We start from the raw sequence: 60,607 nt of genomic DNA, 5'->3' as shown, positions 1-60,607 counted from the left end.
AAAAAAAAAAAAAGTTTATTTTTTGCAACATGTAATTTATCATACAAGGATGCCAAAGATAAATCTCAATTTTTGTCGCTTATATTAATTTTTCTTTTGCACATCAGGATACACATTAATCAAAACTAGGATAGGAAAAATCCTAAACATTTTATGAAATATTTAACTAGGTAGCCACTTTCCAGACAAAGCTTAGTTCCCTAAAATTTTTAGACTGAAATTTAAAAAATTTGAACAAAAAAAAGTTTTAAATGAGCATTTTTTAAAATAATAATTAAAAAATCTACTTATATATATTTATATTATTCATGCACATTAAAAATTTATAAAATAAATTTTTCTTGAAAATAAAATTGCTAATTTTATTAAATTTAAAATTGTCAATTTTTTAAGATATTAAACAATATATAAGTTCAAAAGTAGAGAAAACATGGAAAAAATTACAGAACAATGAAAAAAGGGCAACAAAAAAATCCAGAAAAAAGGAAAAAAATTTTTTTTATAAAAATCCGGAAAATAAAAGATATAATCTTTTCATCAGCTCATACGATTATATACTCAAAAAGGTGTGCTTTCTAATATTGTATTAATATAGCCAAAGCAAAATATATCGATACAATAGCGTGAAAAACTTATTGTTTTTTTTAATTTTTTTTTTCTTTTTGTATTTATTATGCTATATATATATATATATAATAGATTTTTTATAAATTTTTATTAAAAGCAATTATGGAACTAGACTCTCAACGAGAATAAGAAATTCACAACAATGCGGGACAAAAAAAGAAGCATTTCTGTTGGTAATGTCCTGTTGTAATTTTTCAAAGTACTAGTATAAGCCAACCTACTCACTTCGTAAAAATTCTTGGTTTATATTCGGAAACATATGGCATACAAGTTTGTATTTTAAAGTAATACAAAACAAACATTTATACTTGCAACTTTAATTTGAATTCAGCTAACAATGAATGTACATTAATAAACAAAGATATAAAATCACAGATGTATTGCTGCAATTGTTTCATAAGTCCACAAGGAGTAAGTAAACTCTTTTTTCCCCTCCTTCACTTCAGAAAAACGAAAACAAAAAAATAAGAGAACCATCTGACAAAATAAGGGTTTTGTAAGTTGCAATGAATTATTTAGTACGACACATAGAGGTTGTGAATAAAAGTTGCTGTTTCTTTCCTTTCTTCTTTTTCTTAGAGACACTTTTTACATCTGAAAACAAACAAAAACTGTAAAAAATATGTGTAAAAATTATCCTTGTTCACACAGTGTTAATTAATTTAAAGCAAAAAAAATTTACTGTTATTTAACCATTAAATATCAGACTATTATCTTATTTGTAAAGACTATTGTCTTAATTGTAAAAAATTTTTTCCTCTAAATTATGCTTTATTAAATTTTTTAGATTGTTTAAATAAAATAAAAAATAGTTATAGAAAAAGAAAGCATAGATATAATAAATAAAGTTTGATGACCAAAAATAATTTAAAAATTCACAATCTATTGTTTTATGAAATGTAAAGTATTGGAATAATGTGCATTTTCTATCGTTGCTTCAGTAAAGGAAGCTTTTTCATGTGCCTTACTGACATAAATCTAATTTTTAAATTGTTAAATCACTCAGAATCAATGCCTAAAATTCTTAAATTTAAAAGAAAAAAAAAAAAGAATTAAGTTTGAAATTTTATGCATCTGAAAAATTTTGCCTAAATTTATATATAATGTGTTTCAAAATTATTGCCTATAATATACAGTACAGAACCCGTTATCCGGAAATCAGAAAACCGGAAAACCAAAAAACCGGAACGAAATTCGCTAAATTTTCGCGCCATTTAAAAAAAAAAATTTTTTTTTCCTCATAAGATTTTAGGATTTTTTTTCTTTTTTGAAAGATGTTTACCTTACCATCATTTTGGAAATAATCATTAGTGTATTCCTTCATCATTTTTTCTTCTTTTTAAGATTATTTCCAAAAAAACATTTTTTTGTTAAACAATAAACAAACGGCTTTTTGTAGCGATTCAGAAAACCGGAAAAATCAGTTATCCGGAATAGCGATGGTCCCGATCGTTCCGGATAATCGGTTCCCTACTGTATATACTATTTTAAAAAATCACTTAAAAATTTAAGCAAAAAAGAAAAACACTCATAGGTTCTCTAATTAATACTTACACAATAAAAAACAAAACATTTTCTAATTGTGACCATAACCAGTGAGGTCAATAGAAGAAAGGATGAGGTTATAATAATCTAAAATCAGTTCATTTTAAGATAAAGCTTTAAGCAAATATAATAGATCTAGTAACTAGAGGCTATTTAGTAGGAACTGAACAATAGATACTAGTTAAACTAGTATTTAGTTATTTTTATCTTATATGGCTTTTTCAAAACGAGTTGCAAAACTTTTTTCAGCATCTAATTATTAATGTGAAACTGCAAATGTGCAGAATTTTTGGACTTGAGCTTTTACAAAGTTTTAAAAAATATAAATTAAATATAGTCTTTAAAAACATTTCATATAAGTGCAAAAAATAATAATGTACAGTCAAACCCCGCTAGAGTGAACCTTCAAGGAACCAAAATTTCGGTTCATTATAACCGGGAGTTCACAATATCCGTTACGCAGGCAATTTAACTAATGGTTCCCAAACTCCTCCCTTTTGTTACACATTATTCAAATAAATGACTGAAAAATACTATGAAGTAGCAAAAAATTTGTTATTTTTCATTACTCTTCGTCTTGCGTACAAAAAAAAAAATCGTAATCTTTAGCTGATGACCAATCCTGAACATTAGATATGGAAACACTTCCAGACTCTCAGATAGTTTTTCCTGAATTTCTGCTATTCCGCTTTTTCAACCTGTCTAACCTGCCATTCGAGCACATAAAAGTAGTTTCATAAAATCGCTTAGAAAATTCATCTAGGTACATTTGTCCAGATACTGGAAGTTGCGGATTCTTCGAATGGTCAACCACTTCAGTAATTTTTCTTCCACATCCTTGTGATCTACTTTTCAAAACTTTTTTCTGCCATCTAAAGTTTTTTCATGAGCAGAAATTATTAATTGCCTATTTTTCCATATGTTACAATGATGTGGATAGTTTATATTCCCTGCAAATATCAGATTTATTGCATCCACTTTCAATTTTTCTGATTAGGCCCAATTTATCATCAATGGAGAACATTTTACGTTTACTGTTAGCCATAGTTAAATTCGAGACACTTGTTTGCAGGCTTTTTTTTTAACTGAACTGAGAGCAAAAAGGAGTTGAAATAAGGGCTTTATCAACGCTTATTAGTGTCCAATCCTTTGACCAATATTGAATAACTACTCATTCTCTCTGACAGAAAATGCATATTGATCCCACTGACACCTTACAGTTCCAATCAACTGCCTGAATTGGAAACATCTGCTTGGTTTGTTTAGGGATTGGAAAGTGAGACAAAAGAAGCAACAACAAAAAAAAAAAAAATGCTTATCGCTACATTCCCCTCTATAGATGGTTTTAAAAATCGGTATATGTATTTATTTTGAAGTAGAAATTTCAAAATTATTACATAAAAAATTAAGAAAAAAATCAGTCGAAGACAGAAAAAAGTTCATTATATCCAACTTCCTCACCTTTTTGGTTCCCTATATCCACAAAAAATAACATTATATGTGCATTGCAAGACATGGGACCGAACATTTTGTTCACTATAAACCGTGTTCACTATAGCGGGGTTTGACTGTATAACATTTCAAGGAGGGGAAATATATATTAAATACATAAAATAAACCAAAAATATTACACAATATATAAAACAAAACAAAAGTACTACTGTACTACTGCACCAAAACAAAACTATTTTTGAAAATTTCAAAAAATAAATAATAATAATAAAATGTTATTAAAATCACTACCTATTTTAATAAAAAAAAAACATCATATTTTTATTACACTTTTTTAGAATATAAGTCATTTGGGATTAATATTATAGTTCATCAAGTTTAAAAAAAAAAAAGGATTTCAAATAATTTTTTCATAACAATACTAGATACTTTTAAGATTTTGTATAGGCTGGTGTGAAAAAAAGCAACTTTTAAACAATTATTGCTAATGCTGTTTGACATTGAACACTGCTTAGATAAATAAGAAAATATCTTTACCAATATTGCTTAAAACTTTTAAAACAGTATATGTTCAGTATACTATTTAACTATTTGAACAAAACAAATAAGAAAAAAAAAATGTTTCTTTTAATGGATCTTTAATGTCTAACTCAACCAATACTAAAAAAACAAATCAATAACATGCTCTATTTTAAAATAAAAAAATTTTGTTAATAACAAACACAGATTCTGACTGAAAATAATTACCTGCATGATCTTGTAAAGAAACAGAATTCAAAGCAGCCTGAATGGCATCACTGAATGATTGGTGAAATTCGGGAGCAGGTGTTCCCTCATCATCTTCTTCATCTGTGTTAACATAACGACATTCCTGGATTGGAGTAACCACTCTCGGCTTCACCTCTTTTGCTGACTGAGAGAAACTTTTCGGGCCAACTTTCAACATCTGCAAAAATAAAAAATAAATGGATTAATGAATTTAAAGCTTTAGATTAGCAGTCATCAGTCATCAACAGGTAACCATTACATAGAAAATTGCTACCAAAATATCTAACACTTATTCCCAAAAACTGGCAATCATGCTGCAGGCCTATCATAAAAGAACAAAATACATTCCATTTATATAAGTAAATTCCAGGTATATAAATATAAATAAGATTCTGTACATTTAGTTTGTAAATACCTATTGCTATTTGTATTACTTATTAGTATTTTTTAAATTAAGTGCTTCTTTTAAAGAAATATTAAATACCAGTTTTGTTGTAAAATATGAATTTACAACATTTAAAAAAAAATTTAAAAAATGGATTAAATAGATTACAAAAGAATATATTAAATCAAAAATCCTGGTACAGTGCATTAGCTAAAAGTCATTACAATTTTTTATCACTATGGTACCCAGTGTCTAATATGTATTCGTAATTTCTAGTCTAGAGCTCTACCTGCAATATATGACACATTACACAGAATATCAGATATTCTTTGATGCTATAACGATGTTCAAATTTGAGTTATCGCCTTCTGAAATGTTCAATTTGTGATGATTCCATCATAATTCATGTCGTTTGCTGGTAGCTTTTTTTAAAAAGAAGTTATCATTTTTAGGCCCTTTTCAAATTCCGATATTTTTTATACAATGTTATTACAATGTGAGAATTTTGATTTTGAGTAATCACTTTCTGATGCTTTTGATTTGCAACTATTCAATTGTAATGTCATGTCCTTTGGTGATAATTTTTTTTGGCAGTTATTTATAATTTTTTATACCCATTTCACATGCTTTATCAAATTCTGATATTTATAATATCATGCTCTAATGGCGATCAAAGTTCAGTTATCACTTTTTGATGCATTCCATTAGGGATGATTACATTCTCTTCATGCTATTGGATGGTAATATAATTTTATCATTCCTTTCCAAAATGTTTTTTAAACTTCAATATATTTAATATGCCATTACAACACCTCAAGTTTGAAATCCGACACACTCCTTCTGCAATGGTGCAGTCAAAGAATCATGTAGTTTCCTGATTGCTTTTTTGTTGAAATTCCACGGTGGAACAATTTTATAAAAAGAAACTTCATTTTTTACAAATTGTTTCTTTCAAATAAGTATTTAGTTAAGGGGCCTTTTTTTAGAATTCAAGTTTTGTGAACAGACTGTTTTTTAGAATTTAAATTTTATGAAGGGGCTACAAAACGGTCCCAATTTGCACTGCAAAATTAGCAGATGATGCAGACCTAAAAACAGAACATCTTTGCATACATATAATTTCTATAAACCATACATGTAATTATATTAACTTAACAGGGAGTTAAAAAAAGAAATACATTTAATGCATCAAAATATTTAACGATGGCATGTTAATTTCACTTAAGATATGGATTACAAAAGACCAGATCTTTATAATGTCTTTGCTGTTTAGTTTATAGTATACATATAATTTCGTAAATTACATATAATTTTTGTCTTTTTCTCGTAGAAGTTGAAAGGTGCATTATTTTATCTCAAACCAGTCAATTTACCTAATATTAGGAACTTTAATTAAAGAACAAATTATATTTCATATTTGATTATCTCTTTAATTTTAATTAAAGGATTCTTTAAAAAAGAAGAAAAAAACTTACCTGAGCAAAAGAAGTGGTAGGAACATGTTGGTTTTCAGGAATAGCAGGATAACTACAGGCTGATTCTTCATCTATAATATTTGAATTGTCCTCTTCACCAGCTAGAAAAGTTAAATTGTAATCAATTAAACATGATTTAGCTTTAATCATAACAATATTTTGTGTTAGCAGATTTTTTTTAATTAATAGAAACAAGTAAAGGAAGACAATTTTAAGAAGAAGTACTTGAAAGACCAGTAGCAGAAACCTTCCAGCATGGCAGCATCTGCAAATTATTTCCCCCCTTAGATTTTTTAAAATTTTATTTTTTAGCTGTTTTATATGTAGGGTTCACACACCACACACACAGTATAGCGACAATTGTCACAAAATGTTCTACAAATGTCACATAAAGCATTCACATGAGTGAAAAATTTGTAGCCTAGAAATATGTTTGGAATTTGTACAGAATATTGAAAAATAGTTTTTGCGTCGAATTAAAAAAAAAATTTTCTTTTACTAATTTGTTATGCTTGGTAAGGAATTTGAATGTGTGGTATTTAAATGAAATAACAGAAAGAGTACACAAAGAACAGTACACTAATTTTTTAAATTTAAATGTTGGAATTTCAAATTTACATGTAGTGCTTCGCTTTTTATTCATCTACTGACAGTGTAATTGTTCATTAATAAAATATTATTTTTTGTTTTTTTAGAATCGACTATATAGAAATAAATTTCACGTAATTATTTTTTTAACTTATTAACATTATTACATTTAACATTTATTAGCTCTTACTTACTATTTCTCTTATGTATTTGGTATCAGCATTTTAATCTCTATATTGAATTCATTTACAAATATTAATTTATCTCTTTTACACTTAATTCTAATAAATACTAAGATTCAGTCATTATGGGCTAATAAACCTAAGGAGTTATATATGACAATTAATAATTTTTGATGTGTACCATAATATGAATTTTGTAATTGTAAAGTTTTATTTTTTTCCCTCAAGTTTATTAACCTTATTAGGATTCCTTTAAATGAATATCTAAGCGATGTAATTGGATCACTAAATTTTCATTGCTAATGATAACCCCACTTATATGTATGTAACACACTTAAAAACAACTGATGGTCAAAGTATTGACAAGAGATGTGTCATTTTAAGGTCTATAAGAGTTGTTCTAGATTAGAAATATTTTCTCATTCAGAATAAAAAAGCAAAACACAATACATACACAGATCAGCTTTCTGTATAGTTTCTTTTGGTGGAGAATTTGACAAATAATCCTCTGGATTGTAAACAGGAAATTGATCAATACTACTAAGATTGTAAGTTGCCTTGGGATCTGAAATTTAAAAACAGTAATTTTGTCTTTAAAATTATCCAATTTTAATTAACACAAAAGCAAACTTTAATATCGTAAAGTTGCTCTGACACAAAAGTTAATTTTTGGTGTAAATCATACAAACAGTACACAGATACCAGGTAACTTTTAAAACAGGTAAGCAAACTAATAAAAACAGAATTTGCTTAAATTTAGAACAATAAAGGCAAATTTTATGGCAAAAAAATAATGCAATATTTTCAACTTTAGAATTACTTTGCTTAAAACAGAAAGTTTGAACAGTTTCCAGTATCATTCTATTCCTGCAACACACCATAGTATAAAATTAATATATAGAAAATTTTAATACTGCAGATTACATTAAAAAATAATTTCGAACAACTAGTTAATATTCCCTCATACTAACATTTAATTAAAATTTGTAATCTAGCTCAAGATTTCATTTGTCAAATATTTCTAAAATAGGGTTAGAATAACCTCGTAACATGGATGTAGGGAGTCAGATCTATTTCATTGATCTTTATTCATTATAATATGTTCACATAGCTGCCAACAAGGATAGGAAAAAATACAGTAGATTTTATGAAATAATATAAATTTCATAATAATTGTTGCATAATATACTAAATATTTTACACACAGGGAATTTTCATAGTCATCAAAATATAAAAACTGCGATATTTTCCACTTATGATTGACATTAAACATGCATGAAATGTTATGTATTATTTTTACTCATAATTTCGAGTATTAATAGCCATTTAATTTATAAAAGATAGTTAAAAGATTTTTTTCAATTAATTAAAAATTTTTTAATTAATTTAATCTGAATAAAAATAAAATGAAATTTTTAGAATAAAAAAATTTTTGAACTAATTTCTATAAATGAGGTTCGCTTCATTATGTATTAGCAAGCAATAATCTGTACAAAACTTTTACTTTAATAGGGATTATTTTAGGAAACTAACTCAAGTTTAGAGAATTTTCTAAAATGTACAAAAACCAGGAGAATTTTAATTAAACCAGTAGACCGAGAGAAACTTGCAAAATCCAGTATAGTTGGCAGCTATGTGTTCAGGGTTACTTTTAAACACATTACCTTAGTTACATGAGTTTCAAACGAAAAATGAAATAATAAAAAATCTGAATTTACATTTTCCAAGTTTCTTATTTTCTTCACGTTCAATCATTTTCTCTCTGCGCCTTTCATCCCTGGCCTTTCTAATTCTCATGTGCTTTCTTTTTAAGACTTCACCTAAAGACAATTGTAAAATATTACTTTTTAAAAGAAATTTATCACAATTTGTTTTATTTAATTATTTTATAGTCATATATTTATTAATATAGATTTATGAAAGAAAAAGTTTTGATTTTATTTTATGCATATAAGTAAAATGAAGCATAACTTGATTTTCTGAATACTGAATGCAGTTAAAAAGCAAACAAAGTATGTAATTAAAAACAAAGTTTCTTTTCTAAGATGCCCTTTTCGTAAATTGACTTTTTCCCCCGATTTAAGCATACATTACACTAGATCAGCTGTCGGAAAATTCTGGCTTGCAAACCACAGTTTGAAGACATATTGATTGTTTGGGATAATTTGCGATTTGATAGTGGCTTATATTAATACAAACTAAAGAGCTGAGTTAGCAAACAAAATAAATTAATAAATATTCTTCTTTCTGCTTTTTTGATAGATAAAAGCTAAATTTTAGTTTTATTTTATTGATATTTCTTAATAATTTATAAAGAAAGCGAAAAATAAAAAAAATATTTTTAAAAACCAGAGATTTTATACTTAATTATAATAAAAAAATAACAAAAGATAAAAATTAAACTGAAGAACTTGAACCAAAACAATAAGGTAGCTTTTACGCAAAGCAAACTACTTTCTTGTTGTTTGGAGAAGAAGTAAAGCTTAGCATAAGTTTTTTATCAGTTAAATAAATTCTTATATGAAAGAAACTAAAATACTCTGTCAGCTTTCCAGCAAATCAATATCCGATTTGGAGCCATAAAATTGTTTTTCAAACAATTCTTTGCAATAAAATAATAGTTGAAATTTCAAATTACTACACAATATTCACTAAAGACTTCACAATACTTATTTAAGTACTTCACAATATTTATTCAAGTGCCACACATATTTCGTTCATAAAAGTTTAAAATCCTGGCAAACGAAACAAAATATTACACACATTTTTCAAGTTATCTAACTAATAATAATTTAATATTATATAATAAAAAACTGTTCTTAAAGTATCCCTTTTGCAACAAATAAAAATAAAAGAGAGTATTTCATCACTGTTGTTGAAAACAACATAGAACTTACCTTCAAACTGAGACATAGTCTCTTTTGAGACAACAGAAGAAAAATCCAATTCTGCAGTATTGAATTCGCAGGTTAAGGGCAAATGTTGAAGATATCTCAACCTTTTACGAAGAACCTGTATGAATGCACAAAATATCTTGTAAAATTTAATTTAGCGAAAAAACCGAAGAAGAAAGTTTAAAACAAGTGGATTACTTACTTCAGTCATGGTGACTCTTTCAATTTCAACAAGTTTAGCTGTAATTGTCTCTGGAGCAAATTCCAAGGAGCCATATTCTTTTAACAACATCTTCACATTTATGTTGTGCATATAAATGTGTTGCCCATCTTCAGCTAAAGTTAAATGAAACAGTTACATTACTTTAGATTACTTTAAATTCAAACTATCTATACTTAGAATAAATATAACAATAAGTGACTTTGGTTTGCTTAACAAAATAAATAAGAATAACAAGAAGAAGAAAAAAAGGGGGAAATATATTTTAAAAACTTATTAAGATTCTTCACACTTTGAATATAAAACAGATAAATTATTTCATCTAAACGTATAATAAAACAGTAAAATATAGATAAATAAATACCTTGATAGAAAAATGTCACCCCCTTTCTTTCACAGTCTGAAATAGAATTCATACTTGCATCACATATTCCATGTTGTTGAGACATTCCAAATTTTAAGTTCCCATTTACTATATAAAATAAAAAACAAGTGTTTCAATATTCATTAAATACAGGCACACACATATATAAGGGTATATAAAAAAGAAACTTTATAAAATAACAAAGTATTTAAAATTGAACAATATAGTTATATTAGCACTAATTAAGAAAATAAAACTGACAGTTTGAAAGTATAGTAACTCTTAAAAATTCTCTGGCTAAATTGCAAAGAAAGATTGGGAAAATGAAACTCTGATTAATAAAAATGATCAATAAAAAATAGTCAATTAAGAAAATTATTTCACTAAAGTATAAATTACTATCTCCAGTTATTGTATGGTTAGTCAAAAATATGACAAATTTCGTTAATGTCATATATCATGATCCATTCAGTCAAGTTGGTGGCAAATATGATAATTTTTATATAAACGTATATATATATATATATATATATATATATATATATATATATATATATATATATATATATATATATATATATATATATATATATAAATAAATAAATACAAGAAAACATGAAGAAAGTTAAGAAAAATAATAAGTTTCATATAACAATAATCCCTTTTCTTTTCTTTTTTTTAAACTGTTGTTTGCTATTTTTTTTACTTATTACTTATTATTTCCCCCTTTTTTCATGTGTCTTTAATTTCTCTTTGTTTTATTCTTAATGTTATATATTTATATATATATATATATATGAAAAGTGATTACTCAAATTCGAAATTCATGCACCGTAATATCGTATTAAATATTTTTTTACTTTTTCTTAAATTATGCGGAATTTCGAAACTCAAATGAATCATTCGAACTCTCATTCGAAACTCAAACTTATGCGGAACTCAAATTTGCAATTCAAAATTTATTTTTTTTAAGAAGAAAAAAAAGTTCAATGTGTTAAGAAACTATCTTGTGGGGAGGAGATTTTCTACGCAATTTATGCTTAAAAAAAATTAAAAAAACATTGCTAGGAGAACAGAAAAGTTTCTCAATAGTCTCCTTTTCTTGAAAAAGAGTTGCTTTTTTTTAGCCTCTTTAGGCAAAAAAAGTTGCCATAGTCGCCTCATGTCAAAAATAGTTGCATTTTAGTCGCCTGTAGCAACCCTGCAGTTTCATTTAAATTTGCTTCACTTGGAAGGTTAAGAGTATAGCATATTATAGATATTCATTGGGTGGAAAAACAGCTGCAACTTCCATAAAAATTTTTAAAAAATTCAAAGCTTGGGAAAACTAGACTTTTTAGCATAATTTTAGAAATTTTTGAAACACTGAAGGAAATTTCAGTAATTTAAATACATTTTTCCTAAAATAGATTTAGAGTGACTGCAATTTGGAAACTCACAACTTAAAACCTCAAATGCAGACGTTTTCACAAAATACCCATGAATTAGAGATTCATTGCAGATCATTGAATTTCATTTCACAGCTAAGTACTGTATTTATTTAATTGGACAACAAAATACAATAACAGACATAAAGCCATTTCATAATTTAAGTTTGTTGAACAACAAATTTTACCATAAAAATTTCCTATTTTAGACAAATATTGAAAAACCAGTTTTTTATTTATTCATTTTTTTAATTTCAGTACAATAACAATTATTTCAAGCTCAGAGAATGACGAGATTGTTTTGATTTTCTCAATGGGATTACAACAGGTCTATGTCTGGTGTTGCTTTTTGATTTCAAATTCATTTTGACCACTAACAAATAAGAACACGACACATTCAATGCCAACACCTTTTTTCATAGCAAATACTTTTCAAAACAATAAAAAACAACCTGTTTCATACTAATTATTAACATATACATGTTTTAATTATTGACATATAGTACCTGGTCAACTGAAAAAACTTAGCAAGTTTGGAAAACTTTTCTTTAATCTACTGAAAATTTAAGTACACAATTTAAAAGTTGTAACTGGGAATTTCAAAATTGAATCTCAGCTGCAACTGAAAAAATATCTCCAGAAATTCTTCAAAAAACTTGGAGGAAGATTAATCATCTTCTTGATGTCAGTCAGCAATTAATTATGTCTACAATGAAACGTATAAGAACGGACATTAGAAATTGTACTTTTTCCTATTTTCATTTTAGTAGGAAATTAATATTCATATGTGTAATTAACTACCTTAGCATAATTTTGAAATAATGGCACTTCTTTTTATTTGTTAATGTAATGCATCTTATAAGAAACTAAGAGAAAAAATGGAATGAAACAATAAAATCTTAATTCTTTTACATGTATTAACATATTTTTATTAAAGCAACAAATATTTAAACATACTTTAACAACAACATACTTAAACAACAACATACATGTAAAAACAACATGTAAAAACAACATACTTTCATGTAATTCTTCATAAGACTCAGTTGAACTTGTTGAAATAAGATGTTTTCTCTCTGGTACATTACCCTAAAATGCAATTATATGAAACTTATACAAAATTTTATGTAAATATTTTTATTTTCAAAGAGATAATTTTAACAAGTTAAACTTATTTTAATTTTCCTAAATAGTCTATGTTTTTGATGAACTAAATGAACTTCGTATGATTAACTGCAAGAAATATTTTAAAATAAAATATAAACAAATAATCTTAACCTTATATTAGAAACACTAAAATTAAAATGTGTACATGTCACCAACCTTCCATTCCTAAAACATTAGACAGATTAACCACATTTTAAGATAACAATATGAAGTAAAAGATTTAGTAAATGTATATAATGTATTAAATTTCAATTAAAAAAATTTTCTCATAAATTACACTTATATTATTTGAAAACTATAAAAAAAGACAAAAACTTGAAATAACTTTATTTAATGCAGGCAGCAATAAGGGAAAAATAGTGACTCAAAAAGTTAAGTTTAACTGTTCGAAAAATTTACATCATAGAAATGAATGTCAAACATTGTAAACTCAAATCAATAAAATTAAACTATAATTTAATCATTAAAAATAAATAAGATACTATAAAAAATTTTGAAAAGAATCTAAAATTTTTATCTAAAAAGTAAAAAAAGAAAAAAACTAAATTATTAAAACAATTATTCGATATCAATCGTTCTTTATTATTTATTAATAAAAAGCATATAAACAAATATAGACATAAGGGCAATGGTATGCGACCAAACTTTTGCTTCTTTTCATTCAATTTGAAATTAATTCTAAGAGCATATTCTCACTAAGTCAGTGTCAGCACAAGTGTAACTAAGCGCGAATATAGTACATCCAATGAGAGCAATTGCAAAGATACTGTCGGGCATTATGTAATACGCAACTTGTGACAGTTTTACTGGTGCTCTCCTTTGAACACAAACATGATGAAATTAAGAGGATTTTTTTTTTTAAATTTTTTCGAGATAATAAAAATTGGGAGGCAGTAGCAAAATACATTTCCTTTTAACAACAGTAAAGTTGAAATTACTGTTATACTTATGCCCACAAATAAAGAGATAAATAAAAAAAAAGGTGGGAGAATAATTAAAATAAAGGTTTAGAGAAGAAATTTGTTTTTGAGGTTATATATAGGTACAGAAGTCATAAAAGACATTGTTTGCAACAGTATAATATTCAAATTTCACGAAGAAACAAAATTTAAAATTTTGTTTTTAAAAGACAAATACTTTGTTTCAATATATTTTCATAAAAAATCACATACATTGCTTCTAGAAATGAGCTCCTTAAGTTGATCCACATTCTGGTTTAAAGCAATCTCCCTTTCATGAATTAGCTGCCATGAGAAAAAAAAATTAAGAATGTTAAATACCAAATAAATTTTTTATACAACTTCCTTTAAATGATAGAAGTTGACTAATGTTACAAACAGGTTGTGGGGCTATTAGTAATCTTTACCAAGTATTTTAAGTTTTTTTTAATGAAGACTTTTGAAATAAATAACAGTAAAATTTTTCAATAAGTCAATTACTCAAAAAATTTACAATTGTCTTTGCTATACATAAACAAAAGTTTCATTATATTTCACATTTTCTAGGCAATAATAGCATTAAACCCTGAACACAGTGTTCGTAATTAACATCGGAGCAAAATTCACTTAATAAGGATATTAAGCATGAAGTGAAATACGATCCATGTTTTTTAAAAATTCCTTTAAATTTATTTCATGTTTAAGTACTATAGGATATTGAACACACTGTAAAATATTATATTATTCAATGAGATTTTATCTAGAGACAATATTCTGTTCAAATATTTTCATTAATATATTAACTTTTCAAACAATAATTATCTTCCAACAGTTCACATCAATTGAAAATAGTTTAAAAAAATACAAGAAACATTAATGATAGCATAGGTATAAAGTTTAAAAATTACATTTAAACTAAAATAACAAATAAGAAAAGTTGAAAATCAAATATACAGTAAATTATTGGCATAACTTTGACCTTACTGTAAAGGCAGATTCAATAAAGCAAGCCTCAGGAGTGTCTTTTTCCATTTCATAAGCAGCTCTCAATTCTCTGTTCTCTCTTTCAATAATAGAAAAAACTTCCTTCTGACCAGCCATAAGTAATTTCTGGAAACGGATAACACAATCACCTGGAATAAAATAACATTCTTAATAAAATATTATCATTTAATAGTTCATATTACACAAATAAATTCTTAAACAAAAAATGAGACAAGAAAAAACTTTTATGCTAAGGGTTTTTTCAGACATTTTTCTAACTTTAAGGAGATTTTTAAAATATAATAAAATTTGGAGACTAGGGGAAGTTAACAACATTTAACACCCATCAAGCATCGAGCCCCTGGACTGGACAGAAAATCTGCAGCTTAAACTACAAACTAACTAGAGCTATTTAGTCATTTCCACTATAGCCGATAGCAATACATTTGTGTAGACAGCATGATTTCCTCTAATCAATGAGTGCAATACTCTTGAAGGAGGAGGTCATTGTTGCATGCAAGAAACCAGATCTATTGACCGGAAGAACAGTAGTAGAAAAACTTTTAGTGACTGCTTACAATAGTACATCGATGATCGCAAGTTTGACGAATATCACTGCTCCCGATCATGGCTTACACGACTGCAAGTTCTTACAAAGAGCATTTTTCGAAGAGTGAAGAGTAATATTGATATTTTCCCCTGTGTTTCTTCCATCGTGACTCATCCTTTCGCTGACATGATGAATCCTGAAGTGATTGAGAATCAAAGTGTTGTTGAATCTCTTAGTTATGTAAACATGTCTTCATTTAATTGTGCAAATCCTATTTTTGTTTTTACAATCAATCCAGCTGCTTTACCAACCATTTTAAACCATTATTTTGCAAAGACATAATATTAAGAAATTATTAAGAAATAATATTAATTGTTAAGAAACAATAAACATTGTTAAAAAATATCAAAAATACAATGTTTGCTTTGTAAAAAAGATGCAATTCACTAATTATAAATTTTTAATATTTTATTTTTATTCAACGATCGGTTTTACTTTTTAATGCATTTCTCTTTTTCTAATAAAAATTTATCTCAACAAACCGAATTTATGATGGGGGTGAGGTGACTCGGAAGTTTTTCAGTCTTTCTCAATCCATTAGCAAATTTTTTTATTTGTCTGCTCATGAAAATTTTTATAAATACCAGTTCAATGTGCGTTTTTATACTGATTTTATATTTACAATTACTTATGTAACGACATAAGCCGCAGTAGGCTAATTTCTGCCACATGTCTCCTTCCCTCCTACACAAGTTTTTTTGTTGTTTTTTTTTTAAATATAACAATTGATTGTTGATAACTAATCAAAAAGGGCAAGAATTTGAAATTACCCAACATCAAATGTAAAACATTATTGTAACAAAACATGAGAATGTATAAAAATATTGCAATGTTAAAGTGATGATACATCACAATGCTAAAATCTTAACATCATCTAGTCCTAGTATTCAATAATAAAACACAGCATGTACCATTTTATATTCACTACATTTAAGGTACCAATGGCATGCATAAAAAAATAATTTATAAAAAAATACATACCATCATTTACAGTAAATATAGCTGTATGAGCATTTTCAATAGAAACTGGTAAAGAAATCAGTGATCCTTTCTCTCTTTTCATTAAGCATAATTTAATTTCATCTCCAACAGAATAGGACTTGCATAGTTTTATGGAAACACTGTAAAAAAACACAAAGAATAAATTAAAAAAAATATTTTCAGCATTTTTTTTTAAACTTGTCTGATTGAAAGGTAATGAGAAAAGCAAAGGCATTCCAATAGCTAGATTATATGTCTAAAATAGTTATCCTAAGACAAGAACTACGAATTTAAGACTTCAGTAGTAAAAGTTTATTTAAGCAACAAAAATGTGGTTAGCACTTTTAATCTCTGAATTCTATAATTGTCTTTACTTTCAACAGGAGTAAAGGCAGTAAAAATTGACAAGACTGAAATTTTTAAAACAAAAAGCAGATATCCAATTTTTAAAAGGGTAGAAAAAATTAGATACAAACCTTTATACTTTTAAAATATACTGAAGACTTATGAAAGCTTAAAAAATAAAAATCATAGGAAATAATCTCACTTTAATTGATTTAATCATTAATTTTTCATTATTACATAAAAAAAAGTCCTTACCATGTAAAAAATAAAAAGCAAAGAGTCTGATAAACATTTTCTTAAACAAGAATGCCAACAAAAAAAATTTTTTCCTTTTTTTTTTGTTTTTGTTATTTACACAGTAAAACATGTAATGAAGAAAAATGACAAATTATTATCTTAAATTTTTTGCTTGTCTTAACTCACTTTTTTTTTTTATAAGAAAGAAAAAAAAACTAAAATCCATCAAAAGACTGAAAACATATAACTGACTTGACTTTCACTCACTGAATTTTACATATTTTTTTTTTTTTAATAACATGAGAAACAACAACACTTCAGTGATTAAATAATATGTGTCTAAAAACAGATAATAAATGATAAAAGAGATAATAACCATTTAAAGTAACTAATTGAATCATATTTTATATTTAGTTGAAATTTCAAATCAACATTAAGAAACTCTCAGGTTCACAAGATACAAGTTAACTAAATAAAATTACCTTTTTAAATCAGTTTTATGCACTGCTTCAAAACAAATAGGACATTTTTGCCAAGATTTATCTGTTAAAGCCAAATAATGTAGAATGCAGGGCCAGCAATAAACATGTCCACAACGAGTTATCTTCGCAGCAGTTGGTATGTGAAGACAAATTGGGCAAGATGGCATCTCATGACATGTTAAACGCTAAAGAAATACAAAATTATGAGATATGTACAGGGAAAAAAATTATCGTACAAATTTTCAATTGTTAAAACATTTTTTTAGCTACTATGTTACTTTTTTTATCTAAAACCTAAACCATATTATTTTAAATTAAGAGAAATAATTTGTGAGCATTTTGTTGACATTATAACAACAATTAAATTAAATCTTATAACGAATTTTTCGATTTCTAATGAAGTTTTTAATCAAAAAAACTAACTAGGAATAATTAACTAAGAAAATATTTCTTGCAGGAGCTACTTAATGTAATTTAAATTACATAAACTATACATTTACTAAGAGCATGATTGAAAAAGAAAACAAAGTTGCAGTAATATAATAAAAAAATTATATGCAAAGAATCAAAAATCTGTACATACTATTTCTTCAATTAATGACCACTCTACAAGCTTATCTGGATTATTTTGGTACATAGAATAATCTCTATTATCCCTTGCAACAAATTGGCAACTGAAATTTAAAAAAAAGATTCATTATGTTCATACATAATTTAAAAAAAGCACACATCATGTTTACAGCTTTCCTCCTGATTAACACACACTTTTATGATCCTAGTCAAAATCTTCACCCAAAGTGTTGCCAATAAAAATTTAAGTCTGGGAAAAAGAAAATACTTTAAAATTCTGAAATTATTATCAATGTTTATCAGCGTACAATTCGGGACCAGTATCAAATTCATTGAAACAAAGTTAATTTGTTAGATGAAGCTTAAAAGCTGACAATTATTATTAACACGTTGAGAGTAACATGTATTTGTAAGGAAATTCCCCTCTAGACAAGACATGCTGTTTAAAAGCACTCTTATTGTGGTACAACAGTGTGAAGCCTACTACTAACAGATTTAAATAAATAAAAATTTGATTTGTAATACATAAAAATTAAGTGAATTTTAAATAAAATTTCAATTAAATAAAAGTTATTGCTTTTATTTTGATAAAAGAATTAAGACATTAAATTTCAAACTGAAAAGATAAATGTTCAACAAAAAAATTACGTCAAAAAAAAATTTCCAATGAGTCCATCTGATCACTTTGGTCAATTCAAAGTACAAAATGGTAATACTATATTTTATATTATCCAAACAAAAAAGTAATAAGTATTAAGAATAATAAAAATAGCAAAAATTATTGATAAATTTGATGATAGAGTCAAAACTGTCTATACAGTACTAAAATAAAGTTTAAAGGAGGAAGAAAAAAACAAAAGCACCTCAGAATCACAACTTGTAAAAGGAAATCACATATTTTGAATTTTTCGCTTAAATCTGATTTCGAATAAAATTGTTTGAACCAATAGTTTTAATTTTTTATAGATATGTAAGGGAAATTCAAAATCCCAGTTCATAATACTAAGCAAAAAATGTCTAATGGAAATTGCTGGTGTTGAATTTTTATTTTTAAATTGCCTCAAATATACACAAGAAAATTTCTTATTGAAAAATCTTATAAGTAGACTTACTTAGCTTGCAAGAAGAGTTCCTTATTATATTTCGGATGCTTTGAACCCTTATTTTTATTATATCCAGAACCAGAACGCCTACCATCCCAAGCATCAAGAGTAAAGTTCAACAGATGGTTTAAATTTGCTTTCTTACAACCCTGTGAGTAAGATGGTTCATTAACAACTTGTGTTACCTATAAGAAACAAAAAGGGCAATTTATTTTAATCTGAAAGTGAATAGTTAATAGGAAGATAACTCTAAAAATATCTACCCACAAAATATTTTTTATAAAATACATCAAAATATCTTTTACTTTTAGAAAAAAAAGCATGAAACTAAACTTGATTAAGGAAGAAAAAATTGCATAAAGGCTATCTCTTAATTTTCCCATCGTAATAACATGTGGTTACGTACCTTTTCACTAAAACAGGGCAATACATTGATGCATTGAAAAACTTCAATGTTGTGGAATCATCAACAGTCTGATGTCTGGATCGACAATTTTTCAAAGTATCGAAAACAGCGATGGTGAGCATATTTGTTCCAGATAGTATATCGATGGTTTCAAATGCGCAAAAGAGAACTTCTCTATGCCATAGCATCAATGACTGCAACCTAGTGTAATAAGAATTTTCCATCGACCGTAAGTGAACAGTGATAGCTCTGACAACGTTGGTTATTTTTCCCCATGTTTCTTTTAATGTGAGTCATTGTTTTGCTGATACAATGAATTCCGTTGTGATTAAGAGTCAAAGTGTTATAGAATTTATCAGTTATGGAAATGTGCTTTTTGTTTCTGCTATTGCTTTTTAGACAATGCTGCTATAAAAAGTGTTCAAATTCTGCAACTATTAATATATGGCAGAAACAAAATTTAAAAATTACAAAATACTGCAAGTATAAAAACCGCGTTCACTATAAGGAATAAGAATTACTACACGCAAGTACACGGATTGGAGCTTTATAGTGACAACTATTTATTTATTGTAGTTTCATAAAAGATACATGTTTCACCTTTTGTAGCTATTAAGTGTAGTCAAACGCACTGGTGCTAGTGGTGGGAAAGTTGTACAATGCTTTTAACAGCAGTTTATATTTTAATTGTCGATAGTTTAAATGGAACAGTCTCTAACCTGACGAATTTCTCACCAGTTCTGAAGTGGATGCCACAAAATGGTTCCTTTCTTTACAGAATCAAATTATACAGAAAGTGCAACTACTCTTTTTTTCTGCGAAATACAATGTTCACCTTTTGTTTTTCAAAGATAATGAGCCCACTTTGATTTAAGGATACTTTAATGAAAGTAATACCCAGGCTTTTTATTGGACCAAAGAAAAAACAGAACATTACTTTAAAAAATAATTAAGAAATATTTTGGAGCATCATACATAAACCAGATTATTTTTAAAAAAGGTAAACAAAAAACAAACTATAATTGTTTGACTTAAGCAAATTTTATTGCAAAAGAAAAGCAAAATATATTATTTTAAATTTCAAAGTTACTTTGCTTAGAACAAAAAGTTTTACAGTTTCCAGTACTGAATAATACAGGGCACTATTAAGGATCGCATTATTCACCCCTTTTTTCTCGCTCCTGTGAAAATGATGGGGTGAGGTTTCGCCCTCTATTTCTCATTCTCGTGATATTCCGAATGGAGTGTTCCGTAGTAACGCGCCAATAAGAAAAACTATTTCATTTCTTTTTCCCGGAAAACATTTTCTCATTTTACACATCAGATGGCAGTACCAGGATATTTGTAAGGTAATTGTAGATAGTTAGTTTATTTTAAACTAGATGTCAGCACTAATCAAATAAGTGTATAATATATGTGTATAAAAAAATAGGCACTTTTATGATCGTTTTCTTGAAAATTAACCGATCGTTAAGGGGTTAAAACAAAAAGATGCTAGATCAAAAATAAAAATTTTCAATACGTCAAATCTATTCTTTAAAAATCAGCATATATATTCTTACAAAATGGGATGTTTTAAACACACACAAAAATCAGTATTATTAGGACAAAAAGCATAAAATCAAAGCAAATTATTTTTTATGAAGAATATCAGGACAACTGTAAGTCCTGCAATATGTAGATATAATTGATTGGGAATATAGTACAATTCTGCAGAAGATTATCATTTATAGTTAGTATTAAGAATATTTTTATTTTCTATCAAAATCTAGGTTCTATTGTCTAATATATATATACCTACCTCACTCCTGTATTTTTCATACATAGCTCCATTTTTATTTCTGGGCCTTTTGTCAAAAAGCTCTCTATTTCTTTGAGGATTTTGTTTCTTCCTGGTATCAGGGCGTGGGGAGTGGCTCTCTTTGACTCTAGGCAAACGAATGTGCTTGTTGGCAACATCTAGAATAAAAGCAAAAGATTTGCACTTATTAAATCAACCTTGATCATTTTTTACCAGCTTGAATAACATACTAATTTATAAAACAAAAAGTTTTTTTTTAGAATACTTTAATCACATATTTTTATCATAAAAAAAATCATCTTTAAAAAATATAACAGAACATAATCCAACAACTTGTAATAAGAAATACACTTTAACTTATTGTAATGTAAACATAATGCATGATGTTATACTTTTATTTCAGCACATTTCAAAGCAGAGTTGAAAAAAGTTAATTCTCATCAAAATTAAATCAATTAAGAAGATAATTCCGTATTGGTATAAACACACATGAACTTCAATTCATAAGGGAATTTGAATCTCAAAAATTTAAAAGTTATACCCTTAGAATTGGTCCCCTTCAAGAATGCCTTTACTTTTTTGCAGGTCACTGTTCGAAAAAGCTTAAAAACTCTATTATTTTGAGGTAGATACTGACATACCTACATGGAAATTTTCCATAGAATTTAAAACTAATACTTACACCAACTTGGCGAGAGTTTTACGAAACTAATTAATAGTCAGCTTATATCTTGTTCATGCAACCGTAAAATAGTTGCTTTCTTAACAAGCAACACAGAACATGGTTTGTTTCAGTGTTTTCATCTATTTTTTTTTTTTAAATTAAGTTCTTTATAAATGTTACATATAATTTAATTTCAATTTTTGTGTTGCTGTAAAAATAAATACTTCACTGTTATCCAAATTTCAATTCAAAGTTTTCAAAACCCCAGAATTCATTAATTTATATAAACATAAGTGAGAAAAAAAAAATCAAACATTTGAACCTTCTGTCAGCAAAGGTGACTTTCACAATGAGTTTAATTAAAAATACAAACACACAAATGTGCAATAAAAACTTTATTTATGAATGTTTCGAGTTTATATGTATTACCTTGTTTGTTTTTAGGGTCAGAAACAGAGGATTTAGAAGAATTTTTTGAGTTGCCCCAATCCATATCGCCCACTACGGTTGATTCCAGTGTTAACTTTTTCTGAGAAAAGAGCAAATACTCCTTTTGGAGAAATGTGACAATTTTTCGGATTCATGATAAACATTATTAAAAAGCCATAATTAGGGTACAACAGTATAAAATTTATTAATCTTATTAGATTTTGAATAAAAGTTTACGAAATTGTGAGTCGAAAAAAAAGAATTAAATGGCGTAAAATATATTCCCGAGTTTTCTTTAAAAAAATTCAATTAATAATTTTATATTATTAAAATAAGTAAAGGCTGAGCACAAAAATAAAAAAGTATCACAAAAAAGCCGCAATATGCGACGTAAATAGCTGGAGAGCAGATAATCGTCTCGTCGCAATATGGCGACGAAAGTAAATGTTGTAAATAAATAGAAAAAAAAGTATAATTGCCATTCTCTTAACAGAAATATATATATAAAATTACATTTTACAAGAATGAAGAAAATATTGCTTAAAAAAAACATTTTTAATTTTTTTTGCAAACTTCTTTTACTTTTTTGTTTGTTATTAATTAAAAAGGCATTTAAATTATAAATAAAAACTTTCCCTTGACATGAAATTGAACTGATATGAATTGATTTATTTATATTTATTTTGAACTTAAAATGAACACGCGTTTCTTATTTTCAGTATGTTTTCATTAAATTAATTGCTAAAAAGTTTCTATAAGTGAGGAATTTGATTATTCTATTATACATCGTTTATAATATCTCTGTTAGCATTTTATATTTTACCTACTATGCCTGATAACGTATCTGACCCGGCATTACACTAAGTCCCGAGTTACTGACATTTAATTGTTTTAAAGGTGCTTATCATTTCTTATTAATAACAGAATATAAAGCTATTTTTTACTAAAAGTATAGTTGAAGGAATTATGAGATAAGTTAATATTTGCCGAATTGTTAGTTACTTGAACTGCCAAAAGTTGATCAGTTGAACCAATGTTACAGCTCGTTATCCCCATAATAAATCAATGCGTTATCCCCATTTCTAGGATAAATTTTTCCACATAGATGAGAGTCGTCATAGTAGCTAGATAAAAAAATAAAAAAATACTTTTTTGGCATCTTCATCTAGAAATTTTTCGTAGTCTATGAAGATCGTACTGGCTGATACACCATTATAATATAGGGAGAGAATTCAATTTTTAAGAAAATATTTCTAAAACGGAAGTTTATTAAAACTAGAGTTACTGATATGATAGGCTGTCAATAAAGAACAAGATTTCCAGGCGCCACGTGGCGACTAAATAAAAAAACTGCCCTCTAAATAATAACTGATTTTGTGATTTTTTTTAGTTTCTCGCGTACTCAGTCGTGATCCTCGGGAAGATTTTCTTATCGAGATCTACAGCAGAATAATCGCCCACTCATGGCAACCTCTGTGCAGCGACCGGCGATAAACTAAAAAAACATCTACTCGAAAGGTATAACTCGTAACAACCCCAGGAAACATCCTCATATTTTTTTCTTAAAAGAATTTGCAAATTTAAAACCTATTTGACACCATGGCTGATGTAGTTGGCGTGATGCAACAGATCACGGTATGAAAATATCCCCAAATAGTCAAATCTTGGCTAATATTTAGACCTAGGTTGTGATCCATTACTGAAGATGATCTGAAGACATGCCATTTTGATCTTCTGCAGTTGGATGGCTCCTCTGATTTGGTAGCTATGGGGGGTGGAGTTACAGGGCATGTCAACCGTCATCTATGAAAAGGTACCCCGACATAGAGTCGAGTTAACATGTCTTATATACTAGTGAATTGTAGTTGTAATTTTGTAGTGGTAGATATGCTACAGTACTCCCCCACCAGAATTATAGCTATGATAGAATTCGATGAATGGATGCCACTAGTTGATTCATTGCTGTTTTGTGCGAAGCCGGGAGAGCTGTATTAAGATCACTGTATTTTTTTAGTGCTGAATGTGAGAGGTGTATTAACTTCACGGTCGTAGTCGCTCCTCTGTTGCCGTTAGCAGTCGAGTAATCACAAGTATGCAAGCCGACGTTGTGTGTGATCGAGATGAGACTGAGTAGCAACTACGTGAGGAGGTGGATAATGATGCAGTCACAAGTAGCAAGTCAACTGTTCAATGTGGACCATCCAACGAAGTAGGCGTTACTGCCGATGTAGGCGTATCCAGATCAAAGTGGGCGTTTTTGCCAAGGTAGGCATGTTCACATCACGTCCGAAGGTCACCAATGTGGGGGGTGGAGTTACAGGGCATGTCAACCGTCATCTATGAAAAGTTACCCCGACATAGAGTCGAGTTAACATGTCTTATATACTAGTGAATTGTAGTTGTAATTTTGTAGTGGTAGATACGCTACAGTAGCTTATCAACCAGAGGATATTATCACATTGTGATCTGTGGCACCAACTACAATCACCAAGGCATGATAAAAGATTTATCCAGGGATGGCTTCCAGTTTGTTACCTTCTCGTAAGCCGATGAATCGAAGTTGGCAATTATTTTGTAGCAAATCACAATAATGAAAATCCTAAAGAGCAATACCACACACTCACTGCCCCTTCGCAGGCTGATCAAATTGGTAACCCATCACTGAAATCAAGCTCACTGATGCAGTATTACATTTTTTATGCAGTCCGAAATGCAATTTTCTGCAAGAAATCCTTTTTTGTGATCAGTTGATTGCTATACCAGATAATTTCAAACTTTCCACTGTATCCAAAGCCCAGTTTTTTTTAAATAAAATTTTTTTTGGTAATTTACTGTTTATTTTTCAATTCTACTTATTCCTCAGTATTTTGGAATTCTTTATACTTATTATTTGGCATTTTCCTTGAGAAATAGAGAAGTTTTCTTCTACTTATTCATATTTTAGTAAAAGAGTTACTTTTAAAAATACTTTTTAAAATATGCATAAAGTAATAAAATTTATTTGTAACTTCCTAATTTTTTTTCTCTTTTATTTCCAGGAAATATGGAAGAAATTTTAATATCTTGCATAATTGCAATTGTAATTTTTCTTGGTACATTCACATATCTCTTTTTATGGAGGAGAGTACCTGCACAGCAAATTGTAAGTTATAATGCATTCTTATAGTATAATAAGATTTAATCTAATGCTCTCCTGGCATACACCTGTAAATGTTTGTTATTAGAATATTTAAAACTGACTAAGGTAATTCATGTCATTACAGCAAAGGATACAGATTGATAAACTTGATGAAGAAAAGAATTCATGTGATATAATTTTTGCTAGTCAGACTGGCAATGCTAAGGTGAGAGCTCAATGATTTTGTTACTATTTCCTGTATGTTATAAGATGATGCTAGTCAGGGGTCTGTTAAGAAGAAATTGGGCTCCGATAACGGATTCCTTCACAAAATATTTTTTCATTAAAATGGGTCCTTCAAGAAATATCTTTTCATGAAAACGGACCCTTCACAAAATGATTTTTCTTTTAATCCGACCCTTCACAAATTTATTTATCTTCGTTATTTTGTTAATCGAATAAACCCTTCCCAGGGGGAAAAAAGAAAGAAAGATGGATGTAAACTAATAAAGTTTGCTGCATTTCTAATTCAGAAGCAGCAATTGCTGTTTATTTTTGAAAATTTAATTTCTTTAAATTATAATTTTACAGTGTTGTGCATAATTTTGTATCTATTTACAATTTAAAAACTCCTTAAAGAAGTTTTTTGCAATAACAGGACCCTATTTGCACAAATTCATAAAAGCAGGACTGGTTGAAAGAATGTGACTTAACGTTTATTTTATATTCACAAATTATGAGTAATTTTTTCAAAATTTTACAAAAACTGGACCTTTCACAAAATGTCTGGACAGACCTCTGCTGGTACAGTTTGAAAAATTTCCAATCGCCAGCTCTCCGTGGGCAAAAAAGTATTTAAGCGTAACAAGTAAATTTCATCTTTTAAAAATGTTGAATTTCAAATTAAAGTAGATATGCCTAGATTATAATGCTTTAACCTGAGGCACGTAGCAGCGTTTTAATAACAAGCTGCGGCGTTTTCTTTTATTTCAAACAAAGATGCTAAGTCACATGCTTTTCACCCATGAAACATTGTATCTAGAAATATGGATACTTTTATTTTGATTGATATTGTGTTAATATAATATTGTTTATAAATAAAGTTTACTTTTTAAGAAGAAAATTGACTGACTTACTAATTAAAAAAGTTCGACCGTCTCTGGTTTAGAACGAACCCTGACAGGGTTGCCACTCCACAGGGAAAACCTGGAAAATACAGGGAATTTAAAAATCACCTAAAATAACAGGGAAAATACAGGGAATTCGGATTTTTTCTTTACAAACTGGGAAAATACAGGGAATTTTGTTTCTATCTTTTGTCTTTTAAAAAATAGTAATTGCTCAAAGCATAATCTATAGGATATTTAACCATGATATTTCAGCTATACTAAACTATTTCATTTACTATAGCATTATTTAAGTATGTTCAGCTGTTTTTCTAGCAATTAAAACTAATATATATAGTTAGCCCACTATAGCTCACACAAGAGCTCAGTAATTGTTGTTTCCTCTTACAGGGATGAGATTTTTCCGCTTTTTAGCGGATTTCCCCATTTTTCACTTTTATCTCTTAAATTTCAGCTTTTTTATCAAAAATTCAGATTTTCTAAAAATTTAATTTTTTTTTATAAGTATTCCGCTTTTTCAGAAAATTCACCGATTTTCAAAGAGAAACAGAAAATTCAAGCTACATAGCTACCAATCCTTTCTCATTTTTACTTATTTTACCTATTTTCTCCCCTTTTACACGCAGCAGCTAAGATTTTCCGAATTTTTTACCCGCCCTCCAGATAGATCCGATTTTCGTAGTTCAAACGACGCTGCTTCTGACAAGCCTTTTAGAGGTCCCAAGCCTGGAATCTGCTAATATCTCGATTCTTATTCGCACGATTATAATATCACGCATAGCTTTTCATATTTGCGTGTTGCAATTCGTATTCACGCGATTTGAATATTGTACGTTGCGATTCTTATTTACGAGATTTAAAAATCCGATATTGTGATTCGTATTTACCAGGGTTGGGTTTTTGACGTCAAAAAGTGGTTTTTGACATGACAAGGGTATAATACTGGTTTAAACCGTCAAAAATGTCAAAAACTGAAGTTTGCCAAGAAAATATATAAACTTCAAAACTACCAACAGTTGCCATGCATTATATTAAAATTTAATTATACTATAGGTAATCAGCAGGTTTTAAAATATTTTTTAATTAAAATTAAGGTAAAATAACAGATTTAAAATCTCAGAAATTTATATTCAAATGCATGTGCAGAAAAATTTTGCACAAAAAATGTTTAAATATTTATATTTAAAAAAAATTTTTTTTCTTTTTGATACTTAAGAAAATTAAAAGTTTATTACTATGCATTTTTGACATATAAGGAACATATAACTAATATTTATAAGGAACTTACAAGTTATGTTGTATGAATACAAACTTGATACAAGATACAAGTGTATTAAAAATTTTTTTTAATGTTATACCGAGTATCTTTATTATCCAATATGTTAATTTGAATTTAAAAGTAGTTATATTTATGAATAATGATAAATATAATTCATATTTTTTTATTATATTTATTTATAATTATTACACTTTTCATTTTAAAACAATTTTTATCTCTAAATTTTTTTTTCTCCACTTGTATTAAGAATACAAATAATGCATATCTTGAAAGCAAGAAGTAATTATTCAACAGCTGAATATTTAGATATTCAACAAAACTATATCGTATTCAGCAAAATGAAATTCACAAGTATTTGGATAAACTAAATTTTCAGCATAGTAAATGAATAGGCTGAATATACTGTAAATCGACACTAACTACTCTGTGTATTTAACAGTATTATTTAAAAATGTCTAATTTTTAGTATAATCTATACTATACACTAAATTTGGTTAAAAATAAATTTCTTAATAATATCACTGCAGATTTTCAATAACACATGAAAATGAATACATAATATTACAAAAGATGTGAGTTTTCAAAAGTACAAGATTTTGGTTACTATTCAAAATATAAGTGTTTCTTCAAAATTTTAAATTTATTTTTTCTAGAACATATTTAGAAACACTATCCTTTAAAAAATATATAAATTTTATGTATTAATTAAATTTCACATATAAATATAGATTTTTGACAGTGAGGTTTTTGACGTGACGGTTTAAACCATGGTTTAAACTGTCAAAAACTGTCACATGTCAAAAACCTGCCAACCCTGGTATTTACGTCTTTTTTGTAAAAACCTATGTAGCGATTCGTATTCACGCAAGTTTAAAATTCAATGTGTTGATTTGCTCATGCGGTTTATAATATCAAACATTGATTTTCATATTTATATGTGATTTTAAAATAAGGCATTGGAATTTGCATTCACGCATTCTAAAAGTTATGCATCATAATTCTTATTTATGCAATCTAAAAATTACGCATCATGATTCGTATTTACGTGATCTAAAAATTATGAATCGTGATTTGTATTTACGCGTTTTAAAACTTCTATATCCCAGTTTGTATTTTCTCATTTTCAAAATCGTATATCTAGTTTCATATTCATGTGATTTCAAAATCCATAATTGTTATTCATATTCACGCAATTTTAAGATCAACTATCGCGATTCTTGTAAGAAGTAAATTTTTTTAAAATTAGTTACTATAAAGGTGACTGTTTTTCTAACGACAATTATTAGTATATGTAAGCGTTAAAACATCAGAGAAACTGGAAGGGAATATATTCAAAACTTACATTCTGTGCTTCAAAGAAGAAAAAATAGGATTTGTCACAAGATGTTTGAAGATGGACTAATGACTAAATATCGGAAACATAAAAGATAATGCAAACAAAAGCAATCACTTAAAAAGGGATTTAATTAAAAAAAAATTTGGGGGGAAAAAGAGTTAATTAACTCATCATCAAAATTTTATTTATAATTGCTGTTATTTATGCTATAAAATGCAAAATTCTTATCAAATAAAAAACAATTATCTAAACAGTTGCTGATTGTCATGTAATTTTTCAAACTAAAATAGCAATTTTTGTATGTTAAGGAGTTACTATATATTTCTACTTCACTGTTATTGATATGTTTCAAAGGGCTCTAGTTAGATTAGACTATAATATGAACATAATGATTCGGTCCATTGTTAAAGTTATTTTTTCCAATATAATTTAAAAAGTAATATTACTGATATATTTGCTATAAATCACATAACAGTATTTATTAAAAGAAATGAAATATTAATGAATATTCTCAGTAGTTTTAATTTGCTAAACCAGGTAGTTTTTTAAGTAGTAATTGTCTCTTATGTGAACTGAGGAAAAATATAATTTCCAGCTTTATTTTTTCAATTGGTAATTTTTTTTCCCACTAAATGTTAAGTATCAATGTAATCATTTTTATAATAATAGATTAGTACACAATTGTATGTCAGCACATTATTTATTACCTTAAACTGTCTGGAATTTATTATTAAAGGGTTACGCTTGCGTAAAATTTACTATCGTGGAAATTCAGCTTTTTTGCGTTTTGGCTAATCTCATCCCTGCTCTTAATATATCGCTTATAATATGTACAGGGAAAACACAGGGAATTTTTTTTTTTCAGATTTGAGTGGCAACCCTGCCTGAGGTTATCATGTCATGGTTGTTCCAACTAAGTGAGTCTGAATTTTGTTATGTAAATTAAATTTATATTTACATAGATATTTTTCCTAAAACTTTTTAAATGATTTATTAATTCTCTTAACTATATATTAAAAGTGTAAATGATGTATTTCCCTTTTCAATTGTTTTTTTTTTTTTTTTTTTGCAATATGAACAGCACTAAAATATATTTATGTTTAATACAGGGAATTAATTATGTTAATACAGAAGAATATTTTTGTTTAATACAGGGTCCGTAGTGTTTTTGAGAAGTGCTTAAAGGTGTTTTTTTCATTGGGTGTTTTTAAAAAGTGCTTAATTTTCCCTTTTTGAAAATGAGATATGTTGATTTTTGCTACGAATTATGTAAAAAGACACAGTTCACATTGTTCTATTCAACGTTTTTGCAATTAATTCAACCCCAGTCTATTTCGGCATATTGTCAGTCTGTAGCGTATGAAAACGTCATTCGTTTTGCATGAGTCAAAATTTCATAATTTTTGACTTAGCTGTCAAAATTGTCAAAAACTTTTCGACCCTGCCTAACTGATATTTTTTTAAAGTGCTTGAAAAGTCCTTAAAAGGTGCTTATTTTTTGTTGAATAATTTGGCTACACACTCTGTTATATATATTTTTTTAATTAATTGAAAAGATGCATTGAAATGTTATGTTCTCCTTTCATTTAATTGCTTAATTCCCTGCCTTTTTCCTTTTTTTTTATTTTAGAATTTTGCGAAAGATCTGTCTATAGTATTATCAAGCTTAGATTGGAGAGTGTTAATCATAGATATGAAAGAATTGAAGGAGCCAGAAGAGTATTTGATATCTCAGGTATTTAAATTTATCATTTCTTCACACATTTTTTGCATTATTTTTTGAAATACTTTCTTTTCTTTTATTACACTTAATAATAGTACATATATATAAATCATCAGTGATTCCACTGGTCTTTGGAAACTACAGGTCCTTAAATCTCAGAACTTTATTTCTGGGTCTCTATTTACTAAAAGTGGGTCCCTATACGATTGTCACATTATCTAAAAATTCTGCAATTCACAAGGTAACCATTTTAAAAAAATTTAAAACCATTTTATGTTATTTATGATCATATCCTCGAAAATAATTGCATAATATTTAATTTCTTAATTTTAAAAAAGTGTAATCAGGATAAGTATTGTAAAGTAATATAAATTTGGATTAATTTTAAATATATGTGGGTTTTAATTGTAAATAGTAAGTGTCATGTTAATTAAGTATTCGTCATAAAGAGTTGAACAAGTATCTTATTTTTTTAAAGATATTACCTTCAAAATTAACTTTTTCTTTTCTTTTTTAAAATTTATGATACACTAAAATGTTTCACAAAAATGGATATTAAGTTAAAAATCCTGGATTAACCCCTGCTATATAAAATATGAATTATCTATCTCTTCATCCATATGCATATTCATAAATATTCTATATATTGATAGACAAAACAAAGAATTTCAAAACAAGAAGCTTTTAATTAGGACTAATAAAGCATGTACATCAAGTAAAAGCAAAGATATAATTTGATTATCAGAATAATTCTCTCACCTTCAGCTATTAATAAAAAAGGATAAAAAGTTTTAACTTATTTTCCACTTCCTCTTTATAATATTTGCTTATTTGATGTGTTACAGCACATAATCAGAATCACTGTGCTGGGATGCTTTTTTTTTTGTGTAGCAGATTACAAGAATTAAAAAGTACCATGTTAATAGTTAATAACGAACATTAGCTTGAAGCTAATCATAAAAATTAAAGGATGTTTTTAGATTTTATTTGAAAATAATATAACTTAATAGCTTGTAGTTAGTTTTCTTTTTTTGGTTGCAAATAATAAAAAATAAAAAAAAAACAATAAAAAAATTCATTTTTCAATGTAAATAAATTTTATTTACTTGAATATGGTTACAAGAAAAGAGAGTTACAAATTATTAGTTTGTAGATGTAGTTTCAAAAATGCAAAGTAAATTATAAAAATAACTTTATTGAAGAATAAATAATAAAAAAATTTGCATATTAACTAAAGAAATTTTTATTGTTATTTAAAAAACAGAATTTGTTACTTAAACCTAAATTAGTTAATGTTAGTGTGATTTTTTATTTTTGTTTCAGGCATCCAAAAAAAATATTTGTGTTTTTCTAGCATCAACTTTCGTTGAAGGCCAGCCACCTGATGGATGTAATTGGTTTTGCCAATGGCTTAAGGATGCTGCTTATGATTTTAGAGTTTCTCATTCCATGCTGAAAGGATTGAAATATGCCGTTTTTGGCTTAGGAAACTCATTATACGAAGGAAACTTCAATAAGGTATAATTAGTTTGAACTGCATTTTGTTATTTTAAGTTTTTTCATGCATAACACTAAAAAATTGAAGTTCGAAAAACTTTGCAAGTCTCGTATAGACAGAAAAAACTACCTTAATTTAAATTAATACAATAAATTCTTTTTTTTTTTTTTCATTGTTGATTTCATGTTACAATTGATAATCTTAATGCAATAATAGGACATTTAATACAATAAATAGGACATTTAAAAAAAATGAAATAAATAAATAAAGTTTAGAACCTGTAGAAACATTACAGTCATTAAGAAATCTTTTTGTTTTGAAAACTACCTTTTATGCAAGTGTAACTGCTTGAATGAATAAGCTATATTTAAAGCTACAAAATTTAATAGTTATAAACAATTTCATAATCAAGTTTTCATTAGGCAAGGTATGGTAAACCTGTACCATTTGTGCCAGGATTATTTCTCAAACAATTTGTCAAGAACATGAAAAAAATATTTAAAATACATTTTTGTGATTTTGAAAGATCTGCTTTCAGAATGAGTTTCCATTGATTTAATTTATCTGTTAGAAATAATTATCTATGTTGATTATTTTATCTTCTAAATATGTTTGTGAATTTTATTTTATTTTTTAAAGATAACACTCACTAACAATCTGTTTGCGTTAAGACAAGAATTTATCTATCTTTTATTTAATTTTTGATAAAAGAATTACTTTAAAATTATTGAAATCTGTGAAGTTTCTCAGAAAGCCGGCCTGGTGGCCGAGCGGTTAGCGTGCCTGACTGCGAAGCCATAGGCTGCGGGTTCGAATCCCGCTCTGGGCATGGATGTTTCTCTCTCTCTTTGTGCTGTCCTCTGTTGTGTGTGTGATGTGTGAATGTGGCCCACCCTATAAACGGGTTTGTGGCAGTGTGGCGTGGGCAATGTTGCTCGCCTCCGTGACTTTGGTTCACAGGTGCCCACTGGGTAACGCGAAATGAGCAACAATTCTGGCATAGTATAGGCAAAGATTCAAATTCAGTGCCTGCCATTAGAAAAAAAAAAAAAAAAGTTTCTCAGAAAATTTAAATTTCTGTGGTTTTGTGCTTTATTTAATTTTAGGTAGCTACAGAAATAAATGGGGAACTGCAGAAGCTTGGAGCTTCTCCTATTCTTCCTTTGGTAAAAGCAGATGAAAATGATGTAAATTGTGGTATGTATACATTGATTACTAACTATACTGTAAATTGATCAGTTATTGGCATTCTTCTGCGACAGTCATTAATGAAGTAATAAAAACTGTACTGATTTAGTTATTTTGTGGATTTCTCAAAATCTCTACGTGTTGTGCCGAGCATGTTAGAAAGTATTGTGAATTATTAATAGAATAAAAAATTCTTATATTATCAACAAAGTCCAAATAAATAGCTGATTATTAACAGAGAAATAATACATATGTATAAAGCATTATCTAGTGTATGCCTTTCAACATGTTTTAAAATGTCACTCTAGCAATTTGCTTTCGCAAGGCAATTTCAACTTTTACAAAATAATTTTTTTTATGCCCAAGTTTTTTTTTTTTTTTTTTTTTTTTTTTTAAATAAGCACAGGCAGGTTTAAAAGAAAAAGCTAACTTTGTTTTATGAAATTTTATTTATATGATTTAATTCAATTATATATTTTATTTAATATAATCAATTTTGAGGCTATCAATTCATATAATTTAACATCTTAGCCAATGCTTGTAAAAATATCATACTAGGTGGCTAAAAATGTTTAAATTTTGATTCACCTTTCCACGATCACCATTTATGAGTTTAAATGTCTATTGGTATAGTTGTAAAAAGTGTGTTGCCGTTCATATGTTGTAGTACAAAAAAGGAAAAGAAAATTATTTTTGATGTCAGGTTAAAACTGTCATAATTTTTCTAGATTTTTCAGCTACAATATAATGTTTTGGTGCAGCGTCAAAAGGTAATTTAGGGTATCAAGTCTACTTGCAATAGTGATCGTAATTTTTTATCACTTTTTTTTATAAAGATAGAGAAGAAAAAAATATTTGTGACTATATGTCGGTAGGCAAATTCACCATTTTTTGTGAAAATAATTTTAATTCATTGATATATCATTTCATTGATATTGAAGAAGGTGGGTTTAAAAGTGTTTGATCTCACGTAGAATGACTGATATATAGCTTTTTGCAATTGCCTGCTTAATGAAAAAATAAATAGTTTCTTAAAGTAAAAAGTGACTTATCTCATAATAAATGTGATTTGCAATTGATGAACTTCATTTTTTAATCCATCTATTTTGTAACTTAGGTTTAGATAAGAATTTCTCCATGTGGAAAAGTAATTTGCTACGATTATTTGAAACACAGAATGTTAACATAGAAACACCTATCAAAGTGAGTTTACTTTCAAAGTTTTTTATATTTTTTATTTGTGTTGAGTTTTTCTTACTAAAAATGGTGTTACTTTATTTAAAGAATGATTCTGAAAGTGGTAGTGAAGATGAGGAAGTTATAATGGATGTGGAAGAACTTGGTACAGCATTTAAAAATGCAAACTCTAAGGTAATTTTTCACTCAGATAAAATTTATCCTTAATTATTATTTATTTGTTGACATAAAAAAAGCACTCTTTTTAAAATAAAAGTTTTTTTTTTTTAAATTCAATTTGAAGGGGCTAATAATTTTTATAAAGAATTGTGTGGGGGAGCTATAGATGACAGGATTTGACATGGAATTCAGAATGTAAGTCAAGTTTAGGGATGATATTAATTAATGTAAATTTTTCTAAAAATATTGCATCAAAGTTTTAAAAAAGGCAAGGATCAAAATCCTATATTTATTAACACTATGTGTCTTGTATTACTGAAATAGTCCTATAAATAGTGCTTATTCATACACAGTGATGCCATTGTGAAAAACTTAAATTTTACATCCCATAATGCATTAAGATTCTATAAAAACTATGCTGCCTGCCATAGAACAGCTTGGAACTATGATCCCTCAAGTAATAGTTGGAGATTCTGTTAATGAAGTTATAGATAAGGGAAATATCTATTTCTGAATTGGTTGGGTTATGAGTAAAACCTGAAAGGAGTTTTGTTAGAATAACACAAAAATATTCCAGTGAACCAGCGAGATAGGTAACGTTTAGTAGTAAACCCTTCTCACCATGTAGTCTTTATCCCTGTGTAATTATTCTAGGTCTGGGAATAAAAAAATAGCTTTTTGTGTTGTGTTTGAATCATCTGCATTTAAATTAATTCTTATGGATTGTTAAATTAATACTTATTAATTGTTGTTCTTATTTAAATATTATTCTCTCTTAAAATTAACTTTGTAATATATGATGAATAACACAATAGTTTCCCATTTTGGAAAATTTGCATAGCTGCTATCCTAATTATCTATAAATTGGTGTTAAAAAAATAATTAAAGTAGAAAAGACTTTCTTTGAACTATTTTGAGAGCAGGATTTAAAAGAAAACTAAGGTGAATTTTATTGGTTCAACAACATTTCGTAAATATTTACAACATTTTGTAAAATAAAAAAATTTTTAAAGAAAGAGAACAATTTTAGTTTAAATAGAACTTTCAAAGCAAAATATAATTTCAATAATTAATTAAAATAATAACTTTAATATTATAGACTTACCATCTTTTCCTGCAGTTATTAACAATTACAAAATTTCTATGATGAGAGATAAAATACATATTGGGATCCATGAAATATGCTCCTATTGTTATTGGTATTCATGAAATATTTTTTTTTAACCTTTTAAGACTATAAGTTATAGTTAAATTTTAATTAATAAAGTCAGTAAATAAAATTTAGCCTTTGCGGGCCAACTTACTACAGAACGACAATTTGTTATTAATAACCATGGTTATTTGATTTGCTCTGAAAGCTGTGTAGAGAAAGAACTAATTTAACTTAGAAAATGGCAGATATCAAAATATCTGATAACATTTTTAAAAAAAGGCCCATGAACAATCTGTATTGAGTTAGTTTTTTATTTTTCGTTTCACTTAGGTTTTAGAAAGTGGTATTATATATATTTAGAATCAAATAAGAAAAAGTCGAATTTTTTTAAAACTAAAATAACCAAAACAGGTTGTTTTTTTTTATCAATGGGGGTTGGGAAGGATCAAAAACCCTGTTTGAGAGCATAAATGTCGAATAGATTTTATGTATGTGTGGATTATTTGTTTATCATAGTAAGTAAAACCATTTATTTTAAAACTATAAAAAACCAATTTTTATGTTAAAACATATGTGTTACCATTCAGAAACATTTAATGCCCAAGCATGTAAGTTGGCACCTACAAGTTGGTGTAAAAATTTCTCCTAAATAAATAACTTATTAAATTACAATGCTAAGTTATTCTGTTCCCTCCCCCTTAAAGTTGGTATATTTTTCTTTATGAATAAAATACTTCAAAACGTTCCTTATTTTTTCCATAATTTTTGTATTTCTATCAAACATCCTTAATGTTTATAAACAGGGTATCCGCACACCTGGAAAGTCGTGAATTTCAGTATTGAACAAAATTTGTCATGAAATGTCATGATTTTAACTATTTTTTTAAAAAAATCATGGAAGGTCATGGATTTAGGTTGGTGGTGCTCGGAATATCTGAATTTGTAACAAAATCCCCACTCACAGTCATATTTTATTGAAACATAAAATGTTTTATCATGTTCTTTAAAAATTATGGTGTTCTTTCAAAAAATGAAAGAAAAAACATTTCTAGAATGAAGTAAGTATCTTTTAAACTTCTGTGATTTCAGAATTATTATTATTTATTTTTATTTTATCTATTTAAAATTCTAGCTGAAGCAAGCCAGTCATTGGCCAATTTTTTTTATTCTGAAATGAGGACAGAAAAATCAGGAGTATATCTTTCCTTTCTGATGAACAAGAAAAGTATCTTTAGAATATAATTCTGCAGAAAAAAATTATTTGCTCAGCTATTATTTTTTCATCTATTTTATAGCTTCAACTCTTTCTTTACTCTGTTTTCTAAGTTTAAAATCAATAAATATGAAGATGCTGAGTATAACAGTTTTGGGTATACCTATCCTTTCAATGAATGTTATTATAATCCTTTTTAAATTTATTATTCTGTTTTTGTCGGAGAAAATAGTAACTTCGTTAAGTCATGAAAAGTTCTTGGAATTAGTCATGAATTTGAAAATCTAAAATGTAGCAAATACCTTGTGCAAAGTGCTAAAAAAATTTTTAGGAAAGGGTAATTTTATAAAAATTATTTATTTTTTCAGACTTCTGAAGTGGAGGAAGAGAAAGAAATGATCACGCCTCTTCTCCGCAAATCCCTGACTAAACAAGGTTACAAGCTTCTAGGTAGCCACTCGGGTGTGAAAATGTGTCGATGGACAAAATCAATGTTGAGAGGGAGAGGGGGTTGTTACAAGCACACTTTTTACGGAATTGAGAGCCACAGGTGTATGGAAGCCACTCCAAGTCTTGCTTGTGCAAATAAATGTGTCTTTTGCTGGAGGTTTGTTTAATTAAATAATGTAAATTTATTCCTGTGATTTACCTATTTTTTATTATCTGCGTTAGAGTCTTATTATTAAATAGATATTAGGTGTTTTATTAAAAGATTAAACATAGATAATCTCATAATATATGACTTACTCTGTAATATTAAAATTACTTTGATGATGACTGCATTGTTAGATCTTACAGTAAGGGGTATATGTATTCAGGGTTGCCAAAAATCCGGGTTTTTTCTAGAAAAATCCAACCCGGGTGGGTTTTTCATGTTTTAATGGGCGTTTTTCAAAAGAGAGGGCAAGTATAAGTACCTTATTTTAAAAAGGCTTATTTTAATATTAATAAATAAGTTTAATTTTAAAAATTGACTTAGCATATAGGTAATTAATACAAATAAATTGGTGCAAAAGTCTGAAAAAAGTTTCCTCTGACACCACAATACAAAATGTTATATGTACTCACATACATCACACATTTGAAACTTATTTTAACACATGATTACTTTTTATTTATATTTTAATCTTAAAAAAATATTTGATTAAAATTTTTTATTCGCATAGAAAGCGAATCCAAGGCAATGATGGCCATACAGTCAAATCTAGCTAGCAAGGTGACTCTCCAGTCTCCAACACAGTTTTTTCACCATAGGTAAATTTTTTTTAGGCTAGACTACATATATATTTCAATAGAATAGCTTTTTAATATAACAGAGGATTAAAAAGAATTTTTCAGAGTGGGTTTCACCCAGTAAAACCCACCCGGGTTTTACTGGGTAGGTGGGTTTTTTGCAACCCTGTATGCATTACTAAATTTTTTTTTAAAAATTTAGCAAAATGCAATACTTAATTAAGTGAGTTATGTATTTAATTTAGTTAAATAATATAAATTAAATATTTACAGTAAGGCCTCAATTATTTGTATTAAATGAGCACTGACCTAATACAGACAGTGCTTCGGTGTCACAGTTGATTAATGCATTGCTCACCTCACTAATTGAGTAGCTGAGGAAACAGTATAAGAAGTTTTGAGAGGGGGCGGTACCCATATGTCAGGTTTCCAAATTGCGTCGTCATTGGAAAAGATAAAGCTCTGAAAAACGGATGTTAACGTTAGGTGTTGTGGCCCAATACAAATAATCAGTTATGTAAGTAATTTTTCAGAAAAAAATATTGAATTCAGCAGTTTGTAAAGTTTACTTACATTTAGGTGATGTTCCTTTCTGCTTTTAGCTCAACTTTTTTTGCTGGTGTATGTATTTTTGTTGCTTTCCATGATTATTTGTATTTAAATATGCATATTTTCTGATTATTTTTGGAGGTGATGATTTATGATGTGTGTGAAGGGTAACCAAGTACTTCGATCAATGCTGCCTAAGGACACAAATTATAAATATGAATTTTAAATCATCTTTAGAAAACATAAAAGCAATGAGCTGCTTACTAAGCACATTTTCCCATTAAAACAGTTTGACAGTTTAATGACCTAGTGTGAGTTGCTTACTTCTTGCAGCATTTTAAACCAAGATTGTTGTGCTTTTTCAGAATGTTGCTTGTTACTTCCTTTCATTAAGCTCTTCAGTGTTTGTCACATGTTAATGAATCACTTCTATGAATTTATCATGAATATTTTTGTCACTCTGCAGGCATCACACTAATCCTGTTGGAACTGAATGGAAATGGAAGATGGATGATGCTCAAAGTATTGTGGATCAAGCTCTTAAAAATCATTACAGTATGATTAAAGAATTCAAAGGTTTATATGGTTGTTTCTTGTTATGGCTTTTGAAAAGAACATTTAATATGGATGTGACTGTTAGATGGGAATAAGCCATTTTTATTAACTTTCTGTGATCAAAGTACAAACGAAATTTCAGTCAATATATATACTAGCTTTTAAGTGAAACATCTGTAGAGAAAGGATAATAGTAGAATCAAAAGGATTTTATCATATAAAATGAATTAGTTTGCATGGTATAAAAGTAAAAATTAAACTACATTTATTGTGCTTAGCTTTTTCTTCCTCGTGATAAAAGCTTAATACAGTTTAAAGATGCCTCGACAAGTCATCTCAGTTAGTTTTTGTTGACTTAAGCTTTTCCATCTATTGATACCCATGTTTTTAAGATCTTTTTATTTGTTACAAATTACATTGTCCATAATTTGAATTAAACAAAGAAAATATTTTTGTAAGTATTTTATTAATTCTTAAAGTTAGGTTTTATATAGATAGATATAAATAGTAAAATATTGTTTTATAATATTTTCATAGATTAGCAAAGTAGTTTCTTTATGAAAATATGATCACCCAAGCAACTTTTTATGCATTTTTACTCAATGCAAAATAGCTAAGTTTAGAAAATTTATTAATTAAAATTATGTTTATATAAGTACTTTTGTTACCAAACATAATGACACTCACCACTTTCTGTCCATTGTTGTTTAGTGTAAAAAAACTAAGATTAAAAGAATTTACCAATTAAATAATATTTTTATGAGTAGTTACTTTAAGAAACATATAATCCAACAAACCACTTTTTGTCCATTGTTACTTGGTGCAGTATCTTATGTAAATTAAGAACATAATGTTTAGTTTTGACTTTCTTTTTTTCTTTGCAGGTGTACCTGGTGTCCAACCTGACAAATTTGCTGAAGGACTCCAAGCAAAACATTGTGCTTTATCATTAGTTGGAGAACCTATAATGTATCCAGAAATCAATAAACTTATTGATCTTCTGCATGAAAAGACAATTTCGACATTTCTAGTCACCAACGCTCAATTCCCAGAGGCCATAAAGAATCTAGAGCCTGTCACCCAATTGTATGTCTCTGTTGATGCTAGCAATGAACAAAGTCTAAAGAAAATAGACCGCCCATTATTTAAAGACTTTTGGCAACGTTTCATTGATAGTTTAAAAGAATTATCAAGCAAAGTATATAAATTCTTTCTCAAACTAATTAACCAGAAATCCAATCTTCATTATTTTAGCTTATCTGTTTAAAATGAGGAATTATTTATTTATTTGCGATATCATGGAAATTAATTTTTTTTTCTTAATAAATTTTTTGATTTCTTTTTTTCATATATAGACTAAGTCTAAGAGTAAAAAGAAAATTTTTTATTTGTAAAGCAAAGCCTTGTTCTGAATTTTTAAAATAAATAAATTAGGTAACTTAATATGAAACGATAGACAAATTCTAGTTAAATCTATAAACATTTCACATATATATATAATAAAATCTGCATCCAAAGAAACTGATGTATATCAGTGATTTTTTAAACAGTTGGTTAAAACCCTTTCAATTTCTTCGAGGCTCTATTCTTGTATTCTATTGTGCCACCTAGCTAATGTAGTGGATTTAGTCTTTCCCTACCACTACTTGGGACATAGTCCCACTCCTTATGCTAATGGATATTCAGAAATGTTTCCAATATTATCCACACAAAAAAAATTACTGTTAATTTTGGTGGAGTGAAATGTAGAATAGAGGAATGTATTTCAAAACAAAAACTACATTTATTTGTTACTGCCATTTTTTACGCAAATTATATTTAACAGATATATCATACATAGTTAACACACTAGTATTATAGCTTTAATATTAAATTAAAAATATTATTTCGTCAAAAGTTAAAAAAAAAAACACTTTACTTACTAACGAATGCTCTTGTTTCCTGATTATTTTGGAACTTTATTAACTGTTCTCAAGAACTACAAATGAGAAAGTTCTACGAGAAAAGCTCTAAGCAAAGATAAAAAAACTTATAAAAACTGCCTTTGTCATGATTGATAACAAATATATCGTCCCAGTTTAAAAGAATTAAAGCGCTGGAAAGATAGCCTAGAAAAAAGCAACTAAAAATAAATTTTTTTTAAAAAACCCAGAAATGAAATGATGATGCAAAATAATATACAAGGTTTAGTTAGAAGTTTTTGAAAAAGCACTTTTCATGTTTCATGCTCTTGTGTGAGGTTTAAAAATTATTTTTTAACGAGTAAATTTAAAAAAAAAAAAAAAAAAATCTGAAATTATCTGAAAAAATGATGAAATAGTAATTTTTGTGAATATTTTAAACTTGCAGAAGATTAACATCCTCACAGAGTATTGCTAATTTATCCATAACTTATGATACATAGTATTACAGGAGATATTTGCCAATAATCCAGTGTAGCTCTAGTGCAACAAAACAAAAACTATTTCATTATATTACTTATTTTTGTAGAAAAAATAGAGGTATTACTAATTTGTTATTAAAAAAAATATCGTCTTTCTATAGATAACATATTTTAATTATTTTATTAAATGTTTCTAGGGTCAACGAACTGTTTACAGATTAACATTAGTTAAGGCATGGAACACTGATGAAATGGAAGGTTATGCAAACTTAGTAGAAATAGGGCGACCAGATTTTATTGAGATAAAGGTATAAAAAAGAAATTGTTTAATTTCTTATACACTATTTATGATTATTCAAATCATATTAACATTAACTTTTTGCAGGGAGTCACCTATTGTGGAACATCTAATGCTAGTTCTCTGACAATGGAAAATATCCCATGGCATGAAGAGGTATATTCATTTGGTATGAAACTAGCAGATTATTTAGCTGATTATGAATTGGCATCTGAACATGAACACTCTAACTGCATTCTGCTTGCTCATAAAAAAGTAAGTTTAGCAATTTGATTAATATATTTAAATAGGACTAATAATGGAATAAATTATGTTGCGAAACACAAGGGGAAAGATATGTTTAAAAATGAAAAAACTGCATTTGCTTCAAAAAATTTTCGTGCTTTGAGTATTAAAAAGAAGCTCCTACGGTTGCTCTTATTAAAATTGCATTAAAAGAAGGTCATTGTATTTTATAAAGGAAATGATATATATATATATTGTTTTTTCATCAGTTTCGACCAAATAATTAACAAGTCGATTTTAAAAAATAAAGGATAAATTTTTTTCATGTCTTTTCTCTGAAGGGAAATTGTAGAAAAATCTAATGTGATTTACATTAAAACTCAATTAGACTTTCCCTTTTAGTTTGATTTAAAAAAAATTAGAACATTGATTATTATTTTCTCATGTAGATATTATTAAATTTCTGACTTTTCCCCTCCACTTGAATACATTATGTGAAGAAAACATGTCTGCTATTCATCAAAATTCAATTTTAAATTTATTTTCTAATATAATTCAGTGATTTTCTTTTCGCATTTAATTTTTTTAAAATCATGTCTCATATTCTTCAATATTCAATTTATTTTCTAGTAATTTTATTTTCTCTACATTTCATCTACATTCCTGACTTTTCCTGCAAATTAGGCACAATTGAACTTCAAAAAAGAAAATTATGTATATTTTTCAATACTAAAGGAAAACACAAATATTTTTAATTCTAAGTAGAAAAAACTTCTTTGAAAAAAATGCGCTAAAAAGCAGCAGAAATTTCAGAAAAAAGTAGCAATAAAGAAAAAGAAAATGAAGGAAATAAAAATGAAAATATGACCACCGAAGCCATAAAAACAAAACCATTTCTAATTGAGGGAGAAGCAAATGCTTAAATTAACTCCCTCAGTACCCCGATGGTTTTGCATAGGAAGGTTTTGCATAGGTCCAGGGAAAAAAACATGCAATATAAATAACAAATTAAGAAAAGAAACTCAAGCAAAATCATCAGAAAAATAAAAACTCACATATTCACAGATCAGACATCAATTTCTCAAGCAAGCCGAATGAAAAGAAGAAACTAAAACCTAAAGAAAACAATGCCCTCTATTACAATGCGCAAATGAAGAAAAAAATGTCAAGAGAAAGAAATACTTAATAAATTAAAAGAATGCTTAACTGGGGCTGCTCAGTTAAGACTTGAATTGTGCCCTGTTAAAAGAAAAAAAGAAAAAATCCTAGAATTCTTCAATCATTTTTTTAATTAAAAAATTAACATTATAAAAATTAAAAGGAAAATCATTATTACTTAAATTATTTAAAAAACTATTCACAGCTTCCTGAAAACTTTCAACATTATTGCAAATACTTTTGATTCTAACCAATTGTGAAAAAACTAAATTTTTAAATATTTTATTACACAAATTAGTATTAAAGTTGCAGAAAAAAATTACTTTAAATTTAAAAGCTTTTCTTTTATCAAAGACACCAATTTTAATAAAGCTGTTTACAATATCAATTTTAATGTCTTCAAGTCTTTTCTCTGAATAAAAATTGTAGATAAATTAAATCTGATTCTTATTCATTTAACTATGCTTTCTTTTCCTTTTTTGTTTGATTTCAAAATATTTATTTGCATTGAATTTTATTTTCATTTTTATACAGATATTATTATTGTGTTCACTTTTCCCCTCCAATTGAATACATTATGTAAAGAAATGATGTCTGATATCCATCAAAGTTCAATTTTAAACTAAATTTTCTAGTATAATTCAGTAATTTTATTAGTTTTGCTTTTAATTTCTTTCTGGTTTTTCATAGGAATAATCACAATTGAACTTAAAGAAAATTGTTTTTTTATTTTTCATCTCTTTTTTTTTCTGAATGAAAGTTTAGATTGCGAAGATTTTATTTTTTCATTGACATTTTCTTTTGTTGATATTATTATTGTGATGACTTTCCCCTCCAATTGAATAAATTATGTAAGGAAATCATGTCTGATATTCATCAAAATTCAATCTTAAATTTCTTTTCTATTGTTTGTTCTTCAGTAATTTTTTTTTTTTTTGTTTTTTTTTGTTTTTCATAGGAATAATCACAATTGAACTTCAAATTAGGGAATGATGTATATTTTTCATGTCTTTTCTCTGAATGAAAATTGTAGATAAATTAAATCTGATTCTAATACATTTAACTATGCTTTCTTTTCCGTTTCTGTTTGATTTGAAAATATTTATTAGCTTTGGGTTAACATTTTCAATTGTATATATATATTATTAATGTGATGACTTTTCCCCTCCAATTGAATACATTATGTAAAGAAATCATGTCTGATATTCATCAAAATTCAATTTTAATTTTCTTATCTATTGTTCTTGGTCTTTTCAGTTATTATTTTTTCTAACTATTTCTTCCTGGCTGTTACCCCAGATAGAAGTAATTTGATTTTTTTTTTTTCGTAAAAAAATTTATGTATATATTTCATGTCTTTTCTCCGAATAAGAATTGTAGATATATTAAATCTGATTTGCATTAATATTCAACCAAACTTTTTTTTTTTAATTTTAAAGATTTTATTCCTTTGTTTATATTATTGTGATGACTTTTCCCCTCCAATTGAGTACATTATGTAAGGAAATCTTGTCTGATATCAATCAAAATTCAATCTTAAATTTCTTTTCTATTCTTCTTGGTCTTATCTGTAATTATTTTTTCTAGCTATTTTTTCCTGGCTGTTACCCCAATTAGAAGTAATTTGATTTTTTTTAAAAGCTTAATGATGTATATATTTCATGTCTGTTCTCTTAATAAGAATTGTAGAAACTTTAAATCTGATTTGCATTAGTATTCAACCATAATTTTCTTCTTTTTTTTTAAACTTCTTTTTTTCGTTTTAATTTCAGAGATTTTATTACTTTATTGACATTTTCTTTTATTGATTATTGTTATTGTGATGACTTTTATCCCTCCAATTGAATAAATTATGTAAGGAAATCATGTCTGATATTCATCAAAATTCAATATTTAATTTATTTTCTGGTATAATTCAGAAATTTTATTTTCGCTACATTTCATTTCTTCCTGAAGCAAATAAGGCACAATTGAACTTCAGAAGAAAAAAAATGATGTATCTTTTTCATGTCTTTTCTCTGAATGAGAATTGTAAATAAATTAAATCTGATTCTCATTCATTTAACTATGCTTCCTTTTTTTTTTTTTTTTTTTTTTTTTTTTTTTTTTTTTTTTTAAATTTATTTGTGTTGAATTAACATTTTCATTTGTATACAGATATTATTAATGTGATGACTTTTCCCCTCCAATTGAATACATTATGTAAAGAAATCATGTCTGATATTCATTAAAGTTCAATTTTAAACTAAATTGTTAGTATAATTCAGTAATTTTATTAGTTTTGCTTTTTATTTCTTTCTGATGTTTCATAGGAATAATCACAATTGAACTTCAGAAGAAATTTTTTTTTTATTTTTCATCTCTTTTCTCTGAATAAAGTTTTGATTACGAAGATTTTATTCTTTCATTGACATTTTCTTTTGTTGATATTATTATTGTGATGACTTTTCCCCTCCAATTGAATAAATTATGTAAGGAAATCTTGTCTGATATTAATCAAAATTCAATTTTAAATTTATTTTCTAGTATAATTCAGTAATTTTTTTAATTTCTTTTTGTTACATTTAACTTCTTTCTGGTTTTTAATTTCGAAGACTTTATTATTTTGTTGATATTATTATTGTGATGACTTTTCCCCTCCAATTGAATACATTATGTAAAGAAATCATGTCTGATATTCATTAAAGTTCAATTTTAAACTAAATTGTTAGTATAATTCAGTAATTTTATTAGTTTTGCTTTTTATTTCTTTCTGATGTTTCATAGGAATAATCACAATTGAACTTCAGAAGAAATTTTTTTTTTTCATCTCTTTTCTCTGAATAAAGTTTTAATTACGAAGATTTTATTCTTTCATTGACATTTTCTTTTGTTGATATTATTATTGTGATGACTTTTCCCCTCCAATTGAATAAATTATGTAAGGAAATCTTGTCTGATATTAATCAAAATTCAATTTTAAATTTATTTTCTAGTATAATTCAGTAATTTTTTTAATTTCTTTTTGTTACATTTAACTTCTTTCTGGTTTTTAATTTCGAAGACTTTATTATTTTGTTGATATTATTATTGTGATGACTTTTCCCCTCCAATTGAATACATTATGTAAAGAAATCATGTCTGATATTCATTAAAGTTCAATTTTAAACTAAATTGTTAGTATAATTCAGTAATTTTATTAGTTTTGCTTTTTATTTCTTTCTGATGTTTCATAGGAATAATCACAATTGAACTTCAGAAGAAATTTTTTTTTTTTCATCTCTTTTCTCTGAATAAAGTTTTGATTACGAAGATTTTATTCTTTCATTGACATTTTCTTTTGTTGATATTATTATTGTGATGACTTTTCCCCTCCAATTGAATAAATTATGTAAGGAAATCTTGTCTGATATTAATCAAAATTCAATTTTAAATTTATTTTCTAGTATAATTCAGTAATTTTTTTAATTTCTTTTTGTTACATTTAACTTCTTTCTGGTTTTTAATTTCGAAGACTTTATTATTTTGTTGATATTATTATTGTGATGACTTTTCCCCTCCAATTGAATACATTATGTAAAGAAATCATGTCTGATATTTATCCAAGTTCAATTTTAAACTAAATTTTCTAGTATAATTCAGTAATTTTATTAGTTTTGCTTTTAATTTCTTTCTGGTTTTTCATAGGAATAATCATAATTGAACTTCAGAAGAAAATTGTTTTTTTATTTTTAATCTCTTTTCTCTGAATGAAAGTTTTGATTACGAAGATTTTATTCTTTCATTGACATTTTCTTTTGTTGATATTATTATTGTGATGACTTTTCCCCTCCAATTGAATAAATTATGTAAGGAAATCTTGTCTGATATTAATCAAAATTCAATTTTAAATTTATTTTCTAGTATAATTCAGTAATTTTTTTAATTTCTTTTTGTTACATTTAACTTCTTTCTGGTTTTTAATTTCGAAGACTTTATTATTTTGTTGATATTATTATTGTGATGACTTTTCCCCTCCAATTGAATACATTATGTAAGGAAATCTCGTCTGATATTAATCAAAATTCAATCTTAAATTCCTTTTGTATTGTTCTTGTTCTTTTCTGTAATTTTTTCTAACTATATCTTCCTGCCTGTTATACCAAATAGGAGCAATTTGATTTTTTTTTTCGTAAAAAAATGATGTATATATTTCATGTCTTTTCTCTGAATAAGAAATGTAGAAAATGTAAATCTGATTTGCATTAATGTTCAACCATACTTTCCATCTTCTTTTTTGTTATAATTTCAAAGATTTTATTCCTTCAATGAAATTTTCTTTTGTTGATATTATTATTGTGATGACTTTTCCCCTCCAATTGAATAAATTATGTAAGGAAATCATGTCTGATATTCATCAAAATTCAATATTTAATTTATTTTCTGGTATAATTCAGTAACTTTATTTTCTCTACTTTTAATTTCTTCCTCGATTTTCTTGCAAATAAGGCACAAATGATCTTCAAAAAAGGAAATGATGTATATTTTTCATGTCTTTTCTCTGAATGAAAGTTGTAGATAAATTAAAGCTGATTCTTATTCATTTAACTATGCTTTCTTTTCCTTTTTTGTTTGATTTTGAATTATTTATTTGCATTGAATTTTCATTTGTATACAGATATTATTATTGTGATGACTTTTCCCCTCCAATTGAATAAATTATGTAAGGAAATCAGGTCTGATATTCATCAAAATTCAATCTTAAATTTCTTTTCTATTGTTCTTCAGTAAATTTTTTTTTTCTGGTTTTTCATTAGAATCATCACAATTGAACTTCAAATTTGAAAATGATGTATATTTTTCATGTCTTTTCTCTGAATGAAAATTGTAGATAAATTAAATCTGATTCTAATTCATTTAACTTTGCTTTCTTTTCCATTTTTTTTTTTATTTGAAAATATTTATTCACTTAGAGTTAACATTTTCAATTGTATATAGATATTATTAATGTGATGACTTTTCCCCTCCAATTGAATACATTATGTAAAGAAATCATGTCTGATATTCATCAAAATTCAATTTTAATCTTCTTATCTATTGTTCTTGGTCTTTTCAGTTATTATTTTTTCTAACTATTTCTTCCTGGCTGTTACCCCAGATAGAAGTGATTTGAATTTTTTTTCTTTCGTTTAATTGATTTTAGTTTTTTTTTTTTTTCTTTTTTTTTTTTTTTTTTTTTTTTTTTTTCGTAAAAAATGATGTATAGATTTCATGTCTTTTCTCTGAATAAGAATTGTAGATATATTAAATCTGATGTGCATTAATATTCAACCAAACTTTTTTTTTTTTTTTTTAAATTTTAAAGATTTTATTCCTTTGTTTATATTATTGTGGTGACTTTTCCCCTCTAATTGACTACATTATGTAAGGAAATCTTGTCTGATATTAATCAAAATTCAATCTCAAATTTCTTTTCTATTGTTCTTGGTCTTTTCTGTAATTATTTTTTCTAGCTATTTTTTCGTGGGTGTTACCCCAAATAGAAGTAATTTGATTTTTTTAAAAACTTAATGATGTAAATATTTCATGTCTTTTCTCTTAATAAGAATTGTAGAAATTTTAAATCTGATTTGCATTAGTATTCAACCATAATTTTCTTCTTTTTTTTAAACTTTTTTTTTTCGTTTTAATTTCAAAGATTTTATTCCTTTATTGACATTTTCTTTTGTTGATTATTATTATTGTGATGATTTTTCCCCTCCAATTGAATAAATTATGTAAGGAAATAAAGTCTGATATTCATCAAAATTCAATATTTGATTTATTTTCTGGTATAATTCAGTAACTTTATTATCTCTTCATTTAATTTCTTCCTGGGTTTTCCTGCAAATAAGGCACAATTGATCTTCAAAAAAGGAAATGATGTATATTTTTCATGTCTTTTCTCTGAATGAAAATTGTAGATAAATTAAAGCTGATTCTTATTCATTTAACTATGCTTTCTTTTCCTTTTTTGTTTGATTTTGAAATATTTATTTGCGTTGAATTTTCATTTGTATACAGATATTATTAATGTGATGACTTTTCCCCTCCAATTGAATACATTATGTAAAGAAATCATGTCTGATATTTATCAAAGTTCAATTTTAAACTAAATTTTCTAGTATAATTCAGTAATTTTATTAGTTTTGCTTTTAATTTCTTTCTGGTTTTTCATAGGAATAATCACAATTGAACTTCAGAAGAAAATTGTTTTTTTATTTTTCATCTCTTTTCTTTGAATGAAAGTTTTGATTATGAAGATTTTTTTCTTTATTGACATTTTCTCTTATTGATATTATTATTGTGATGCCTTTTCCCCTCCAATTGAATAGAATATGTAAAGAAATCATGTCTGATCATTTTCTGTTGTTCCTGGTCTTTACAGTTATTTTTTTGACTTAAATCTTTCTGGCTTCTTTTTTAATATTTCAAAAAAGGAAATGATGTATATTTTTCATGTCTTTTCTCTGAATGAGAATTGTAGATAAATTAAATCTGATTCTTATTCATTTAACTATTCTTCCTTTTTTTTTTTTTTTTTTTTTTTTTGAAAAATTTATTTGTGTTGAATTAACATTTTCATTTGTATACAGATATTATTATTGTGATGACTTTTCCCCTCCAATTGAATAAATTATGTAAGAAAATCATGTCTGATATTCATCAAAATTCAATATTTAATTTATTTTCTGGTATAATTCAGTAACTTTATTTTCTCTACATTTCATTTCTTCCTGAAGCAAGTAAGGCACAATTGAGCTTGAAAAAAGAAAATGATGTATATTTTTCATGTCTTTTCTCTGAATGCGAATTGTGGATAAATTAAATCTGATTCTTATACATTTAACTATGCTTCCTTTTTTTTTTTTTTTCATTTTGAAATATTTATTTGCTTTGAATTAACATTTTCATTTGTGTACAGATATTATTAATGTGATGACTTTTCCCCTCCAATTGAATACATTATGTAAGGAAATCTTGTCTGATATTAATCAAAATTCAATCCTAAATTCCTTTTCTATTGTTCTTGTTCTTTTCTGTAATTTTTTCTAACTATATCTTCCTGCCTGTTATACCAAATAGGAGCAATTTGATTATTTTTTTTTTCGTAAAAAAAATGATGTATATATTTCATGTCTTTTCTCTGAATAAGAAATGTAGAAAATTTAAATCTGATTTGCATTAATATTCAACCATACTTTTCATCTTTTTTTTCGTCATAATTTCAAAGATTTTATTCCTTCATTGGAATTTTCTTTTGTTGATATTATTATTGTGATGACTTTTCCCCTCCAATTGAATAAATTATGTAAGGAAATCATGTCTGATATTCATCAAAATTCAATATTTAATTTATTTTCTGGTATAATTCAGAAATTTTATTTTCTCTACATTTCATTTCTTCCTGAAGCATATAAGGCACAATTGAACTTCAGAAAAGAAAATGATGTATATTTTTCATGTCTTTTCTCTGAATGAGAATTGTAGATAAATTAAATCTGATTCTTATTCATTTAACTATGCTTCCTTTTTTTTTATTTTGAAATATTTATTTGCGTTGAATTAACATTTTCATTTGTATACAGATATTATTAATGTGATGACTTTTCCCCTCCAATTGAATACATTATGTAAAGAAATCATGTCTGATATTTATCAAAGTTCAATTTTAAACTAAATTTTCTAGTATAATTCAGTAATTTTATTAGTTTTGCTTTTAATTTCTTTCTGGTTTTTCATAGGAATAATCACAATTGAACTTCAGAAGAAAATTGTTTTTTTATTCTTTCATTGACATTTTCTTTTGTTGATATTATTATTGTGATGACTTTTCCCCTCCAATTGAATAAATTATGTAAGGAAATCTCGTCTGATATTAATCAAAATTCAATTTTAAATTTATTTTCTAGTATAATTCAGTAATTTTTTTAATTTCTTTTTGTTACATTTAACTTCTTTCTGGTTTTTAATTTCGAAGACTTTATTATTTTGTTGATATTATTATTGTGATGACTTTTCCCCTCCAATTGAATACATTATGTAAGGAAATCTCGTCTGATATTAATCAAAATTCAATCTTAAATTCCTTTTGTATTGTTCTTGTTCTTTTCTGTAATTTTTTCTAACTATATCTTCCTGCCTGTTATACCAAATAGGAGCAATTTGATTTTTTTTTTTCGTAAAAAAATGATGTATATATTTCATGTCTTTTCTCTGAATAAGAAATGTAGAAAATTTAAATCTGATTTGCATTAATATTCAACCATACTTTCCATCTTCTTTTTTGTTATAATTTCAAAGATTTTATTCCTTCAATGAAATTTTCTTTTGTTGATATTATTATTGTGATGACTTTTCCCCTCCAATTGAATAAATTATGTAAGGAAATCATGTCTGATATTCATCAAAATTCAATATTTAATTTATTTTCTGGTATAATTCAGTAACTTTATTTTCTCTACATTTAATTTCTTCCTCGATTTTCTTGCAAATAAGGCACAAATGATCTTCAAAAAAGGAAATGATGTATATTTTTCATGTCTTTTCTCTGAATGAAAGTTGTAGATAAATTAAAGCTGATTCTTATTCATTTAAATATGCTTTCTTTTCCTTTTTTGTTTGATTTTGAAATATTTATTTGCATTGGATTTTCATTTGTATACAGATATTATTATTGTGATGACTTTTCCCCTCCAATTGAATAAATTATGTAAGGAAATCATGTCTGATATTCATCAAAATTCAATATTTAATTTATTTTCTGGTATAATTCGAAAATTTCATTTTCGCTACATTTCATTTCTTCCTGAAGCAAATAAGGCACAATTGAACTTCAGAAAGAAAAATGATGTATGTTTTTCATGTCTTTTCTCTGAATGAGAATTGTAGATAAATTAAATCTGATTCTTATTCATTTAACTATTCTTCCTTTTTTTTTATTTTGAAAAATTTATTTGCGTTGAATTAACATTTTCATTTGTATACAGATATTATTATTGTGATGACTTTTCCCCTCCAATTGAATAAATTATGTAAGGAAATCATGTCTGATATTCATCAAAATTCAATATTTAATTTATTTTCTGGTATAATTCAGAAATTTTATTTTCTCTACATTTCATTTCTTCCTGAAGCATATAAGGCACAATTGAACTTCAGAAAAGAAAATGATGTATATTTTTCATGTCTTTTCTCTGAATGAGAATTGTAGATAAATTAAATCTGATTCTTATTCATTTAACTATGCTTCCTTTTTTTTTGATTTTGAAATATTTATTTGCGTTGAATTAACATTTTCATTTGTATACAGATATTATTAATGTGATGACTTTTCCCCTCCATTTGAATACATTATGTAAAGAAATCATGTCTGATATTTATCAAAGTTCAATTTTAAACTAAATTTTCTAGTATAATTCAGTAATTTTATTAGTTTTGCTTTTAATTTCTTTCTGGTTTTTCATAGGAATAATCACAATTGAACTTCAGAAGAAAATTGTTTTTTTATTTTTAATCTCTTTTCTCTGAATGAAAGTTTTGATTACGAAGATTTTATTCTTTCATTGACAATTTCTTTTGTTGATATTATTGTGATGACTTTTCCCCTCCAATTGAATAAATTATGTAAGGAAATCAGGTCTGATATTCATCAAAATTCAATCTTAAATTTCTTTTCTATTGTTCTTCAGTAAATTTTTTTTTTCTAGTTTTTCATTGGAATCATCACAATTGAACTTCAAATTTGAAAATGATGTATATTTTTCATGTCTTTTCTCTGAATGAAAATTGTAGATAAATTAAATCTGATTCTAATTCATTTAACTTTGCTTTCTTTTCCATTTTTTTTTTTATTTGAAAATATTTATTCACTTAGAGTTAACATTTTCAATTGTATATAGATATTATTAATGTGATGACTTTTCCCCTCCAATTGAATACATTATGTAAGGAAATCTCGTCTGATATTAATCAAAATTCAATCTTAAATTCCTTTTGTATTGTTCTTGTTCTTTTCTGTAATTTTTTCTAACTATATCTTCCTGCCTGTTATACCAAATAGGAGCAATTTGATTTTTTTTTTTTCGTAAAAAAATGATGTATATATTTCATGTCTTTTCTCTGAATAAGAAATGTAGAAAATTTAAATCTGATTTGCATTAATATTCAACCATACTTTCCATCTTCTTTTTTGTTATAATTTCAAAGATTTTATTCCTTCAATGAAATTTTCTTTTGTTGATATTATTATTGTGATGACTTTTCCCCTCCAATTGAATAAATTATGTAAGGAAATCATGTCTGATATTCATCAAAATTCAATATTTAATTTATTTTCTGGTATAATTCAGTAACTTTATTTTCTCTACATTTAATTTCTTCCTCGATTTTCTTGCAAATAAGGCACAAATGATCTTCAAAAAAGGAAATGATGTATATTTTTCATGTCTTTTCTCTGAATGAAAGTTGTAGATAAATTAAAGCTGATTCTTATTCATTTAAATATGCTTTCTTTTCCTTTTTTGTTTGATTTTGAAATATTTATTTGCATTGGATTTTCATTTGTATACAGATATTATTATTGTGATGACTTTTCCCCTCCAATTGAATAAATTATGTAAGGAAATCATGTCTGATATTCATCAAAATTCAATATTTAATTTATTTTCTGGTATAATTCGAAAATTTCATTTTCGCTACATTTCATTTCTTCCTGAAGCAAATAAGGCACAATTGAACTTCAGAAAGAAAAATGATGTATGTTTTTCATGTCTTTTCTCTGAATGAGAATTGTAGATAAATTAAATCTGATTCTTATTCATTTAACTATTCTTCCTTTTTTTTTATTTTGAAAAATTTATTTGCGTTGAATTAACATTTTCATTTGTATACAGATATTATTATTGTGATGACTTTTCCCCTCCAATTGAATAAATTATGTAAGGAAATCATGTCTGATATTCATCAAAATTCAATATTTAATTTATTTTCTGGTATAATTCAGAAATTTTATTTTCTCTACATTTCATTTCTTCCTGAAGCATATAAGGCACAATTGAACTTCAGAAAAGAAAATGATGTATATTTTTCATGTCTTTTCTCTGAATGAGAATTGTAGATAAATTAAATCTGATTCTTATTCATTTAACTATGCTTCCTTTTTTTTTGATTTTGAAATATTTATTTGCGTTGAATTAACATTTTCATTTGTATACAGATATTATTAATGTGATGACTTTTCCCCTCCAATTGAATACATTATGTAAAGAAATCATGTCTGATATTTATCAAAGTTCAATTTTAAACTAAATTTTCTAGTATAATTCAGTAATTTTATTAGTTTTGCTTTTAATTTCTTTCTGGTTTTTCATAGGAATAATCACAATTGAACTTCAGAAGAAAATTGTTTTTTTATTTTTAATCTCTTTTCTCTGAATGAAAGTTTTGATTACGAAGATTTTATTCTTTCATTGACAATTTCTTTTGTTGATATTATTGTGATGACTTTTCCCCTCCAATTGAATAAATTATGTAAGGAAATCAGGTCTGATATTCATCAAAATTCAATCTTAAATTTGTTTTCTATTGTTCTTCAGTAAATTTTTTTTTTTCTAGTTTTTCATTGGAATCATCACAATTGAACTTCAAATTTGAAAATGATGTATATTTTTCATGTCTTTTCTCTGAATGAAAATTGTAGATAAATTAAATCTGATTCTAATTCATTTAACTTTGCTTTCTTTTCCATTTTTTTTTTTATTTGAAAATATTTATTCACTTAGAGTTAACATTTTCAATTGTATATAGATATTATTAATGTGATGACTTTTCCCCTCCAATTGAATACATTATGTAAAGAAATCATGTCTGATATTCATCAAAATTCAATTTTAATCTTCTTATCTATTGTTCTTGGTCTTTTCAGTTATTATTTTTTCTAACTATTTCTTCCTGGCTGTTACCCCAGATAGAAGTGATTTGAATTTTTTTTCTTTCGTTTAATTGATTTTAGTTTTTTTTTTTTTTTTTTTTTTTTTCGTAAAAAAATGATGTATAGATTTCATGTCTTTTCTCTGAATAAGAATTGTAGATATATTAAATCTGATGTGCATTAATATTCAACCAAACTTTTTTTTTTTTTTAAATTTTAAAGATTTTATTCCTTTGTTTATATTATTGTGGTGACTTTTCCCCTCTAATTGACTACATTATGTAAGGAAATCTTGTCTGATATTAATCAAAATTCAATCTCAAATTTCTTTTCTATTGTTCTTGGTCTTTTCTGTAATTATTTTTTCTAGCTATTTTTTCGTGGGTGTTACCCCAAATAGAAGTAATTTGATTTTTTTAAAAACTTAATGATGTAAATATTTCATGTCTTTTCTCTTAATAAGAATTGTAGAAATTTTAAATCTGATTTGCATTAGTATTCAACCATAATTTTCTTCTTTTTTTTAAACTTTTTTTTTTCGTTTTAATTTCAAAGATTTTATTCCTTTATTGACATTTTCTTTTGTTGATTATTATTATTGTGATGATTTTTCCCCTCCAATTGAATAAATTATGTAAGGAAATCAAGTCTGATATTCATCAAAATTCAATATTTGATTTATTTTCTGGTATAATTCAGTAACTTTATTATCTCTTCATTTAATTTCTTCCTGGGTTTTCCTGCAAATAAGGCACAATTGATCTTCAAAAAAGGAAATGATGTATATTTTTCATGTCTTTTCTCTGAATGAAAATTGTAGATGAATTAAAGCTGATTCTTATTCATTTAACTATGCTTTCTTTTCCTTTTTTGTTTGATTTTGAAATATTTATTTGCGTTGAATTTTCATTTGTATACAGATATTATTAATGTGATGACTTTTCCCCTCCAATTGAATACATTATGTAAAGAAATCATGTCTGATATTTATCAAAGTTCAATTTTAAACTAAATTTTCTAGTATAATTCAGTAATTTTATTAGTTTTGCTTTTAATTTCTTTCTGGTTTTTCATAGGAATAATCACAATTGAACTTCAGAAGAAAATTGTTTTTTTATTTTTCATCTCTTTTCTTTGAATGAAAGTTTTGATTATGAAGATTTTTTTCTTTATTGACATTTTCTCTTATTGATATTATTATTGTGATGCCTTTTCCCCTCCAATTGAATAGAATATGTAAAGAAATCATGTCTGATCATTTTCTGTTGTTCCTGGTCTTTACAGTTATTTTTTTGACTTATTTCTTTCTGGCTGTTATGCCAAATAGGAGTAATTTGATTTCTTAAAACAAAAGAGAAAATTTTCTTGTCTTTTCTCTGAATAAGAATTGTAGATAAATTAAATCTGATTTGCATTAATATTAAACCATACTTTCCTCTTCTTTTTAATTTTAAAGATTTTATTCCTTCACCGACATCTTTTGTTGATATTATTATTCTGATTACTTTTCCCCTCCAATTGAATACATGTAAGGAAATCATGTCTGATATTTCATATAATCTTTTATGCATGTGTGTATGTAAATTTGTTTTGATTATTTTTGATTTGCTATTGTATTTTAAAGCATTATTTTTTTGAGTCATTATTTTAATATTTCATTTTTTATCAAGTTGTTCACAATTTCTTGAATGAATAAATTGCGTAGAATTTTAATTTCTGGAGGAAAAAACTTGCTTTTTCTTTAGAATTATAAATAGCATTGTATGTATATGAGTTATCTCGAAAACACTGCGGTTTTTGCAATAATTTTATTAGCTTATTTTACTTCATAATTCTATAAATTGTTTGAACATTCATATTAAATAATTGAAAAGCATGAATTCTTGATTTAAAAAACTGTGAATAAGAACTGAGTGCTAATATTACATTTGTGTCTAGTTCTTGTATTAATCATAATGCTTTAATATTCATCGTCAAAAATGCAATAAAGGGAAATTTTCGAAAATTAAATCTTGTCCATTTTTTTGTTGAAGTGTGGGATTGTATATGCTAGGGGTGGCCAAGTTCCTTGATAGTCAAGCCATTTTTTAAATTTTTCGCGAGCCGTGATTAAATAGTTATGTAAAAGGTATGCGAAAAAGGTACTAAAAGTTTTGGCCGAAATTAGATTTATTGAAAACATATAAATAAAAGTACAATATATGTGTATTGAATTTAAAAATTGAACACATTTATTTTACTTTCCCGATAATACTTTAAAATTTGGTAAATAATTTGTGACAGTTCTTCTCAGTAATTCTTTAAGATGCTGGTTAGTTAATACTGATCGGTGTTTAGATTTCACAGACTTCTTGCATCTCTATTAATTATAATTTTCCAGATGCTTTTTGGCTCATTTATATTTGAAATGGAAAATTCACCTTGAATTTATGTTAATTTCAAATCGATTCAGAAAAAAATAAAGAGACCATTTAAATTATTTCAAGTCTTGAAATCTATTTTGGAATTCCGTCAATATTCCTACTAGCTTTTTAATATACTCGTTGAGTTTTCCTTGTTTAATATTGGAACAATTTTATTTTAATTCAAGGAAAATTACAAAATGTTTTATTTTTAAAGTCCTTTTGAAAAAATTGTAATTTAGTTTGAAAATTAAATATACACTGTGAGACGTCAGATATTATTTTATCTTTCCCCTGCAATTGTAAATTCAGTGTTTGCCAATAATATCTGTTGTCAGTAATTAAAATTTTTAAAATATAATAGCACAAAAATGAAAAAGGAACTCGGGTACATTTATCGAGAGCCACAAATAATCCTTCAAAGAGCCGCAGGTTAGCCACCCTTTGTATATGCCAAGCTCCTTAATTAATAACTAATAATATAGTTACTGGAGAGTGCAAAAAAAATATATAATTAAAAGAAAAAAAACATGTGTTATCATAAAAGTTCAAAATGATATTTTAAATTCATTTCAATGTAAACGTTTGTGAAAATAATTAAATTGTGAAAATTTATTCTTTCCTTTAAAATTCTCCTAAATGAATTACAATGAAATATTTAAATCTTATTTACCTATACCTTCAATATTTAAATATAATTTTGTACAACATAAAATATTTTCCCTAAGCCAAGTATTTACAAAATAAAAAATTCTCTAATCAAATACTGCTCGTTATGTTGTAACCGGTTTAAATTTTTAGAGCATTCTAGCTGTTCATCGTAGCCTGGGACTATTGTCCCCTTCCGTTGGTCACTGCACTTTTTTTTTACGACAAGCCTCTCAATTTTAAAATTAATGTATAATGAATATGTAATTAAATGTTGCCTTTTTTTTTACATAGTTTCTGATTAATGGAAGGTGGAATACATGGATTGACTATGATAAATTTCATGAACTCATAAAAAATTACAATGACTCTGGGAAGACTAAAGCATTTTCGAGCTTAGACTATGTGTATCCGACTCCTGAATGGGCCATTATTGGTGCAAAGGAAAGAGGATTTGATCCTAAAGAAATTCGTTTTCACAGAAAAAGCAAAAAAGATATATCTGGTTGCTGATATTTATTTTTTCACTGAATCATCAACTTCATGAACATCTCATCAATGTAATGTTATGCATTGTAAACTCATTAAAAAACTTTAAGTGATACTTAATAGCCATTTTCTGCTACATTTCGCTATCTTTTTATTCACACCTTGAAGAAGATTTTTGTTTGTACTTTGTAATGATTGGCTACTTCTTGATGCCAAGAAATTTTAATTACTTTCAAAATAAGTTATAATTTTGAGAAATAAAATAAACCATATAATTTGGTACCTGTCTTATTTAATGCTGTTTACATCCATAAGAAAGAAATTTGTAGGCTGTCACCAAATGTATGGGAAAATAATTTAATATTTGAATTTTAAAGAAAATGGGAAACAATTTTTGGAATGCTTTGATTGTGCAAATATTTTACATTTAGCTTTTAATATGGGTTTAATTTTGAAATTATGAACCCTTATTAAGTTTTGAGGATATCTGACACCCAATTTATATATGTATATGCAAACACATACAAATATATATATATATATATATATATAAGAAGGAGAAAAAAAAGAAACTATTATATAAAAAAAGTGACAGTACATAATCTTGTCATCAGCTCAAACCATTATAAGCAAAAATACTGCTTTTTAATGTATAACTATAGCCCAAACAAATATATATATATATATATTCAAAAATATCAATATAATACAATTATTTAAAAATTAAATATAATTAATAAATATTTATATTTAATTTTTAAATGTGATAAAAATAAACGATGACAATGCATTTGAAACTTGAATAATATATTCAAAAAAAGTTTTATAGTAATATGAAAGTGAGATTCAAATTTTCTGAAAATGAAATAGAAATGTATCAACTATTTAAAAGCAGGCTAAAATAAACCAATCGAAAATTTTACTTGACAAATCTAATGACAAAATAGATTTGGTAGCTAAGCAGACTCTAACTTTAATTGTATTTTGTTTCATATTTTTATGCTAAATAAATTACCCAATAATTAAAAAACAAACCTACATATTAAGAGATATCTTTTTTGCATTGAAAACAAAAAACTGAAATATCAAGCAAGTTAACAGTC

The 60,607-nt window shown here is 26.4% G+C and overlaps 2 protein-coding genes across 4 annotated transcripts; one reads left to right on the top strand and one right to left on the bottom strand.

Annotated features, from left to right (window-relative positions):
• Positions 1 to 928: 928 nt before the first annotated feature.
• Positions 929 to 23,212, bottom strand: LOC107439421 (E3 ubiquitin-protein ligase RNF10). Of its 2 annotated transcripts, none has more exons than XM_071177244.2 (17): positions 23,158 to 23,212; positions 21,552 to 21,709; positions 19,354 to 19,529; positions 18,255 to 18,345; positions 17,672 to 17,856; positions 16,608 to 16,747; positions 15,017 to 15,165; positions 14,267 to 14,338; positions 12,947 to 13,016; positions 10,501 to 10,608; positions 10,119 to 10,252; positions 9,920 to 10,034; positions 8,741 to 8,842; positions 7,477 to 7,587; positions 6,253 to 6,353; positions 4,372 to 4,570; positions 929 to 1,221 (listed from the first exon to the last, which is right to left on the bottom strand). In XM_071177244.2, exons 1-17 carry the CDS (start codon positions 23,195 to 23,197, stop codon positions 1,139 to 1,141), a joined length of 2,034 nt encoding a protein of 677 aa, XP_071033345.1. In that variant the 5' UTR covers positions 23,198 to 23,212; the 3' UTR covers positions 929 to 1,138. The 2 variants fall into 2 exon arrangements, with proteins under 2 accessions (XP_071033345.1, XP_015907502.1); XM_016052016.4 differs by lacking the exon at positions 23,158 to 23,212 and adding an exon at positions 22,645 to 23,105.
• On the top strand, positions 23,039 to 59,779 carry LOC107439423 (S-adenosyl-L-methionine-dependent tRNA 4-demethylwyosine synthase TYW1). Of its 2 annotated transcripts, none has more exons than XM_043045222.3 (14): positions 23,039 to 23,541; positions 25,683 to 25,786; positions 25,908 to 25,988; positions 31,135 to 31,239; positions 32,551 to 32,745; positions 33,832 to 33,922; positions 35,031 to 35,116; positions 35,198 to 35,284; positions 38,004 to 38,242; positions 39,884 to 39,993; positions 40,857 to 41,170; positions 42,553 to 42,663; positions 42,741 to 42,908; positions 59,310 to 59,779. In XM_043045222.3, the coding sequence occupies exons 2-14, from the start codon at positions 25,688 to 25,690 to the stop codon at positions 59,526 to 59,528; spliced, it is 1,905 nt and encodes a 634-aa protein (XP_042901156.2). In that variant the 5' UTR covers positions 23,039 to 23,541; positions 25,683 to 25,687; the 3' UTR covers positions 59,529 to 59,779. The 2 variants fall into 2 exon arrangements, with proteins under 2 accessions (XP_042901156.2, XP_042901157.2); XM_043045223.3 differs by having other exon boundaries at positions 23,270 to 23,402.
• Positions 59,780 to 60,607: the final 828 nt, after the last annotated feature.

Source organism: Parasteatoda tepidariorum, chromosome 2 (genome assembly GCF_982258835.1).
Source record: "Parasteatoda tepidariorum strain Cologne lab strain chromosome 2, Ptep-v5.0, whole genome shotgun sequence".
Taxonomy (NCBI): domain Eukaryota; kingdom Metazoa; phylum Arthropoda; class Arachnida; order Araneae; family Theridiidae; genus Parasteatoda; species Parasteatoda tepidariorum.
The sequence above is the reverse complement of the archived record's forward strand: the minus strand, read 5'-3'. Positions and strand labels throughout refer to the sequence as shown.

Bases quoted from the DNA above. Each gene is read 5' to 3' on its own strand.
- LOC107439421 (XM_016052016.4), bottom strand. From the start codon at position 22,708: ATGGATTGGGGCAACTCAAAAAATTCTTCTAAATCCTCTGTTTCTGAC. The intron at 19,530-21,551 runs GTAGGTATATAT...TGTTTCTTATAG, and splicing joins ATGAAAAATACAGGAGTGAG to GTAACACAAGTTGTTAATGA. The intron at 6,354-7,476 runs GTATGTATTGTG...TAACTTTTCTAG, and splicing joins TATACAGAAAGCTGATCTGT to CTGGTGAAGAGGACAATTCA.
- LOC107439423 (XM_043045222.3), top strand. From the start codon at position 25,688: ATGGAAGAAATTTTAATATCTTGCATAATTGCAATTGTAATTTTTCTT. The intron at 39,994-40,856 runs GTTTATATGGTT...TTTTCTTTGCAG, and splicing joins TATGATTAAAGAATTCAAAG to GTGTACCTGGTGTCCAACCT. The intron at 41,171-42,552 runs GTATATAAATTC...AAATGTTTCTAG, and splicing joins TAAAAGAATTATCAAGCAAA to GGTCAACGAACTGTTTACAG.